The 72,089-nt window shown below is 33.9% G+C and overlaps 2 protein-coding genes across 3 annotated transcripts; both read left to right on the top strand.

The window, feature by feature from the left end:
* The first annotated feature begins 8,914 nt into the window (after nucleotides 1–8,914).
* Nucleotides 8,915–28,994, top strand: LOC145816165 (uncharacterized). 2 transcript variants are annotated; one of them, XM_082912423.1, is made up of 9 exons: nucleotides 8,915–9,531; nucleotides 11,258–11,417; nucleotides 11,537–11,598; nucleotides 12,549–12,643; nucleotides 16,857–16,970; nucleotides 18,716–18,781; nucleotides 19,165–19,262; nucleotides 23,833–24,272; nucleotides 27,749–28,994. In XM_082912423.1, the coding sequence occupies exons 1-9, from the start codon at nucleotides 9,177–9,179 to the stop codon at nucleotides 28,834–28,836; spliced, it is 2,478 nt and encodes an 825-aa protein (XP_082768549.1). In that variant the 5' UTR covers nucleotides 8,915–9,176; the 3' UTR covers nucleotides 28,837–28,994. The 2 variants fall into 2 exon arrangements, with proteins under 2 accessions (XP_082768549.1, XP_082768548.1); XM_082912422.1 differs by having other exon boundaries at nucleotides 9,037–9,531; nucleotides 11,490–11,598; nucleotides 12,560–12,643.
* A 12,512-nt stretch (nucleotides 28,995–41,506) lies between these two features.
* Nucleotides 41,507–51,303, top strand: LOC145816090 (pleiotropic drug resistance protein 2-like). Its single transcript, XM_082912333.1, has 6 exons — nucleotides 41,507–41,583; nucleotides 41,954–42,038; nucleotides 42,169–42,459; nucleotides 42,545–42,610; nucleotides 43,281–43,423; nucleotides 50,905–51,303. The coding sequence occupies exons 1-6, from the start codon at nucleotides 41,507–41,509 to the stop codon at nucleotides 50,918–50,920; spliced, it is 678 nt and encodes a 225-aa protein (XP_082768459.1). The 3' UTR covers nucleotides 50,921–51,303.
* The last annotated feature ends 20,786 nt before the right edge of the window (nucleotides 51,304–72,089 follow it).

Raw genomic sequence — 72,089 nt, 5'->3', positions numbered from 1 at the left:
GGGGCGTAGCCGAGACCTCCGAGAACTCAAAACGAACACGAACATGGATGATCATCGAGTGTTCAAATGATGACGTCCAAGTCTTGAGGACGGTCAAAAATGGGGTGTCTACAGGCACAAATCGATCGGCATCAGGCTTAGGTATTTGGTCGATCAGATTAATAAATCTGCCCTTACCCAGCCAATGTATGAACTCCCAAAGCCGAATATCATTAGTTCATGGAGTGGCTGCGGCACAAATCGATCGGCATCGGGCTTAGGTATTTGGCTAATCAGATTAATAAATCTGCCCTTGCCCAGCCAATGTATGAACTCCGAAAGTCGAATATCATTAGTTCATGGAGTGGCTGCGACACAAATCGATCGGCATCGGGCTTAGGTATTTGGCCAATCAAATTAATAAATCTACCATTGCCCTAGCTAATGTATGAACTCTGAAAGCCGAATATCATTAGTTCATGGAGTGGCTGCGGCACAAATCGATCGGCATCGGGCTTAGGTATTTGGCCGATCAAATTAATAAATCTGCCCTTGCCCAGCCAATATATGAACTCCGAAAGACGAATATCATTAGTTCATGGAGTGGCTGCGGCACAAATCGATCGACATCGGGCTTAGGTATTTGGCCGATCAGATTAATAAATCTGCCCTTGCCCTGACCAATGTATGAACTCCGAAAGCCGAATATCATTAGTTCATGGAGTGGCTGCGGCACAAATCGATCGGCATCGGGCTTAGGTATTTGACCGATCAGATTAATAAATCTGCCCTTGCCCCAGCCGATGTATGGACCCTGAAAGCCGAATATCATTAGTTCATGGAGTGGCTGCAGCATAAATCGATCGGCATCTCGCTTAGGTATTTGGCCGATCAGATTAATAAATCTGCCCTTGCCCCAGCCGATGTATGGACTCCAAAAGCCGAATATCATTAGTTCATGGAGTGGCTACAGCACAAATCGATCGGCATCAGGCTTAGGTATTTGGCTGATCATATTAATAAATCTACCATTGCCCCAACCGATGTATGAACTCCAAGAGCCGAATATCAATAGTTCATGGAGTGCGCGTATTGATAATGTCGCCTCAGGGAGTGGGGTGCACTCCTGAGTGATTAAAATGGGAGGTGAGAGATTCTAACTGAGTTTCATAAAACGACTCAACTCTGCTCGTCCTCCGTGGCCAGAAAAGTGTGAACGTCAACCAGACTTTTCTTTAATAGTAAGGGAGAGGGCAGGACTTTGGCGGAGGTGGACTCATCAATGAATCGAGGTGGCGAGCCTCCCCATATGAGAGGTAGGGCATCTGCAGAGCACGAGAGGTGCCATTCTCCGCGTCGACGAAGCAGGTCACCAAGGAAGGAGAAACGCCAGCGGGGGAGCTCCCCTCGTTCGCAAAGCAAGGCCAGCGGACCACCACGCCCATTAAGCTTTTCTGTTTTCGTTGGGAACAGACCAATGACAGAGGCAGATTCCATCATCCGTGACCCAAATGTGGCGGTCGAATTTGCACGACAGATTTTTCCACCGGAAGTACAGCAGTCGATGGTTTGTCGACCTGACTTTGAGGTGTTTCGAGAGGGCGTTCATGGGGCGGTGAAAGGGCTATACACCGCCTATGAAATCGGCATGCGCCTTCGTGCTGCGCGACGAGAAATAGAGAAGAAGGATGAACGCATTCAAAGCTTGGAAGCTCGTGCGGAAGCAGCTAAGCGCGAGCTAAGGAAGGTCAAGGCCGCTCAGACATAACCAGCTGGACAAGCTAACCCAATTGTAGAAGAAAGGGTGACCTAGCGGCTTATCAATATTGCGCTTAGCGATCGTGATACGGCGAGCATGTTTGCAATAGAGTCCGTGAAGGGGAGGGCTTATGAAAAAGGCTTCCATGAAGGCCAGAAAGTAGGGGTAGAGAAGACCAGGGAAAAGCTCGCCGAGGAAGTTTGTCGATGTGAAAATCGTGGATTTAAGCACGGTTGGATGTGGAAGCTCTCCGAGCAGTTGATTCGGCGTTGCCGCTATACCAACGTGATCACTTCCCCTTTTCCGCCTTCGAAGTCGAGAAAAGTGACGACGAGGGAGGCGCCGGACAAAAATAAACATTGTAATGCTCAAACGCAGATTGTGTGCAAGATTATGTAATAATTGGCTAATTGAATAAAATGTTTTACTTTAGATGTTTGTGTTTCATTTTGAATTTTTACATGCTTAATTAGGCATCTCATTTGAAATGTTTGCATGCTTTGAATTGTTTATGCGATTGCGCTGGCCCAAGTTATCTAAGCATTTCATTTTGAATGTTTATTTGCTTTAATGTGTAAATGATTTTTGTCGACTCAATTCGAATTCGGAGTCTTATTAGGCCCATAAGTGTCAAGCACAAAGGGCGCTCCGAATCCGGAGCCTTAATTGGCCTAAAGGCGTCATACACCGATGGGACTCCGAATCCAGAGACTGTATTTGGCCAATCCGAATTCGGAGCCTTATTCGGCCCATAAGTGTCAAGCATGAAGGGTGCTCCGAATCCGGAGCCTTAATCGGCCCAAAGGTGTCATGCACCGATAGGGCTCCGAATCTAGAGACTTTATTTGGCCAATCCGAATTCGGAGTCTTATTCGGCCCATAAGTGTCAAGGACGAAGGGCACTCCGAATCCGAAGCCTTAATCGGCCCAAAGGCATCATGCACCGATAGGGCTCCGAATCCGGAGACTTTATTTGGCCAATCCGAATTCGGAGTCTTATTCGGCCCATAAGTGTCAAGCACGAAGGGTGCTCTGAATCCAAAGCCTTAATCGGCCCAAAAGTGTCATGCACCGATGGGGCTCTGACTCCGGAGACTTTGTTTGGCCAATTGTGGTATCCACAAAGGACGCTCCGAATCTAGAGGCTTTTATCGGCCCAAAGGCGTCATGCGTCGATGGGGCTCCGAATTCGGAGACTTTATTTGGCCAATCGCGATATCCATGAAGGGCGCTCCGAATCTGGAGGCTTTTATCGGCCCAAAGGCGTCATGCGCCGATAGGGCTCCGAATCCAGAGACTTTATTTGGCCAATCGTGATATCTACGAAGGGCGCTCCGAATCCGGAGGCTTTTATCGGCCCAAAGGCGTCATGCACCGATGGGGCTCCGAATCCGGAGACTTTATTTGGCCAATCGAGAGATCCACGAAGGACGCTCCGAATCCAAAGACTTTTATCGGCCCAAAGGCATCATGCGCCGATGAGGCTCCAAATTCGGAGACTTTATTTGGCTAATCGCGATATCTACGAAGGGCGCTCCGAATTCGGAGGCTTTTATCGGCCCAAAGGCGTCATGCGTCGATGGGGCTCTGAATCCAGAGACTTTATTTGGCCGATCGTGATATCCACGATGGGCGCTCCGAATCCGGAGGCTTTTATCGGCCCAAAGGCGTCATGCGCCGATGGGGCTCTGAATCCGGAGACTTTATTTGGCCGATCATGATATCCACGAAGGGCGCTCTGAATCCAGAGGCTTTATCGAAACACTTTTGAACTGGATTTTTCAATGAATAAACAGGAATCTTTGTATTACAAAAGTGGAATGTGTACATGGTGAATCGTTCGAAATTAGTATCATTCCCCACAGGTCGGGTTCAATGATAGAATTTATACAAGTGCGTTGAATTCCAAGGCCGTGGTAGACTCCTTCCAGACATGTCTTTGAGCCGATATGCCCCTACTCCTGCGATCTAATCGACCTGATAGGGGCCGTCCCAGTTAGGACCCAATTTTCCATCAGCCGGTCTCCTGGCAGCTGGAAGTACTTTCTTCAGGACCAACTCTTCTGGTGTGTATTGGCGTAGCTGAACACATTGGTTGTACGACTTAGCAAGCTGTTGTTGGTATTGTGCCATGGACGCAAGGGCATGGTCTCTTCGTTCTTCGACCAGAATCAAATCCAAAGCTAGCATCATGTTGTTTTGGCCCATATCAAAAACTTGTGATTTCAGGGTTGGGTGGCCGATCTCTAGGGGTATGATCGCCTGGGTTCCAAAGCATAAAGCAAATAGTGTTTCCCTAGTGGATTGCCTCGGCGTAGTTCGATGAGCCCACAATACACTCGGCAATTCTTCGACCCATTTGCCTTTAGCCTTCTCCAGCCTCTTCTTGATGTCGTCCAAGATGGATTTGTTAGAGGCTTCAGCTTGACCATTGCTATGTGGATAAGCCGGCGTGGAAAAGCAAGGCCGGATACCATACTTGCTACACAACTCTCGGTAGACACCACAATCAAACTGGGTGCCGTTGTCTGAGATAAGTGCTCTTGGAACTCGATAGACGCCACAATCGCTTGAGGGGTAACTCGATCGCTTGAGCCAATTGCAAATGTCTACAAAACTATTGGATGCATGAGATGTGCGCTCAAGCGACAACTTGTTTGCTCAAGCGATGTGGTCGAATTTTTGGTTTTTTTAGAATTGATTTTGAACTTCAAAACATGTATCTTCAAATCAAAAACTTGCATGGCTTGGTCAAAACCTTGAAAACACTTAGAAACCCTTCTAAGAACATGGATACAAAACCAATTTGTAAAATCAAAGCTCAAAACTTCTTGAATTCACCATGTATGACCCAATTAACTTCAAATTCTTTTCCAAAACTCTCAAACACATGGAATTCAACATCAAAACTTTATGAATTGTGGATGCATGGATGATATAACCTTCAATTCAAGCTTAGATGACATGAATCATGCTAAAAATGATGAAGCTAACCAAAATTATGCTTGCATGTATGAATTAACACTAAATTCTTCATTCTTAGCTCATTTCTTGTATTTTAGTTCATTATCTTGTTGGTTACACATATTGATGGCTTCAATTCACAAATTAAGGTTCAAACACATACCTAGAGTCTTCAATTACACTTGTATTAGCCAATTCTTGAGTTTTTCTAGCCAATTCTTCAATCTCCAAGTCAAAACTTCAAGATCAAACCCTCTCTTCTAAATGAACTATCCCTCTCTCTCTAGAATGTATTTCTGAATTTTTGAGTGTAAAATAAGTTTAATCACCTTCTCAACATATATAAAAAGACTTAATTAACTTAGACTAATTAAGCATGCTTAGGGTTAATTAATGCCACTAAATTCTAATTAATTTAATATGATCAAATTTTAATCAATCTTCTCATTAGGCTCTAAAAATTACGCCATTCACATTAAGCTAATCAATTTCAGTTTCTGACGCCATTAAGGCCTTCAATTTCAGATAATAATAGAAATTACAATAGATATTCCTATGATTAATATATATGAATCAAAAAATCATATTAAACACATAACTAGCTTTCAAATTCACACAAAGCACATGCGCACATGCAAAATTAAAGGTTTAAAAGCATAATACGTGATGGGGTTGTCATAATATTAGATGCTAGTGGCCAACTTACCAAGCATTGTGTTCATCAGATCAGGTTAATCGGACGCACTTACCGTCAAGTAGGCCTGAACTATACTCCTGTATTTGCTGTATTGATGTTTCCACCATTTCATGAAGATGAATACGATGCTCCTCTTAATGGGCTCCTTAGAAAATTTATCTAGGTATTCTCTATCCTTTGGGCTGCTTTGCCTAATCACTTTGGGCTTGGGCCAATATTTTACCCCTCCACAGCTATAATGATATGTTTAATTAAATTGTTTGGTGAAAAGAACAAATTATTTTTTTGAATGACCTCCAATGTCAAAAAGTTTCCTAGAAATGTCATTGATAGTGGCGGCTAGCAACATTTGTGGCGGTGGTGATGATATGAAGATATAGGTGATCAAATAGGTGAGACATGAATAAAAAGTGAAATGACAAATAAATAGATAAATAACACGTGAATATATAACTAGATAGTGTACAAATATATAGGGATAAAATAAATTTTCAAATTATAAATATCAATTTAACCTCAAAAGAACTAAAAAAAATTTCGAAACGAACATCTAAGTTTCCCTAATTTTGCTCTCTTAATTTCACCACAATAATGTAGAATTAGAAGAGGCTAAAGATAAGATGAAATGAGAGGAGTGTGAAATCACTTCATATGGGTCGTAGCCACATCATTAAAGGTGAAATTGGGGATGCAAAATTAGAGGATGTAACATTATTAATATATATATATATATATATATAAGAGGTGTTTAATTGTACTATAAAATTAGAGGTGTAAATCTGGCCCAGCCCGGCCCATATCAGGCCTTGCGGGTTTCTGCCAAAATTCGAGCTGGACCAAAAAATAAAGCCCAGGGGTATTCAGGCCTTGGGCGGGCCTGACCATTTTTTCTTTTGTTTTTTTAAATTTTTTCTACTAAAATTTTATTATTTTCCATTAAAAAATACATTGGGCCTTGGCGCAGGCCGGACCCTAAGTAGGCCTTAAGCAGGCCGATGGGCCGGGCCAATCGGGCGGGGCCAAGTGGTTTGGGCTTCAAAACGATGGCCCATCGAGCTTGGGCCCAAGCGGGTCTAAACGAGTTGGGCTCGTCCCGGGCTTCGGGCCGCCCATGGGCCACGGGCATTTTTACACTCCTATATAAAATCAAAAGAGGGTTGTTATTAGCACATACCTTAATTCTTTGGACCGTCCATTTTTTTGAACTCTCACCCTAAAACCTAAATTTCAATAATATTTCTTTTAACACCCCACTTAATATCAAATTTATCCCTATTCATAATATCATCACACCCAGTGCACACCAACTTAATTTTGCACACCCTCTTCATCATGGTTCAAGACGGTCCTTCTTATTCTCTCTCCTGTTGAAGAACGACGATAACAACGATCACTCTCTTTAATTGATTCGAAATCAGTGAACAACAGGGGCCATTTTTATCAAAACCATTGCATCATTATTGTAAAACTGAGCCAAAATCACACTATCGATCGACCACCCGATCGTCCGATCGGTCGGCTGCCCAAGGGTTGGTTCAGTACTATGTTGTCGAACATAAACAATTTTGAGAGCACTGTGTTGCCGAATAGAAATTATTTGTTTAGCATTGTGTTGCTGAACATAAATAATTTTTTCAAAACTATATAACTTAACCCTCAATTCACTATTTTCCATTCCAATTCAATATAACAAACAAAATAACAGACATCCATTCCAATTTAGCCACTGATTCCTAGTTTAGGGTTTATGATTGTGATGAAAAAGAATACTTTTAGGGTTTAGGATGGTGATAGAGAGGAATACGTTGGATTTAAGATGATGATGAAAAGGAATGTCGGGTTTAATGATGATATAATGAAGAGGAACACTGATGAAGATGAATACGTTAGGTTTATGTGAGTGCGAAATATGTTTAGGTGGGGAAGGTGGGTGTACAACATTATAGAGTTGTCTTTATTTGGTAAATGGATATTCTATTAAAGATTGTCCTCTAATATAATTTACTTCAAGGTGTAATTGTAATTAAAAAAAAGGGGGGCGAATTACACTAACGATCCCTGTAGTTTGAGATTTGTATTACTTTAGTTTCTGACCTTTCAATTGTGATACATTTGATCCTGAATTTTAAATTTGGTTTCAAATAAGAACAATTGAAGACATTATTATTCTACTTCAAGGGCAAAGTCGTCAATTTAATAAAATATAAACTAGTTTGAGAAAAATAAATGTCAAAAAATTATTTTTAAATTCTTAAAAATTATTTCTACTCACCAAAGATAAAATTATATAAAAATGATAAATCTTTTACATTTTTATTTTTTTTATTTTTTTACCAAATTAATTTTTAATATGTGTTTGGATGATGGTCATGTAATGGGTGGTTGTGTTTGTTGATATTTTTAAATGATTATTATGTAATAGATAGTTGTATTTGTTGTTAACATATATTTTTAGATGGTTATCATGTAATGGATAATTATTAGACAAATATTTTTAGTTTTAGATTTTTTGATTTAATGGATTGATTTAATAATGATATGAAAGTTGTCACCATATTTGACTTTTAAAAAAATAAAAGCTAATTTAATGAAAATAAATATAAAAAAAAATTATTTCTATTCTCTCAAAAGATAAAATTATATAAAAATAATGTGTTTTAAATTTTTTTTACCAATTTAATTTTTAGTTTCTTAGAAAAAATTTCTAAAAATAAATTGTGAAAACCAAACTAAATAGAATTTTATAACTAAAAAAATTCTAATATTATTCATTAAAAAAATGTCATTATGTTTTAAATAGTATATAAGTTAATTAATAAAAAATAAATTTTATGGCAATTTTATCTTTTAAATGGAGTAATTATGTTTTTAGTTATTCTTATTTAAAATGTGATTTATGGCTGGTTTGGCATGTCTTTAAGAAGATAAAAAGTCAAAAAATTATTAAAAAAGTTAAAAAGTTATCACTATACACAAATTAAAAATATAAAAAACATGAATTTATTGATGCAAAGTAAAAGTCATAATGTATGACACAGTGATTGGTCTGCCTCGGTACAAATTACACATGGGTGCATAACAAGATTACACAGGACAGTGATGTTCGGTTCGTGGGAGCTTGTTACAGGTCCTATTTGATAATCTTAACCGTTCAATATGTAGAACTCATCGAGTACTATATGTTTGTAAAACATCTAGTTGATCGGATATCGCTAACTATATGATCAAATCAGTTTTGTATTAAAAAAAAGGGATGGTGTTATAGTTAACGGTTGAAAGAAAACTAATCCGATCAGATAGCTATCGATATCCGATCAACGTGATTTTGCATAGGCATGTAGTACTCGACGAGCTCTACATATTGAACGATTCACATTTTTTCGAAAAAAGTTAAAAAGTTAACCCAAATAATTATATTTTTTTCTTAAATTTTTTAATTTAAAAAATTCAAGAAATACACTTATTTAAAACACCCCAAACAACCTCTTAAAATTTAAAGTTAAATGTGAGGACCAAATCTAAACGGATTACTAGTGTAATTCGAGCGAAAAGAAACAGACAAAAAAAAAAAAGAAATAAGAAAAAAAAGAAAAGAAAAGGTTAGTGGCAATTGAGGGGTCAGAGTGCTAATAGCCGCCCTCAATCAAAATAGTCACTGGATTTGCAATTATTTCAGCGACGCTCATCGCTACCTCGGCGCCGCGCCATAGTTCCCTTCCAAAATCCTCGTTCCATCATCAAAACTCAGACGGACGCTTCTCTCTCTCTCTCTCTAAAATGTCAAATCGTTACGCCCAAAACAGGTATGGTGGAAAGCAGCAGCAGCAACAGCAAAAGAAATTTGTAGCAAAGAGTAGTACTAGGACTACGAATACGCCCAATTCAAATACCCCCCAAACAGAACCAACAACACTCTCCAATTCTCTCAGACAATCAGATTATGCATCGACCAGGAACTTGGTTTCCGGTGGCAATTTCGTGAATTACTTGCCCCAAGATGAGGCAGTTGCGGCCGGTCTCCCCCCTGACAAAGGCGGATTGGATCCCGTCGAGTCTCAGCGAGTTGTCGATCATCTCAACACACACTTGTCTCGCTTGCTCCGATTGTGCCCTAGAGATTTCTGGACACAAGGTAGTGTTTGTGTCAGTGTTTCTATTTACTCCTTTTCCATTTCTAATTCTCTTTTTTCTTTTTTCTTTTTTCTTTTTTCTTTTTCTGAATCATATAATTGCACACTATGGGCATGTTTGATTGAAATGATTAAAGTATGGGATTGTGATTGTTTTGACCTTTTGATTTAGGATTATTAATCCAATGCATAATTAATATAACAACATTTGTAGGATTATTACTAATGGGATAGGGGTGGATAGTGAATACCACACTAATTTGATAGGATTACTAATAGGATTATTAATACCTCAGTATTGTGAATCAAACATGGCCTATCTGTGTTATTGCACTGTTGTGTTTCGACATAATACTAGTAATCATAAATGAATTTAGTTTTGTTTAGGTAGCGTTGGATAGAGTTTTAAAATTATTATTTGATAATAAAGTTGTATTTTGAGTTTGTAAGTTTTGGAATTATGATTTAAGTATGGAAAATTTGTTTAGATATGAGTTTTAAAAAAGTTTTGAATTGAATTTAGAATTTTTGATGTGACATATGATATTTGATTAAAAAATTTACAATTCATAACTAAGCACACAATCCAAAATTCTATTCAAAATTCATAAAAAAAATTTAAAAAATTTTGAAAATATTTTTTATTTAAAATATAAAAAATAACAGATGTCAATTGTCCAAAAAAAAAAAAGATAGTACTGTTCCGGTCAACCGGCTGGACTACCGGGAGGGCGACCGGATATGCTAAATTTCAAAATTCAAAATTTCGCTTGGACCGAGTTTTCAAAAATAGGTGTGGAATTAATTTTTGAAAGTTGTATTCAAACACCACACTCAAATATGAGTGTAGAGTCATGATTAGAACTCCATCCCAAACACAGCTTTCTCATGGGGGGTTGTTCCTTCCGTCCTCCCATTACTAAATATTGTTATATCACTGACATTGGAACTACCTGCTTTCATTTGAGGCATTAAACTGGGCTTCTCCCAAGCAAATTTTGCATACAATATATGCTTGCGTGTCCATGCCCACGTGAGGTTTTGTTTGTCCATCCACTTCCATTGTGTTGAATGAAATTGTGGCACGATTGGCACATTTGTGGAGATGGTGATGGAGATGGGGATGCCACCAAGCCTACAAGCAAGAAATTGTAGATATGCTAAGAGTGCGCTTAGATTAATTACTAAATTATTTTCAAATTCTTAGTAATAATTAGGGTAAACTACCAATAGGTAGTAATTGTTTGACTTAATTCCCATCAAGTCCTATTGAAAATAAGTTCTAGTAAAATCGTTGCTAAAAATAATTTTTTGTGACAATTTTTTGCATATGTTGCTAAAAATTGACAATTTGTGACTTTTTTGGTCATGATTTTTATAAATTGTCACTAAAATTTACATTTCGTGACATTTTTCTACGACAAATTTTTCAAATTGTCTCTGAAAGTTAAAAATTAGTGACCTTTTTTACGACGATTTTTTTAAATTGTCACTAAAACTTATAATTAGTGATTTTTTTGTGACAATTTTCAAACTATCGCTAAAAATTAACAGTTAGTGACGTATTTTAATAATGTTTGATGAAAAATGCCATTATTATCATAAGACCTATTTGATAATAAGTCCACCTACTAGGAATTACACGTAAGTCCCCCTAATAATTATCTTTATTTATGCCGATGCTTTCGTTCTTGTTATACTTATCCTTGTTCTTCTGGTGCTTCTTAGTGGCAAGCGATCATTCCTTGCACAACTTTTTGGAGAGCTTCCTACAGTTTAGGAGTAGGTGGTATGATTTTCCATATCGTGGAGTAAAAGGAATAGTTGCAGGGGTCATTGTAGGGGAATTTGAGCTCAGCAGGCGTCTTTTCATGGTCTTATACCGCATGTAAGTTTCACCAGTAACTTTTAGTTTCTCAGTGTATCAATGTTTTGCAATTTTTTTTTTTTTTCCCTGCAGTTGTGCCACTCCTTCAGTTGTTCATGATTTGGAATCTCCTGTTGCAGATCTTCCAATCGAGATCCTGGTGCTAGGGCTGCTGATAGTCTCAGTCCAAACGACCACACAGGTGTGTTGTCTTCTTTCACTATGCCTTCTGCATAATTAAGGAACTTCTAAGTGACACTCTTAGGAATTTAACTTCGGAAGTTTAAACCTGGTTGGAAGACTGAGGTGTACTGGATGTTGGTCATAACTGTATTAGTGCAACCTAGGGTTTTAAATATTGGTTTTATTTATTTTAATGTATCGTGTTAGCCAATATGTAACGGGCTTTTGGACTTACGATACTGTTATTCACTGATATATCAGCTCATATGTCCAATGTCAACCAATATATGACCGCATCATAGATATTGATACGTATTCTGATACTATTATTTAGAACCATGGTGCAACCTAATGCAAATAGCTTGAATATGGTTTATTTATACTTCTTTATGACAAATCTGTGTCTTTCTTTTTAGTGACTGCATATTTTCAAATTTAGATTCAAGAGTTGAATGCAGACGATTAATACTGTCTACGAACATTTCTTATCATATTTTTATGTTCCCATGTTATTCATGTGCATTGGCTTTTGAGAATATGATGTCGTCTTCATAAATGTGCACGATTTTATGTCCCCATCTTATTCATATGTATCAGATTTTGAGAATATGATGTTGTCTTCATAAATATGCCAAATTTTACGGTAATGTCTAGGGTGGAGCATTTATTGTTTCCAATTTGTGTTCAATATCAACATTAGTCATCAGATTAGATGCGAAAATCAAATATTATTTGATCATTCCATAAAAACTCTCAAGTTTGTTGTTTGTTCTTTCATTTTTCATTTTGGCACATTTTGTTATCCTACTCATTTATTATTTACTTTAAATTTTAAATTTTAGCCAGTAATTATCATCTTACATTGCCTAGGAAAATTATGATCATTGAAACTATGAAAACATGAAATTTTGTTCTTGTTATGATATTCATCTTTATTATCAAGACACTATTAACAAATTCCACATGTAGCCCTCTTGCAGGAAAAGAAGTTACTTGACATGCCTAAGTTGTTGGATATATGTGCTATATATGGTCATGAAAATGAAGATTTGACCAGATCATTGGTAAACATGCACATTTCTACCTTATTTGTAATTGTAAATGATTAGGTATTTTAAGCAATGCTCTTTTTGAGTTGAGATTGTTAAATCTATCATCTTTTTTTTTGTTATCTAAATCCTATTTTGCCCCTATTGAGCAGAAAGTTGGAAGCTTCGTAAATTGTAACAATGCTTGACCTTAAGTTAAATATATATTCTTGGAGTTTGTTTATTTATTTCTTGGCAACCAATGAGATTATCTATTAGAAAAGAGAAGTTGGCAGAGGGATAATAAATCCTTAGAAGATTTTTAAAAGGTTACAGAAGAAAACTTTGCTAGACAATTATGACATTAAGTTTCAAGCTTTTGCCCACCTTGGGAGGTGTTTACTTTGTCATCATGCCTCTCTTCATGGGAATGAATTGGCCTCACAATTAGTTAATTGGTGAACCCTATGTCAAGTCCACCACGGTAGATGTCACAGGACTAATATATAAAAATTTTCCTGCAATGGCACTAAGTCCCAACACTTGGTCTCAGACAATGTATGCAACTCACACACAGATTAAATTTCATCAAGCATACAAGATAAGCAACACAGACAATGTATGCAACTCACACACACAAATTAAATTTCGTCAAACATACAAGATAAGCAAGACAAAAATTACGAGAAAACCCACCTTGATTATTGCACCAACAATTACAAAGGAAAGCCAAATGCCAAACTCTCAAACGCTTGATGAATTCGAGTTTGCATGGCCATGCCTATATATATAGGCTACAATCAGAACATTTGAAATTCAAACAAGCTACAAAACATAAGGGACACATGCCACCTGCCATGGCAGTTGATACCCCCAACTGCCAATGGGTTAACACAGATTTGAAACAAACAGAAATAACTGTCACCAACTGCTCCCTTATTTCTCAAGTCACTAGCCAAATAGAGCCCGGAGTGCCATTTGTTGGTCTTGGTCAAGCCTAACTGCCTTGCTAATTAACCAAATTGTGCACCACGCCTTGCTATCATGCCATCTGATTGTGTCAAACCCCCATGTATGCTGCAGCATAGCATTAAGGTCATATTTTTGCCATGCACGTGCCATGTTGCCCATACTTTGGCCAAGGGTTGGGTGCCACCACAGCCCACCTTGTTGTATTGGCATGCCTCCCTCATGGCGCGGTCCAAGCCTAACATAGGCGCATGGTGCCACCAAGTGTTAAGCCGTCAGCTCCCAAATATCAAGGTGCTAACAGTAGATGACAAGCCAAATATATGTCATCCACAAGATGATGATTCAACTTTATTGATATTGTTTGGCGGTGAAAATAGGACATCTCTTGCATCCCTTAGAGTTGATAATAGAGCTAATAGATGCTTTATTAGCATTCTCTATCTTGTTTGAAAACCGTGGTTGTTTTTGAAAACAAAAATATTGAGAAGGTCATACTTCATATGCCCAGTGTTGCGCTCCGCTTTGTTGGATTTTCTTTTATATAAGAAGTTAAAAAATGACCTTGTTTCATATTTTTTTTTTATTTTCGTTTAAAAGTAGTTTTTGATAATTTAGAAAACAATGTAAGGTTGTTTCCCTTAAAAATGGGGTGTTCTGAAAAAACAAAGAGGGTAAAATCAGTTTTACCCCTCATGTGGTATAGGCTTGGAGAACTTTACCCTCTGGGTTTTAAAAATAACCACATACCTCTCATGTGGTTTTGGATTGCATTGCAACACTAACTTGATTAGCATTTGCTTGCCATTCTTTTCTCTCGTCTCTAGGCTTATCCCTCTGCCCCATCTTACTAATAATAATGAAGGGCTTGCCTTGGCCATATTCTAGCTCACTAAGTGTAGTAGATGATTATACCCTTTGTTCTCTTTGTCTACATCTCATTATTTTTGTAAAATAAAAAAATTAAAAAGAAAATTTCTAAATCAAATAGCAATTAAGAAATTTGATTTTCTTAATTTTTAACCTAATTACTAAATTTTAACGTAATTACTAATTTAATAACAATTAAACGATAAATTTTTTCATATATATATATATATATATGAACTTGGTAGCAAGTTCATATGCATGCACATTTATATATACTACATAAATATATATATATATATATATATGTATATATTAAGATTGCAAATTGTTAGGATTTGAATCCTAACCTTCAGGACATTACAAGAGACTAATGAGATAGATTGAAGGACACAAATTATACCCAGAACAACAAATTAACGTGTAAGGAAAGGCTAAAGCTGCTCTACCATGTTTGTGTGCCTGTTCCGAAGCGTTGGATTGAGTTGTTGTAATCGCAAGGAGGGAGGCATTGGCGAGGGAGTATAGGGAGGGATGGGGAGGTGGGAAAGGCAAGGAGCAGTGGCATGTGGTGGTAGAGAGCTAGTGGTGGAAGAGGTTGGAGTGGGTGGTGGTGGGAGGGTAGGGTTAGGGTTTTTGTTAAGTTTTGAAGGACGAATATGAAATGAAGGATAATTTGGTCTTTTACATATTCAAATTTGATTTTGATAGAATTTTTTATCCTACTCTGAACTTTTGTGTGTTGCCCAATTTCTACCTATTTGGACGGAAAATGTAACAAGCAATTTAGTCCAAAATTATGAAGCACGGACACCTCTCCGGAGGTCGCGTATAGGTGTCGGACACGCTCCGGACACGTGTTAGACATGCTGGAAAGAGTTGGACACGTTGGAACACTTTAGGCACGCTGCGGACAAGTTGGGACATGCTGAGGATACTATTTTTTTCAAAAAAAATTATAATTTTTAATTTTTTTTACTAAAATAGCATACCTAAAGTTGATAAATTTGGTAAAATTAAATATTTGATATAGAATACAAATTAAATATTTAAAAATATACATATAATAAAAATACATGTTTTGAACGTGTCCCTAATGTGTCGTATGCTACATTTTTTGAAAATTTACGTGTCCACGTATCCGTGTCGTGTCACGTGTCCGTGTCCGTGCTTCTTAGGTCCAAAACCATATGGGAGGTATGTGGCTATTTTTAAAACATAGGGGGTAAAGTGCTATCGGACCATACCAGAAGGTGCTAAAGTGGATAGTTCATAAAACAAAAAACAAGTTTTTGATTTGATTTTTTAAAACAATAACAGAAAACTGTTTTCAAAAATGAAACAAATGCCTCCTACAGTTACTTGATCAATGGTTCTTTAAAATCACAATGCCATCGCTAACATAAATTAACAAAATCTTGGCTCTTCAAAATCACATCCTTATGATGCCTTCGCTAACAGAGTTTAATCGAGTTTCATCCCAACTATTTTGGATCACCTGCATAAACTTATTCTAAAATCTGGCTTTATTAAAGCTATATTTGTTTCAAAGCAAGGATGACATTTGGTTTGATGGTATGCCATATGTTCTGTTTTGTCCTTGCTCTTTCCATATCCTTAGTACAATAACTAACTACCGAAGAAGTATGGATACGAACATGAACACGACACAAACATAGACACATCGACATCCTTCTTGAATTCATTTACTTCAATTTTTCCATCCTTTTGGGCAATTGGCCTTTTCTCAACAATGCATGCATTCCTTGTCATTTCTGATCCTCCTTCCCTTATCCTTAGTACGATAACTACCTACCTAAAAAGTACGGATATGAACATGATGCGGCACAAACATAGAGACATCCTTCTTGAATTCATTTACTTCAACCGTTCCATCCCTATGGCCAATTGGCATTTTCTGAACAATGCATGCATTCCTTATCATTTCTTATTCTTATGGAGACTCTAGATACCCCTTTGAATTCCTGACGACGAGTTATTGCATGTTTTATGCCACATCATGGTGCTAGGATGGTGCTAACACCATACTACCTTGATATGGAGCATTTTATGTTGTGTTTAGATCTTGGACTTGTGGAAGGAAAAAAGAAAAAGAAATTAACTTATATTTATTTTTCCCCCCTCCACAAATCCAAGTTCCAAACAAAACCTTAAATTTTGTTGTTGGTTTGTTTGAAGGCTCTCACTTCTTGATCGATCAGGCTTGTTGGGAGGAAACACAACATTTTGTCAACTGATGTAGTGCCAATTTCCGCTGTTGCTCCTGCTCTGTGTAGCAGCTACTTTGGAGTTTGGATTGTTTTAAACTTTGAATCCAATTGTGGGTGCAAAGATCCCCCCCCCCCCCCTCTCTCTCTCTCTCTCTCTCTCTCACATGTTGTATGTTTTGCAGGTTGTGAATGCTTTGAAGGCCCAGCCTAGTATCCATGATAGTTTTATTGCTGCATTGTCGCATTTCCTGAAAATTGTCCATACAATGCATCAACGTTGCAGTGCGTCTCTAGAGGTATACTTTCGCAATGAACTTTTTGTCTTACTGATCATGGAATGAATCTTTTTTTTTTTTTTTTTTTTTTTTTTTTTTTTTTTTTGGTATAGCTGGTGTTTTAGATTTATATCAGTATTATGTCTCTGAAATCTGAATGTTGAGTTTAGATTTTTGTCTGACTCACCCACGGTTTTGTTTAGTGTATGCTATTGACTTGACATTTCTAGTTAAAAATCATTAGTTGATTTGGTTTTCATCTGAATTCATAGTATGTATGGCCAAAATGTTTTTGGATGAAGATTTTGAATACCTAAAATATGAATATTTTGGCATTTTAAATTCTCATCAAGTATGTGATATGCTTGTCAAATTCTAAGTTGGTATTTTTTCGAGCGGCTTTAGTGATTTTATTGGGGAGATCCAGAGATGGTATATTTGTCTAGAACGTCAGAGTTGGATTTTGGTTTGAAACTCTTTAAAAAATAAAAATAAAAAAATTTGGAGGCCACTTTTATCCCCCTTGCAAGTTCAAGGTGGAATTTGGTATTCTATTACCTTTTTTCTCACTGGATTGGGGTCTATTTTCTGCATATTACTTCTACCTATATCTTTATCTCATTGAATGATGCCCTATCATTTTATTCTTTTTTTTTTTTTTTATCCATGTGATTTATGTCTTTGATGAACTTCTGTATCGAGATCTTAAGTAGCTCAATTACTAATTTTTGAGCGGTCGTTAACTACATTTTTCATCAAAACCTATCTTCTTGTGGATTTGATGATGAAATCATCCTAGGTATCTCAGGTGCTGAAAGGCTATGAAAATATATGACAAAGTGTCAACTGTGTTAAGTGAAAAAAAACATGTCTTGTGATGGTGAATTTTATGTAAATAGGGATTCGGATGTGTAAAATTTGGTTTAATGAGGAGGTCAAAAGTTGTTTGGGATGAATTTGATTACTAGTGGGATTTCTGAAGGAGAGTACAGTTTATGCACTTACTGAATAGAAAATAGCACCTACATTACCTTCGTACTCTTTTTTTTGATGACCTTTAAGGCTATTGAATTTATTTTTGTGTTCTTTTGCCTATCCATAGTCAGATCTTTTAGGAAGTTTAACTCCTTTCTGGACCATGTTACATGGATTCTTCAATGTGTTTGAAGTACCTGTGCTGGACACATTGATGGCTAGGTATTAATATGTCTACCATGTTTGATTTTGGCATATACCCAAAAGCATGTCAATTAATTGAAGTTTCTGGTATTGTACATGTACTACCCTAACAATGTTGTCTATTGCATGGTTGCTTCAATATGAGTAAAGTAGCATTGTTAAACGCTCTTATGTTACATAAAGGTACTATTCAATGTTAGAAAATAAATTAAGTTTTTATTGAACACAATATGAATGTTTAGTTGTGTACTCATGTCCTTAAATTGAAGGATTAGATAAATGTGATGCTTTGAGACATACCTAGACCTGACACACACACTCGAGTCCATGTAACATAATGTTGAGATCATTGTGTCCCTGTGTAAGCTGAAGTTTGCAAACAGCGAATAATAGAATATAAGTGGGAATTTGAGAGTAGTATTATTGTATTTACCCTACATATATGTTTCAGAATTTATTAGCTTATTTTGATGTTCTATCTTTGCTTAAGTTTCTTCTTTGGCCTTCTCCAAAGAGCTGCATTACAACTAAAGAGTTCATACATCTGTAAATCATTCTAGAAATTTCTTCCCTGGATTTTTATACAGGTTCTATTTTCTTCTCATGGCCATGAAGATCATGGATCCAGTCAGCTTTGTGCAGACTATTTGGAGGTTATAGCTCATGCATAAATAATTTTTTTGGTCCCTGTTTGTTTGTTGCGGTGGAGATTATTTCCTTGGAGAAACTACATAACATGATTGTTCTATGGTCTAAACCCTTTTTTTTTGTCCTAGAGACTAGTTTCAAATGATTACACTAAAATATTGGAGGAAAAAGTTTCTCTAAATTAGTATTAAACATAAATTTCTTATACAGGCACCATGCAGGCAAAAATTATTTTTCTTTAATTATGCAAGCCACTGAAAGAAGAATTTTGTTTGGAAATAATCTCCAGAGCAAACAAAGTGTCTCTTCACCTCTTTCTCTTACTTTTTAGTACAGATGCATGACCTTATATTTCAGTGATTATGAACTTTTCTGGTTTTCTCCCCAGGTAATGGACTTCATAAATGATGCTATTGTATCCATGGATGCTTTTGTAAGTGCATACAAGCCTGCAGCCGTCTTTTTCTCATGCCCTGTTGAAATGAGGTATCGAACTTATGATGGAAATTTGACATTTATCTCTTAAGAATGGAGCTGGTTTTTAAATAACGGGGTATGTATTGTATTGGTGATATGGTCATATATCGGTCGATAACTGAGTGAATAATAGTATCATAAAGCTAAAGTCCCACTACTTAACGACAGATATTTAAAACTTGTTTTTACCATATGAATTGATATGCAATCATCCACGGTTTTGGGTTTAGTTTTTGTAACATATTTATTGGATTCATTGAGTCGATGATTAATCTAATGAATGAAAGGTAAGCCATTTGGTTTTCATGAATGGGTTGTTTACTAGATCTGTTGGTTACTATTTGAGATCATGTAGCCATACCCTCAGAAACATGTTAATTTATGAACTGAGAAATCTTGAAGCGGAACCTTCTACTTGTTGCATGGTTTATAAATTTTGGCCATGGTATTGGCAGGCTCCTATGAAATTGGTTATTCTTGCCTTGCTTGATATTGAACAATTGGCTGGTATATGAAAATTCCAAAAATTTCAAACATCAGAAACAACCACAAATGCACATCTGAGGAGCATTATGGGTACCTATTATAAAATACAACTCAACGATCATTCTAATGAATGAATATAAAATAATGGCTTTAGTTTTTGTAATGTAACCGGTTCAATGAGTCAATGATCAATTTGAGGATGAACACAGTAACCTATTAGGTCTTTTTGGATGGTTCTTTTTCTAGATAGGCTGTGTCTATTTAAGATAATGTAGCTATGCCGATACTGTCAGAACACAGTAACATATTACCTTGTTAATTGGTGTTGCTTATGCAAGGAAGGTGGGGAATATGTGTCCCATTTTCTGATTCACTGAGGTCATGAGGGAGTTGTGGGAATTGATTTTGGTGATTTTTGGGATGCCTAGGAAATTCAGAGTATTGGTAGATGCTTTGCATTGTTGGAGAGGGGGATCAATGGAAAATGTCAGAGGAAAGCTTAATTGTTGGTTCCCCCATGCATAATGTGGATTTTTTTGGGGTGAGAATGTCATATGAGGACACGTAAGGGTGTAAAACAACCTTTGCATAGGTTGAAGAGTTCGTTTTTGGTCATTTTGTATATTGGTCTATGTTACATGGACTTAGGTATGGGTGTTAATGTGTTTAAGCATCAAATTCAAATTCATGTTATTCTCATGTCTAGGAATGGCAACGGGGCGGGGCCGGGGATTACCCTCCCTGTCCCCAATCCCCGAAAGTATGGAACCCCCCATCCCTGCCCCCGATCCCCGACGGGGAACCCCTCACTCCCCCCACCCCTGTCCCCTAACGGGGATCGGGTTTCCCCGACCCCGAAACATTCCCGACAGTGACTGAGTTACAAAGCTGAGTTACAGAACCCCTCATCATCATCATCTCACACACACACACACACACACACACACACACACACACACACACACACCTTCATGACAGAACCCCTCATCATCCTCATAACCAATCTTCGGCCAGCTGAGGTACAGAACCCCTCATCATCATCATCACACACACACACACACACACACACACACACACACATCTGCAGATCTGAGACTGTGATCTGAGTCGCCATCATCATCACACACACACATAGACACAGGGAGAGAAGAGAGGTCTCAATCGGTTGAGAGAGGAGAGAAGATGGAGACTGGTTGCGCTGCTGGTATCAAGCGGCGGAGTGCGGCCACGGCGGCGTAGAGACGAGAGACAGAGAGCGGCGGAGGAAGAGGGGATCTGAGATGAGAGAGAGAGATTTGAAATGAGAGATGAGAGGAGTTTTGTTAGATTAGATCTGTGATAAGAGAGAGAGAGAAGAGTATATATTATATATAGTGGGTTGGTGAGTGAGAGAGGAGAGGGAGGCGGGGCAGAATCGGGACGGGGAACAGGGCTGGGGCCGGGGTGGAACAACTTATCACCGTCTCCGGCCCGTTGGGGGTATTTTTTGAGAAATCCCCGTGTTAATCGGGGTCGGGGGGTCGGACTGGGTTTAAATTGCCATCTCTACTCATGTCAAAGGACTAAGAAGCATGGACACAACAAGGACCCACAACATGACACATGAAGCATGCATACAAAATATGTAGTTTTATATGTTTATTATATGTCATATCTATGAATATTCAAAATGCAACAAACACTAATCCTGAAGTTTAAAGGAGAGAGATCAATAGATATATATTTATCTTAATTTTCTTTCATCATTGTATCCTCTAAATTATAGTTGTCAAATCGGGATTCGAATTATGAATCGAAATGGCATCGTACCGAATCGTGAATCGAATCGAATCAAATCGTGAATCGTAAAGATTCAGTCATTTTTTCTAAATTATTTAGAAAAATATATCTACACACTTGGATGTTAAATATATCTTATGAATATGAAATATTTAGACTTAAATCAATGAAAATGTTGTTTTGAATGATGATCACATAGTTTAATAGGTAAGAAATTAACAACGGTTCCTATGTAAGATCATCATTTTACTTTTTTGTCTTTTTTAAATATTTCTTATCAACCATTCTTAATAAAGAAAGTAAACAAAGATAAACTTTCAATTTTTAAAGTAACAATAATTTAACAATGATATTGATATGTGGACAATAAGCATACATACTTTTCTAAGTAACAATGACCAAATAATAAGAAAAAATATTTAGGATCTTTTATTTTAAAGTCTAAAATATTTTAAAAGGTATAACTGACATCACCCATGTAATATTTAACTATATTTAATTTAATAAAAAAACAATAGATAATTCATTGTGTAAGTTTCTTTAATCTTAAACATCTTTAGAAGAAGATATATTATGATTTTGTTTTTTAAAGGAAAAAAATGAGAAGAAAAACATGTTGGGCTTGTTTAGTTTGTATCTCAAGATATAATTTTTGAAAAAAAATTTCAAAATTTTGTTTGGTTCAAATTATTTGAATTTTTTTTTCAAAATCACTTTTTTTTCTCCTACACATCAATCAATCACTTTTTCTCTCTTCCTCTCATTCTCAATCACTTTTTCTCTTACTTACATCTACTGAAGTACAACAAAACATCAAATCATCTCAAACTCCAAAACTATTTTTAAAATATACAACCAAACAAACCAAAAAAATTTCTAAACTCTTTTCCCAAAATATTTTTTAAAAATTTATCTCGAAACATAAACCAAACACACCCGTTGTGTTTGATTGAATCTGATTGGATCTTATTAAAAACTCAATGATCATAATTACTAAAATAACAAAAAATCGTATATATTGGTTATTCTGGCAATAAACGCTATTAGAAGTTACATTATCTCATTTTTACTAAAAAAATGGAGAAAAAAGGAGTTGAAAATATGTTGGACACGATAGTTTTAAGAATTGCGTGAATCGTAAAAAGTGTATCGAATCGTGAATCGATTGTGAATCGTGCGATTCATTAGAGATTCACTTCCAAAATAGATTCATCCATAGATTCGTATCGATTTTGCAAAAAATGCAAATCGAATCATGAATTGAATTGTGAATTGAAAGATTTCGATAGCAGACCTCTAAATTATTTTGTTTATAATTTATTTCATGCATGTCCCTAAATGTTTGAAGCATGTTTGAGTCTAAAATTTTTAAAAATAATATGACACGTTTGGATATGTGTTTGATACATGTTGGGAACTATCCAATGAGTGTTGGTGTTGGATATGGACATGCATCTTCTTAGAAGTGTTTGTGTTTTTTAGTCTATTGACATAGGTACATAGCAAAATAATTATATTTCTTAATATTCTTTTATTTTTTGGAATTAAATGGTGTTTACAAGGTGACATAGAGCCTTTTTTTGGGGGATATTCTAAACATTTGGGTAAATGTCCAACTACACATGCTGGACACATCTCATACCTTTACCTGTGTAAAGTGTCCAGCATGAGTACTTCACTTATTTAGGAGAGTCTATGTAACGAAGTAGTTGAACCTTGGGGAGGGAGAATCCTAACATGGAACAATTTTTGGACTTCATTGAACCATTTGAGTTGTAAGGAGTGCACAGGGTCTTTTAATAGGAGTTTGGTGTTTTCCTTTGTTTTGTAGCTATGTAAATGGGTGGCATCACTAATTCTTGGTATGCTCAAGGTTGGATAATTTTCTGTATTCTGAAACAAGAAAGAGGTGGGGGTGGGGAATAGATTTATAATGTAATGTGAAATAGCATAAGCAACAAGTGCACATGAGCACATCTTAGCGACATTATGGTACTAGGTAAAATGGAAAGTTCTCCACATCTTTATATGCAAGGACACAGAAAATGCATAAGATGGGATGTGAAGATTAGTTATCCGGGTTGTCTCAGTCAATAATGTGAAAAAGTGGGAAACGAGGGTTCTGAAGCTATTTATGTTTACATTTTCCAGTTGTTATGGTTGTGTTTTATTCTGAATGTAGACAACTATACATATTAGACAATACCAAGCTAACTTGTCAATATCTTTAATTATAAGTCCAATTCCTTTCCATTTTATCAGCACTTTGAATTGCTTGTGAAGCACTATCCAACTAAATCTTTTGTAAATGCAGTTTTGGAAATGAGGAATTGCTCAGTACCCTAGCAAGATTACATGATTCATTGCTCCCATCTTTACAGAGGGGATTTCGAATTATCTTTACTACAGGAGAAGATGGACTTCAGGGAACAAATGGTGATATGCTTTCTAATATCACTCTGAGTTTGAAGATGTTATCAATGAGGATAGTGAAATTTGGTTGGAATTTACTAGATGTTTGCTATCTTAGTGATGAAGTGTTTGAAGGCAGCTTCCCCCTTCCAGTTGTCACGAAGATGTTCCCAGCAAAAGTGGAGGATCCTGTCATAAGGGCAGACATTTTGGTTCAGACTTTTAGGGAAATCAGTGGAGGATATTCATATGCTCAAGAGGGCTGGAGCTGGGCAACATTTTTCCAAAATGTTGAAAAAAAGCACAAGATAATGGAGAGAGTTGAGTTTTTGCAGAGTACAGGTATGTATTCTTATTAAAAAAAGCTGGTTTTGAAGAGATTTTGCTCAACTCTAGTTACTCTACCAACACAGTAATACTTTTTTCTTCTTATTGGTGTGTTAAGTGCTGAGACAGTGAGTGTGAAGAGTACTTAAAATTTAAAAAGACAAAAGGTTTAGGCAATGTATTCCACTTCTTGCTTCAAAAGGCCTAAGCCTTTGGATTCTTTATTTTTCTATATTTTGTAAAATATTTAAAATTAAAGTTGAAGAAGTGGAAGCATGGTAACAAATGACATAGGCAGGTAATACCATTTTTTTCTTCATTCTGTAAGCATAATTGAACTAGGTTTTTGAACAATGTCAAGAACAGTTATTCTATTGAATTATTTGTATTGAAGTTTTATTTGTGTTTTGTTTTCATGGATAGATCCAATATTCATATATTTTGAATTTTTTGGGCTGCTGTTCACTTGGCCTTTCTCAAAAGTTTGTTAATGATGACTATTTGGAATGATTGGCAAGCATGTAAAGGGGATAAGAGGATAATCTAAAATTTCACACGGAGCGTGCTCTAGATATTTTATTAACTTATTTTGGTTGAATTGAAGTTTTTTTCCCTGTATTTTATGTGTTAGATTGTTGATGGTTATATTTATAATCATGGTTCAGGTGTCTGGGGTCTTTTGGTAATTTTACAATTTATTGGACATGGCTTTTAGTGTTTATTCATACGCCATCTTATGGACTCAAGTTACGTTTTGGGGTATATGTAATTTTTATTTGATCTAGAATAATCAAAATCAAAGTTTTATTATCCCCAAGTTATAATTTTTTCAGCAACAAAGAGGATTTATTAATAATTAATGTGTAAATTACATTAATCCTCCTTGAGGATGGGAGAAAATACAATTACCTTCGTCATTTTGGCATAATTACACCAATCTTTCTTTTAGTAAGGTTAAAGGAACCATGTTACATGGACTCCTCAATTTTGACGAAGTACTCATGCCGACACGACACAACACGACACGACACGACCCGTCACAACATGGGTACGGGTATGGAATCCGGCCGGGATACGACATGGAGAAAGTGGATACGGCATATGAAGAAGAAAAATGGCATACCTGCAATTAGGACTATGAAAATGGAGATTAGGGCTTCGATCTTCATCTTAGGTGCGATTTTCATCTTCTTCGATCTCCCTCTCTTTCTCTCACTCGACTTTGTTCTCTATCTCTTGATCTGTCATCTCTCTCTTCGTCTCTCTCGATCATTCTCTTCGTCTCTCTTTTCTTTCACTCTTGATTGTTCTCTTCTTCTCTATCCTCCCTTACTTTCGATGTCTTCGTCTCTCCGCTCTGTTTTCTTCTCTCTCTCTCTCTCTCCTTTTTAATATAATTTATTTTATATAATATACCATATTAAATTATATATGTAATACAATTTATTTTATGCCTAATATAATTTTTATTTGTTATTTATTTTTTTAATAGAATCTATTATTTCTTAGCTTTTTTTTTAACTCATCTTCATATCCACATATCGTCAATTTTTAGTTTTGAAGTGTCCGATCCCTAGATACGCACCCACATCTGATATCCGCACCCGAGTCCGTGTAACGTAGACCAAAACTAATGCAAATAGTGTGAAAACAGAAGGATAAATAAAGAAAAATATATATTTCAGTGTGAAAGAGATGATAACATCATTTTTTCATTTGAATAACCAATGAGTTATTAATGAAATAGGGGCCAAGTGTTATGTGAATTAAAATCATAAGAGAGCCCAATGTAGTTATGCCAAAACTATGAGATATGTCATATTTTCTCAAAACCTCAGTGGAGGTTAGTGTAATTTGTCTTTTATTAATTATAAAGAAAAGCGAGAATGTACAAAGAGAAGAAGAGATCTTCCGCGCGCGCGCGCACACACACACACAAAAAAAAAAAAAAAAACAGAATAATTAGCGGAACTAGCAGAAATATTTAGGCCTTGTTTGGCTTGTGTTTCTCAAAAAATTTTGAGAAAAATTCTCTGCAAATAAGTTTTCAAAAGTAATCAAACCAAACAAATTTTTTCAATTTTTTTTTCCAAAACTTGTTTGGTTTACAAATTTTCCAAACAAATCTTTCTCTTATACACATCAAATCAATCACTTTTTCCAAAACTCTCTCTTAAAATAATTTTTCAAAACATCTTTTGAAAAAAAATCAAACCAAACAAATTTTCGTACTTTTTATCTCAAAACATGTTTCTCAAATACAAACCAAACAAGGCCTTAATTCTTCTATTACGTAGAGTTGAGTTCGGAGGCTTTAATTGATGCTTTATGCAACCTCACCTTAGAGTTGAGTTTTAGAGGCTTTCTGTGATATTTTTTGCAACTTTATATTGTAGAGTTACTTCTAAGGAGCTCTAAGTAGGAAACTAAGATTCTTCTTCCACGAATCTTGGGTTACTATTTCATTAGAGTTGAGTTTTAAAGGCTTTGTGTTATGCTCTGAGCAACTTTATCTTATGGAGTTATTTCTAAGGAGCTCTATGTAGGAAACCAACTAAGTTATTATTCTTGGGTTACTATTGCATTAAAAAAGTTTATTCGTCACTCCCAAAACTCTAACCTTTGAATTAACACCTGAAAACTCCTAAACGATGACTGTCCAGTGAATTGCTACGACTAATTCCAGAATCTTGCAATCCGGCTTATAAAAACAAGCTAAATGTCAAGCTTTTTTCAATGCTTTCCATATCCGAAACCCACCATAATTCATATTGTAGGCAGCCTTCAGCTTTAGTTTCCTAATATGTCCTCCGTCAGGGAAGCAACTGATTCAGGATATAAATGCATCAACTTGAGGTAAAAAATTATACAGACGAGGAGAGGAGGTACACAAATATCTTATGCTGCAAAACACTACATAAACAAATTCCCTCCTCTAAAGTTGATGGTGTTTTTGTCAATGGCTTGAGAAAGTGGTATGTAGTTATGTGAATATATTTACTGTATCATGGAAAAAAGTGGCCAATCATCATATTTTTTTGTTTGTTTATCTGGGCAGCATGGAAAACTATATGCTTATACCTGCTATTCTTGCTAAGACTGGTATGATTATCTCATAAAACATTTGCTAATTTGATATGAAAGCTTCGGGGCTTTCTGTACGGACATAACGTTTACCAAGTTGTCAGAACTTTTTTAGTATTTATTAAAGCATTCCGCATCATGCATATAAAAAAATGAGTATTTTTATGTAACATGCGCTAAGCATGTACAATTTGCTACAAAACTGATTGTGATTATTCAATATGCTTGGGGATTGTTTGACCTTTTAGAGAACAACTACTGTATAATAGAGTATGTCTTGGAGAGAACCATCACACAGATTATTGAATGTTCATTCTTGTACGCTATATGCTCGTTATTATTTTGCAAACTTATCTTTTGAATCAATCCTTGCTTGTGAAATCATTACTTCCAATGTTATCATGCAGGATGGGTTTTAATGGATGATGAACAATTCCAATATCTTTCTGGAATCACGAAGCATCCTTTGGAAGCCAATACTAAGGAGATACCTCATGTACCAACCTCTCTGACAAACAAGAAGTTGCAGGTGGATGAAGACACTGCAATTGTCGAGTCCAAAATTAGTCAAATAAGAGACCTTTTCCCCGACTATGGCAGGGGCTTCTTATCTGCTTGTCTTGAAGTCTATAACCAGAATCCAGAAGAGGTGATCCAGAGGATTTTGGAAGGAACCCTCCATGAAGATTTACAGTCACTGGACCCGTCACTAGAAACTATTCCACCTCCCAAGTCCACTTCTGTGAGCAGCAACGATAAAGGGAAAGGGAAACTATTCGAACCTATGCCCCCCCCACCCTCTACCAATGTGGCACCTACAATCACGGATCGACGAACTGTGGGCCCATCATTGTCATCATCGTCGTCTTCAGTTGGGAGATTTGTCAGGAAGTCTAAAGTCACCTCATCTGATTCTGCAGCCCTAGATTCCAGAGATGAAAAGGTTTTGGCAAAGACTGCTGGCCTAATATCGCAACTCCAACTCGAGTATGAAGATGAGTATGATGACTCTTTTGATGATTTAGGTCTCAGTGTTGCTGATTCAGGGGTGGAGGAAACTGAGATACTGGGAGAGAAAATAAATTCAAATCGGGGAAAATCATGGGAGACAGATGCTGGAAGTTCTGCTCCAAGTGCTGCTAATTCTAAATGGAACTCACGAAAGAAGCCTCAGTTCTTTGTCAAGGATGGTAAGAACTACAGCTACAAAGTGGCAGATTCAGTTGCAGTTTCGAATTACGATGAAGCGACACTAGTTAATCAAGCCCAGAGAGAATTAATCCATGGTCTTGGACGTGGTGGTAACCTTCCTTTGGGTGCGGTTAAGAGGCTGACAGAATCAAATGAGGAGCAGGAAGGTGAGACTGATGTCACCGAGGTTGGGGGACGTGGGAATTCTAGGGGTAGAGGGAGGAGGGGAGGAGGAGGGGGAAGAAATCATTACAGGAAAGACCGGGCCTTGAAGAAGCACTTTACCGGATTGACTGGTAATTAGGCATACAGAGGAGAGAGTGAGAACTTATTTTTTTTCTTTTTCTTTTTTGCCCATAAAATTTTATCAAAAGATGAATATATTGAAATCAAATTACCGTTTATTTGTATAGAGCTATGAACAACTGTAAAGCCAGTTTTTTGTTGCTGGCAATTTCGTCATCTGCAATCGGTCTTGGCCACTTAGATGAATGTCCATGTGGGTGTGTTTATTTCTTCTGAGAAGCACTAATGCTGTGTTTGGTTGGAGTTTTTGAGGTGGGATTTAGAAAAGGAATGAGAAATGTAATCATATTTATGTTTGGTTATAATAAAAAATATATGGGTAAAGAAAGGGGGTGAGAAATAAATAAAGAAATAGGATACCTTTTAGGACATCAATTCTATTTTATAACCAACACAACCAAACATAGTTGGGATTTGGAATTCTATTAATTCTTTCTCCTTTTCCTTTCATTTCCATTTTCCTTTCCATTTCCTTTCTCAAATTCCCCAACCAAACACAGCGTAAGAAGAAGCACTAAGAATATTTGTGTGGTTACACTTCATCGAGAGTTTTGGGGTAAAAGCTGAAGAAATCAGTATAATGTTTTGGTGAACGCAAAGATTTTGTTCTTGTTCTGTGTTATATATCAGTGATCCCATTTCTTTTGCCTTGTATGGGTTAGGAACAATACGCAGAAGCAGCACCTTTTTCACCTTTTGTTGTTTTACAAATATGAAGAGGCTCCTATCTAAAAAAAAATAATAATAATTTGAAAAGGCTGTGTGACCGACCACACGTTTCACCCCCGCTTTTCTTTTCCTTTGCAAATTTCTATTTAAATTCATAATCTAAATACATTATCTACATTCTCATTGTGACATTTGGTAACACACACTAACAATGGCAATTTCTCTTAATCTTGTATATAATTAACCTTGTTCTAGTTTGCCCTTGTGTTTTCTTATTTGCAAAATAATTCTCTCACGACTTCTCTCTAACAACACTTTAGTCTTTACATTAAAATGTTCTCTTCACCAACTCAGAGCTTTTGATTAGTAAAAGGAGGGTACCAAGGATGGGACCTAGACACGAGGCAAGAGAGGGTGATCTCCCTTACAATTTAAAAAAACTCTTTTATATAATATGTTGGCCTAAGTTTGAGCCAGCATCCTACCAAATATTCACCAAAAAAGAGCATCCCCTACCGTGGTAAAGACTCGAGTTTAGGCCGAGTCATGATCAACTGTGGCCTTGTGTTGTACTTTTAAAAAAATAAAATTGTACACTTATTACTGGCTAGTAGCTATATCTTTTGATACAGTGGAAGAGAGTGCTTGATTATTAACTATTAATTATTTTCAAATTATATAGATTCTCTCCCTCTAATTAAAAAAAGAAAAATTAAGTGATTGCATGATGTCGCGCTCCCAAAATATTACAGATAAACCAATTCATAAGAGAAGTGAACATAATAGAATCAATATCCTTTCAATCATCAGAGTTTATATTACAAAAGATATTACATGCATTATACATTCATAAATGTTCATCCTGAATCTATAGCATGTAACATTAGTTAATAATTAACAAAATAAATACCATACAAGTTTACATCTTTACAAGATATCACTTGTTTACGACAAAAGAGAGTCCTAAGCTCTATACATGTTAAGCCATCGGCTTGAATAAACGTTTAAACACAAAACAACAAAATAGAGCATCAAGCTTCTAGGTCCTCTCAAGCTATGTCCTTGGAGGAAGTATGTCACCGGTACCTGAAAATGGTTTCCCAAGTAGGGTGAGTCATAGCCCAGTAAAAACAATCTAATACAATGTATGAAGTTTAACTAAGATATAAGTATCAGATAAATGTTCAATATTCATAATCAACTTACATTCTTTCCATAACCATACAATGTATGGTAAATATACAAATTTTTTCAAATGATCCAACTGAAACTACAACTCAGTGGTTCCCTATCCATATAACCATCATACAAACACTTCAACCTTGTCATTTTACGAGAATTTCGTCCGTGGGGTCGGCACCCATGCATACAAAAGATTTCGAGACTTTTACCCTGGACACTCCGGCCAACTTAATTCTCAATGGAGTCTATCCCCTATCTTCTCCCAAACAATGGAGTACATTCCATTTCTTCTCCCAAAACATTATACATATACAATGTATTTAAATTCATCGTCATATACAATGACTATCCATAACACATATTCAATGCCTTAGTCATACCGTCATATTCAATGACAAACTTAAATGATTAGTTTCAATTCATCTAATCATCATGCAATTTCTACAACAATCATAGTTATCCTCCACCAATAGCCCAATACAGATATTTCTAAACAGATATACAACATTTATAATAGATAATTTATCAAATTTCCATGAATGGGTGATTAAACAAATACAACTACACCATTCATTTACACTTTCTCCCAATTTCACATTTCTCACATCAATTTCATTATTTATACAAAATAATATTCAAAACACATTTAGGGTAAATCTCTCCCTTATTCAAATATTTACCCAAAGGCTAAAATTCATCATTTTAACACAAGATATTCTCATATTCAAAATCCTATAATCATCTATGGATCATAATATAGAAACCCCTATTTCAATTTGAGAACAAGCCCTAAGTTTACCCAACAACTCCCAAGATTTCCATCATTTATACATAACCACAAATAACCAGGTTAAGACTCATATTAAAGTATAGAATATCTCTACCTCAAAGAGAGAAGACGAGCCAAGCATGAGAGAAATGCCAAAAAAACTGAAATCCAACTCTAATCGGTTCAAAGAGATCTTGAGAAGCTCCACTTTTTTATCAAAGGGAGTAGGGTGGAGAGATCAAAGGATCTAGGCCAAAATGTAGAGAGAGAGAGAGAGAGAGAGAGAGTATTTTAGAGAGAGAGGCTCTCAACTTTAGGGTTTTGGTTGAAAAGATATGAAAAAATGATATAAAAAGTGCTTTTCGCGATCTGATATACGCGCAGTCCGCTCGCGCGGAGGGTTTCACGCTCGAGTGTCAGACACAAAGATTTGTTTTGCTCGAGCACAAGAAGAGGCCCGCTCGAGCGCAGAATACACACCTCCAGAACTCTTGCAAACGACAGACCAACCACTCGAGCTCAAGAAGAGACGGTCGAGCGCCCACCCACTTGAGCGTAAGAAACGCCGCTCGAGCGTGAAAAACATTCATCCAACACTTTTGCAGAAGTGCAAAGTACTGAGAGTTTGCAACTCCCGCTCGAGCGACCGAGGACCAAAATGTACATAGCCCACTCGAGCGCAAGAATGGACGCTCGAGCGTAAGACCAAAAATCTGAGCAACACAAAGTTTGAAAACTAAGTAATCAACTTGTTCCAAACACAACCATAACAACCTAAAGACAAATTTCAAAGGTATATAAGGGAAGAAAGAGATAGACAACAATATGAAAGCATTAAACCCGAGCCCGGAACATCACAAGAGTCGGGTAAAAACTGAGATCGCTATACATGACCTATACCTTTTGATCTATGAAACATAGAGTTTAAAGTATAAAATTTAACAATTTCAACAAAATATTAAAAAAATAAAAATGATTTCTCATAACTAATGTCAATAGATTTTCTTACAAAATAAAATTCAAAATTCTTTTCAAAATTCAAAATTCAAAAACATTTTTTAAAATTCTTTTCAAAACTTATAACCAAACAAATTTTTTTTTTTTTTTTCCTCCAAAACTCAATTTATAATTTCATACTTAAATCACAACTCTACACTCAAATTATAATTCTAAAATTAAACCAAACGGAGAATAAATAATTCTTCCAATAATGAGCTTTTTTTTAAGGCAAAGTCAATGGTAAGTTTTTTTTTTTTACGTAAAACTCTAACCAATTTAGGCCTCGTTTGGAAAAAGACTATTGCAGTAACTTTTTAATTTTTTGGCTAAAATATGAGGTAAAAAAAACTAGAATGTTTGGAATGACTTTTTGATTGTTTACGAAAAGATGTGCAAAAAGTAGAGAGAAAAGGAAATCTTTGACTTTTTTTGTATAAGATTATAGAATTTTTAATTTTTTTAATAATTTTTTTATTTTTAGGCTAAAACTCTCGCATGCCAAACGAGGCCTTAGACAAGGGTAGTAATGTTCAAGCACGGGGTGCTCGTGCCTGCTACGGGTGCAGTCTCCATCATTGGGGAAAGGGGATACTGTAGTACCTAAGACACAATAGTTATTGTTGTACTTTTTGTGAAAAGTTGTTCTAAATATTTTTTGATAATCTGAACTACTCAATTGTAGGGTTCATCGAGTAAATCATTTATACAAAAAAATTAAGTTTATTGGATATCTGTAGCCCTATAACCAAAGCACATTTATTTTTATAAAAATTAACGATTAACATAACTTTCATAAATTTTTAAAAATAATTAGGACTTAATCATGGGATTATAAATATCTGATTAACTTGATTTTTTACATGAATAATATTCTTGATGAACTCTATAATATGAATGGTTCATATCATCGAAAAACACTCAGGATGACCTCCCACAAAGAGCACAACAATAACTATTGTGCGTTAGTCACAACAGTATCCCCGTTTCCCTTCATTAGGCCTACTCCGATCTCCCGAGTTTATTTTATTTTATTATCAAAGATAGGAGGTTACTATATGTTAGTAAAATTAAGTTACAACTTAAAGAGATTGTCGCTAATCCATAAGCTCAAACTACAAATATTTCACTCACTACACTTTAAGGCGCGAATACAGGTCACTCGGTCTCCCAAGTTGATTTAATTAATTTATTTTTTAAATTTTGTTAAATAGATTATTTATGAAAAGAATTAATCATTATATTTGTCTTTAAAAAATAAAATTTTATATTTAAATAGAATTAGAAGTAAAAAAAAGAAAGAAAGAAAGATGTGGGAGAATCCTAAGAAAAAAAAGTAAGAATAAATAATACCATTTAAAAAACTATATTATGATCATGTAACTTTAGATATGTGATTACAGATATTTAATCAATTTAATTTTTTATATGGCTTGAGTTTGTCTCTAGTCTTAATCGAATTAGATTGTGTTGTTAGGTTTATGTGGGCTCACAATGAAGTCCAAATTGATAATCCAAACTGTTAAATGTGTAGAACTCGTCAAGTATTTCATTCCTGCACAAAAAAAAAAAAATAACATTGATCAAATATCAACATCCACTTGATCAGTTCACATTTCTGTCAACGGTAAATATAATTTTTAAAATATTTGTTGACAAAAATGTAAATTGATTAAGTGATTATTGATATCTGATTAATATGTTTTTTTACAAGAATGAAATATTTGACGAATTCTACATATTAAACTGTTCGGACCATCGAAACATGCCCAAAATAGACCCTTAATGAATTAGACTGGACGATCCAATTAAACTGTCCAACTCGAGACAATCCAATCCCTCGTTTGGCAACTTTCAATTTTAATCAAAAAAATCAAAATATTACTATAAATTATTACATCATTCCTTTTATTCTTTTATATATTTTTTTATAATAGTTAAACAATTATTAAAATAACATCAACAAGGCGCCCGCACATGAATGATTCAAATTATTATGAGGGAGTTGGGATAGGCCCATTGATTTGATGGACAACAAAACCTGCATCTATTTAGGCTCCCTAGGCCCATTTATTTGAAAGTCAATTTTTAATTTTTTTATCTATTTCGAGCCTCCGTTTGGGTAATGGGTTGGTTTTTTGATTTTTTGACTTTTTTGGCTATTTTAACCTGGGGCTAAAAAGCCTTGTTTGGAAAGGGTTTTTTGATTTTTTTTGGCTTTTTGACTTTTTGGTGAGGTGTCTTCATGGTGAATGACCAAACTGCCCTTGAAGTGATTTTTTATATTTTTACGCCTTGCCATACATCCTCCACGTCAGCGTCATTGGTGCGAATTTTTTTTTTGGAGGAGAGGGATTAGGCGTATTTTTATGATTTTTTTTTAATTTATGTTTTTGTCATTTTTCTTTTTTGTATACATTAATTTGTTCGTTTTCTTTAATTTACGTCTTTGTCTTATTCATTTTTATTGGTATACAATAATTTGTTTTTATTTTTCAAAAATGGGTTTTCATGTGTTTCATTTATTTGTAAATTACGTGGCAAATGGTAATTTCTGTTTTTAACGTTTTGTTTTTGGATGAGGCGTATTTTTCTGGGTCATTTTTTTTTAATTTACGTTTTTGTCATTTTTATTTGTATACATTAATTTGTTTTTATTTTTCAAGAATGGTTTTTCATGTGCTTTATTTATTTTTAAATTACGTGGCAAATGCTAATTTTTGTTTTTAATTTTTTTTTTGGATGTGGCATATTTTTTATGTTCTTTTTTTTTTTAATTTACGTTTTTCTCATTTTTATTTTTATTTGTATACATTAATTTGTTTTTATTTTTCAAAAATGGTTTTTCATGTGTTTTATTTATTTTAAAATTACATGGCAACTACTAATTTCTGTTTTTAAATTTATTTATTTATTTATTTTGGTTGGATGAGGCGTATTTTTGATGTTCTTTTTTTTTTGTTAATTTACATTTTTCTCATTTTTATTTTTATTTGTATACATTAATTTGTTTTTATTTTTCAAAAAAGGTTTTTCATGTGTTTTATTTATTTTAAAATTACGTGGCAACTGCTAATTTCTATTTTTAAATTTATTTTTTATTTTTTGGTTGGATGAGGCGTATTTTTTATGTTCTTTTTTTTGTTAATTTACATTTTTCTCATTTTTATTTTTATTTGTATACATTAATTTGTTTTTATTTTTCAAAAATGATTTTTCATGTGTTTTATTTATTTTAAAATTACGTGGCAACTGCTAATTTCTATTTTTAAATTTATTTATTTATATTTTTTGGTTGGATGAGGCGTATTTTTGTGGTTCTTTTGTTTTTCATTTACGTTTTTGTCATTTTTTTTATTGTTTTCAATTTTTTTTTTTTTTGGGTTTGCAAAAAGCTTTTTTATGTTTTTTTTTTTAACATGAGATTGAAAATGTAAATTTGGGTGTTATGTTGTTGTCTTCTTATATATATATATATATATATATTAATTTGTTTTTTTTTTATTTTGAAAAAGGCTTTTTCATTTTTTTTTTGAAATGACTCGGAAACTGCTAATTTCGGTTTCATTTTATTGACTTTTTATTTTTATTTTTTATTTTTTTGAAAAGGTTTTTTTCTTGTTTTTTAATTTTAAATGACGTTGACAATGCTTATTTCAGTTTCATTTTAATGTGTTTTTTGTTGTTGTTGTTTTTTTATTTGTTTTTTTTGTTGGAAAAGGCTTTATTATGTTGTTTTTTTTTTTTTTTTTTTCAAATGACCTGAAAAATGATAATTTCGGTTTTTTTGGTTTTTTTGTTTTAATTTGTTTTTTGTTTTTGGAAAAGGATTTTTTATGTTTTTTTTAAATGACGTGGAATATGCTAACTTTTGGATGAGGCGTATTTTTGTGGTTCTTTTTTTTCCATTTACGTATTTGTCATTTTTTTTATTTGTATACATTAAATTTTTTTTTATTTTTCAAAAATGGGTTTTCATGTGTTTTACTTTTTTTAAAATTTCATGGCAAATGCTAATTTCTGTTTTTAATTAATTAATTTATTTATTTTTTGTGTGGATGAGGCGTATTTTTGTGGTTCTTTTTTTTTTTTAATTTACGTTTTTGTCATTTTTATTTTTATTTGTATACATTAATTTGTTTTTATTTATGGTTTTTCATGTGGGGGTAGTTTGGTAAATTTACCTTGAAGTGGGTTGTTGCCAATCAATTGCGGTGGCTTTTGTCTCCATTTGACTACTTTAGCCTCTTTTGTCCCGTAGTGGCTAAAATAGCCCCAATTTGCATTGCCAAACAGTGCCTGAGTCACATCATTTCTTATATTTTTTATTCATAAAAAGATAAAATAGACTAAAAAATTAAAAAGTCAATTTTTTTACTAATTTCTCAAAACACCACTATATAAGAACGTTGTCAATGGCTCCCTGGTGCCAGTGGTGTGCACTATATGAGAATGTTGTCAGTGGTGTGCACCGTGGCTTGTTTTGAAAAGGGTTAAATAAATTTATTTTTTTATTTATTATGAGAAGATGGATAAAAAATAAAAAAGTAATATAATTTAAATAAATTAAAATTTTAATAAATTAACTTATAAATCACTTCTCAAATGAGATCTAAATGAGAATGTATACACTATAAGAAATACGGGTTTTGTTTTTTTGACAACACTTTTTAAAACGTTATTTTTCTTAATATTTAGCAGCGTTTTAAAAGCATCGCATATTTCTTTAATTAAAACGGCGCCGTTTTGTAATAGAAGGCGTTGAGAAATGCCTCCAAATGCATTAGACCTCACGTGCCTCTTTTGAATCTGTGAATAATTGTTAAAGCCTATGTAAACCCTTATTTTGAATCCTCACGGCTTCAAATCTTGCCTGCCTCACAACTCTCTCTAACCCCTTATCATTCTCACGATGTTGCTCTAGAGCGGTGTCTCTCTCTCTCCCTAGATCTCTCTCTCTCTTTGTCAACCCTCTCAGAGATTCATCTTTGAGATTCAGAGATTCAGATTGGTCTCAGTGATTTCATCTCAGAGTGATTTCAATTTCGAAGCTCCAGAGCGGTGTCTCTCTCTCTCCCTAGATCTCTCTCTCTGTCAACCCTCTCAGAGATTCATCTTTGAGATTCAGAGATTCAGATCGGTCTCAGTGATTTCATCTTAGAGCGATTTCGATTTCGAAGCTCCAGAGCGGTGTCTCTCTCTCTCTCTAGATCTCTCTCTCTCTCTCTATCAACCCTCTCAGAGATTCATCTTTGAGATTCAGAGATTCAGATCAGTCTCAGTGATTTCATTTCAGAGCGATTTCGATTTTGAAGTTCTCTCTCTTGATTTCGAAGCTTCAGCGAGGTATCGATTTCTCTCTCTCGATTTCGAAGCTCCAGCAAGGTATCGATTTTTCTCTCTCTCTCTCTCTCAAGCTCTTCATTCCCGTCTCTCTCGATTTAGTATTTATTTTCTTAGAAAACCTATTCAATTTCTTCCTTTGTTTGCTTTGTCATTCTTCCTTAATATGTTGTGTTTTTTGTTTTGAGAAAATGCCAAATGTGCTTGTGATTATGACATTTGTTGTATTTGAGATCATTTACACTCGTGTATGGTTAAAATCTAGCCAGTAGCTTAGCCAAACTGTGGGAATTTGTTGCGGGAAGATTAGATTTCTGATAACTAGTTGAATTTCAGTTGTGCAGTTAGCATTATTAAATTGAATTTATCTTCTTACTGAGTCAATGGCCTGTTCTGAATAATCTTTTTTGACTCATTCTGTAGTTTGTTATCATTTTCATTTTTCATTTTGCATTAATTTGCCTATTTTGCATTAAATGCATAAAATCATCTACCACTCTTTCCAATACTGTTAGGTATTTGACATCTCAACTCTACAAATAGAAATAGAACAAACGCAGGTGTTGCATACTGCATACTCATCAAGTGTGCAACTCATCACATTGCCTAGTTTAATTGAAGCACTTAAGGAATTGGATTTAAACAATGCAACTGGAGGCCTTTAAACAATGAATGTTTTATATTAGAATAACTCATAAAATAATCATTATTCAGAACGGAGGGAGGAATGAGCTAGGGTTGAAATGTCCTCATATTAGAATGACTGATGGGAATTTATTTTGGTTTCGTAGCGTTTTTCCCCCTATTTAAGCCAAAAAGAAAGTTTGTTTTTCACGAATTACTCTACTTCTATTTTTTCTTTTTTATTTATTTTATTGAAGTTAAATTGAGTGTTCGGTTTGGATGACAACAAAGTGGGAATAGAAATTCCAAAGATTGATGTGAGGTTCCAGAATTTATCAGTGGCAGGAGATGTCTATGTTGGGTCTAGAGCTCTTCCAACTCTCCTTAATTCCACCATGAATGCTATTGAGGTACTACTACTTTCCTCTTCTATTTCTCACACTCATTTTTCTTTGTTTGTTTGTTTGTTTGTTTTTTTTTTTCCCCATATGAATTCAGTCAGATTCACACTTTGTTCAACTTCAAGATGCAATTCAAATTACGCTTTGATGTCTTGTGAATTTTGAAATAGCTGTCTGGGTAAAAAAAAAAAGCAGAGAGTTTTGTTTTTAGTTTACAATTTACAGAAATTATCACTAAAGCACATGTAAAATTCAAATATCTGCTGTGTGGATTGAAAACTATGCAGAAAATTTGCTTATTTTCTCTTAAAAAACTTTTTGTGAGTGTAGTGCATCATCTTAAATTTAATAACATGATATCTAAAGATTGCTCTGTAACGCCCTCAAAATAATACATAAAATTTCATCTCTTTAGACATGCATTGATACAAAGAAACCAACCATCTTTCCATTAATCAGAGTAGTTCTTACAAAAGTATTACATGTTAACAACAAAAGCAAATGCCCTACAGGCTTACAGTTTTCCAAGTTAACACTTGGTTACAAAAAAAGAAGAGTGCTAACTCGATACATATTAAGCCCTTGGCTTGAATTTACATGTAATACATCAAAAGAAAGCAAACAACAAAAAAAGCAGTTTGATTGCCTCGAGCCTCCCAAGCTATGTCCTTAGAGGTGGCATGCTACCTGTACTTGAAAATGATGTCCCATAAAGGGTGAGCCACAGCCCAGTAGAAATACACTAAACTAGCTATGAACAATGACTAAAAGATTAGCAGTTGATAGATGGCCAACACAGATACATCCACATATATCACATTTCGGTTTCATGACATTAAGTCCATGTTACATTTCATTTCCCATGTCTTTTCCAACTTTGCGTTTGAAAACAAGGCTCAACACCTAGCCAAATAACTTAATGAGATTTAGACTCATCTTTAAAACACTTTCGAAATTCATGAGGGATACACATTTTAATGCTGTATCAATAACACATAAACCATTCCCGCACTTTGCGAAAGATACACATTTCGGTGCTGTATCAACATAACATAGAATCACTTCTATACTTCACAATTGATAACGATATACATTTTAGTGCTATATCAAATCAATTCAAACACTTCCATAATCAACACTTGATATACATTGTAGCGCTGTATCAATGTCACACAAAATCCGGTTTAGAGGTCCATCCCCTATCTTCTCCTAAACTGTGGAGTACATCCTCTATCTCCTCCCACACAAAACATGTATATAAACATAAATCATATACAATCAATCAATACATAGAATTAATGTATTATTCCAGTCGCTATATTCAATAGCATACTCAATCGATTAGTTTTAGTTTGCCTAATCATCATGCAGTGTCTACAACAATCAAGACTATCCTCCACCGATAGCCCAAAGCAGTTATTTCTATACTGAAAATAAATGCACCAAACGGGTGAGCGATGAACGAATCTAACTACACCCTTTAATCCCATACACATCCAATTCCAACATTCTCAATTTAATTCCTCTTTTCTTCAAATTAATTATACCAATTAATTTATCAATGTAATTAGAGCATTTCCCATAATTAACATCACAACCCTAAGGTTCCATTTTCACCAATAATCCAATATTGATCTCATTTCTCTATGCCAAACATGCATATAAGTTTATATAAACAAAACCCCAACTTTTGTAAAATTACACAAAGGCCCAAACTTTCTCAAAATTACCCAACAAACCCCAACTCATCAAAATGCTAAAATTCAAAGACAAAACTCATGAGAAGGAGTAGGATATCCCTACCTCGAAGTTAGAGCTCAAATGGAGAAGAGACCAAAACCAAAGTGCTCCAAACTCCAAACTTTTCAGATCAAAACGACGCCCTTGACGATCAACACAACTTTTACAAAGGCCGAAGGGAAAGAAAGCACTCTATCTAGATCAAACCCTAGAGAGAAGGGAGTTTCTAGAGAGAGGAGCTCTCAAAATCGATTTTGGGAAAGTTAGAGAGAGAAAAGTGAAAAGTGATTCAAAAATGCCCAACTGCTATCTGATATACAACAGGTCCGCTCGAGCGGAAAACACAACGCTCGAGCATCAAGAACAAAAAGCATGGTCCGCTCGAGCGTAAGAAGGCCCGCTCGAGCGCCAAGACACAGAGATAAAGCACATCCGCTCAAGCGCGAAAACCAGTCCGCTCGAGCGTAGATTTCTCTCTCCCAGAACTTTCACAGACAAAACACTACCCGCTTGAGCGCCAATAGGTCCGCTCGAGCACAACCCGCTCGAACGTAAGAAAACTCGCTCGAGCGTGAAAAACACACCTGCAGAAGTTTGGCAGAGGCACGAAATACTGGGAGTGTGTAAACTCCGCTCGAGCGCAGAATGTCCCGCTCGAGCGGTCAACCAAAAGCAAACTCTACTTGAGCGCAGAATGGCCCGCTCGAGCGTAACACCAAAACTCTAGGCAACAACACTTGATATCAAGACTCAACCTACCTGCTCAAAACATGCCCAACACATCCTAAAATTCAAACAAAGGGAATTAAAGGACAACAACAAGATACACAACTACCAACTCCAAGGAACCAAAGTTCTGGAGTACAACAAATACAAAAAGGAAAACCGGGATCGCTATATGCTCTCTTTATGTTGAATTGTAATGTGAGTAGGGAATCATTAGAATGGTTGGGCTTTCTCGATCTAAGAAAAGGGTTATCAAGATACTTCACGATATCAATGGAATCATAAAACCATCCAGGTTGGTTCATGAATTCCTCAATTTTAGATGAATGCTACTTGATTGATTGATCTGCTGGAAAATAGAAAGTTTTGGTCTCCAAAAATATAATCCGAATGCCTTCATTTTATTTTTTTTCTTTGTGATTTTAGAAATGAATACAATATAAAGTTCAAAACACCTATAGTTTTCATTTTGTGCTAAAACAGTTTTTGAAATTTTTCTAGAAAGGGGGTTGTTTCTAAAAAAAATTTATGAAAAGATTTTTCGCCAAACAAGTTTCTATACTTTCAAGAAAATGAAAATAGAAAACAAAAAACTAAAACACAACCAACTAGACATTTTCTCAAATATCCTTCAGTCATTAAACGATTATTTTTTTGTTTGTTAGGATGACACCGTTTCTTGGGCCACCTGGCTCTGGAAAGACGACACTACTAAAGGCACTCGCAGGGAAATCTGATGACAATCTAAAGGTTTGTCATGCTCTCTAAATTCTCCCATTCGTTTCTCTCCCCAATTTTCTATTTCGTTCCATGTATTTCTTTTCCTACACGGTATTTTTTCAACATATTGATAATTTGATTATATTGGAATTGTGGACAGATATCTGGAAAAGTCACCGACTGTGGTAGAGAGTTTAAGGAATTTGTTCCTCAGAGAACGAGTGTTTATATCGTCCAGCACGATCTTCACTATGGTGAAATGACTGTTCGCGAGACATTAGATTTCTCAGGACGTTGCTTGGGAGTTGGAACGAGGTATGAAATGATAGTAGAGCTTTCAAGACGAGAGAAAGAATCGGGTATTAAGCCCGACCCTGAGATCGATGCGTTCATGAAAGCCACAACTGTGTCTGGCCAAGAAACTAGTTTGATTACAGATTTTGTTCTCAAGGTCTGTTGCTTCCATAATTACATTGTCTTTTTTTTTGCTACATCGGAAAGTATCCATAATTATTTACAATAGATTCTTATTTCAGGGAATTGACATTAAAGAAATGCTTGCTGGTGCATCATTGATGGATGAGGCAAATAGGACCACCGTGGTAAAGATTTATTATTCATTTTCTTATTATTATTACTGTTATTTTTAAGTCATTGTTGTCTTTTGATAGTAGTTTTGTTACTTGAGTAGCCAAACTATTCTCATCTTCTCAAGCAACTGAATAATGGACTTTCTACAATTATGGGAAATGTATTTTCATCTTCTTCACTTTCTTCATCTTCTCATTCTTCTCCTCCATATTTCTTTTTTTCTGGCCTTGCGAAGGATGGTCCATCTCTTTCTCGCTACACAAAGGTATTGTTATATGTTGAGGTGTGTGTCTCCCACAATAGTTGTGTACCTCTTGTGTGGTCTATTGAACTTAAATATTATATACCAAAAAAAAAAAAAAAGAATAGGCAAAGATTTGGTGCATTTGGCGTAGAAATAATAACATGGAGATGGAGTCATGGAGAAAATGACTCGTATATACAACACTAGTAAATAGGGAACAGGATCCAACATTTGATGCATTCCAATATATTTATTGAATTCAACTCAAAAAAATCCAAATAGATAGCATACCCTGTATGAAGGAAATATGTCGCCACCAAAGTTGAAATATAATCAGTTTACAACATGCTTGTCTATGGTTGATTACATATATATAATCAGTTGAAAATTTCCAGTCTCAAATTCTCTTGATCCTTGTTTGTTTTCATTTTCCCCAGGGAATGGCCAGAAATTTGGGATTTCTGGTTCTAATACTATCTGTAATATTTGTATACGAACCTATGATATTTCATCCCATCTCGGAATCTCACCGATTTGCTGCATTAGAGCTCTTCACGCCACCTCATGGATCTTTTGGAAGGTCAAACTAAACCCTAATTAAACCCAACTTTCTTTTTCCCCCTTTATATTTTCGTTTGATTTACTTGTAATGATCATATAAAGGCTTGATCTACTGCTCCTTCATTATTTTATTTATTTTTGTAATTGAAAATTTCGATAATCTCCGTTTGTTTCTTGAGAAAACACACCATTAGAAAATAAATCAATAATTATTGTTGATCTGCCAAAAAGAAATAGTTAGTAGATTCTTTGGATGTTTGTTAGAAAAACCCAGTTCAACTCAGCCAAACTTAATTTGATGTCTAGTTCAATTTGTTTAATTTGATGCTAGGTTAATTGAAAAAGTTTAATTTGATGTCTAGTTTTGTTTTGTTTGGGTTTGGGTCTCAATCTAAATGGATTTTTATTAATTTCACTGATTACAAACAATGTGATCATATGGCTCACTTTCCTTTAACTGTATTACCATTTATGCGGTAATAAGAGTACAGTTTAATGAATGATTATTTCATGCCATTCTTCTTTAGAGTTGAAGTGGAAGTTCTTGTGAAGAAATTTTGTTTGATTCTTTTCTTAATTGATTTTCATTTGGTGTCAAAGATTTCTTTTTTTCCCACAATTTTTTTTTTCTTTAGCCATGTAAACTGGATTCATTCCGGTATGTGCCCATACTTCTCGTGTCGAAGCATAGTTCAGTGGACCGTTCTATGTTAGACGTGGCTTGTATGCGTACATGCTTTGCCTAGGCAAGATTTGGTTTGGCCCGCGTGCCATATCCATTGCCATTTCCCTAGCATTTTCATTATATATTACATTGTAGTGTAATTGTTGCATCCAGCATTAGGATCGTAGTCCTTTCCCCAGCGGGTCGTTTCCTCACCTTTGTCATCCCCCCCAATACTTGTTCTTGTGTCCGTCTACATTACTCATAGTTCTGTTGACCGTTCTATGGTAGACGGACTTGTTACCTCCATCAATCTATTTGACATTTGTGTAGTTTTGAACCGCTCATGATTGGATCATGATTCAATTGCTTTGCATATAGTTTGCATTGTTTCAATTGCATTGCATTTTCATTTGCATTGTTTATACATAGTTTTGTATATATTGCATATCATTTTGCATTCATTTTGCATGTTATGCATGTTATGCATGTTGCTAACGATATTGTACCGGTTAAGTTTGCTTTCTTTTCAGGCATGATATTGTATGTACGGTTCATTTGAGGCTGGTGCAACCAGACGAACCGCACAGGTATTGTATCCTCCGAGTGAGACGTATCGAGAATTGCATAATTCTCTTACATCCTTTCTGCATTTGTAATGTAGTTGCATTGGTGTATGCTAGCTTAAAACTGTCGCATGTGTGCTTGATTACAGCTTTCTTTGCATGATCATAAGTTATGTTCGGCTTTGTGCATTGTCTTGCATTTTGCCCCTGCCTTCGGGAGCATATCTTGCTTGTCTTGCATGTTTGTCTAAGTCTTCGACCTTGTCAAAAATGGGTCGTCTCCGGGCTTTGACATTCACTCCCGTCATTGTTATGACTTTCAAGTTCTGTCAAAGAGGGGCAACTGTAGACACCCCATTTTTGACCGTCCTCAAGACTTGGACGTCACCATTGGAACACTTGGTGATTACCCTTGTTTGTGTTCGTCTTGAGTTCCCGGAGGTCTCGGTTGCGCGCCTTGCCTCAGGATCTCTCGACTCGACCGTGTTGTGTCTGGTTTTGCACCAAACACTTGTGTTTTGCCTTGGAGGGGCAGAGAATGCCTTGTGAGGCATCCCCACACATCACCGGCCATGGCTTGAGGCCACCGGCCAGTGATTTTATGCCATCGGTAATATATATTGCCGGTCGGCACTCTTTGTTGTCGGTCGGCCATTTATTTTGCCAAAATGGCAATTTTGAATGACCGATCACTGTTCATCTACTTTTAGTAGATATTTTGTGCCAGCTGTGATAGCTGGCACCCACTCTGTTCCCCTCTATACACGTGTATGGAGGGATTTCCCTCTTGGATGGCTTGTTTTGGAAGCCTTACAAGAGGGAGTTGCCTATAAGAAGAGGGCTCCTCTTTTGGCATTAGGGTTACAAAAAATTTCAGAGGGAGCTCTGGATTAGGGTTAGGGTTGATACATATTTCCTATCTCTATATCTCTCTCTTGTGTGTGTCTAGTGTGTGTTTGTCCATACTATTGTACACAAACACATAGTGTTACACCTTCTCTTGGTTGTTGAGGGACCAGAGGGTTGTTCTTGGTGTTCTTGACTGGATTTGAGCTCAAGGAGGCAACAAGATCATCATTTGTGAAGGAGGACTTCGAGGGTAAGAAACTAGTCTTTTTTACCCCATTTTTGCACACTACTTTTACCTATCTTGCAACTGTTTTTTGGCTTTGCATAGAATACATAAAAGTTCTGTTTTTAAGGCCTCTAAATAGTTTGTTAAGAGTGTTTTAAGCTTTGGGGTTGTTTGACCCCTCTTAAGCCTTGTTTGGCCCTTGTTTTGTGCTATTTTGTGTGAGCTCCGGGACTTTGGTGTTTGGGCCTCCTCACCACTGAAATCTTGAGGGATTTCAGTGGTAAGGATGGTGCCTTGAGGTCCCAAGAAGGAGAGGGCCACCCCCTCTCCTTGTTGTCCTTGAAAATGACCATTTTTGCCTCTTGAGGGAGCACCTAGCTTAGGCTCTTGTTGACCATGCCTTAATTGTTATTTATGCTTATTTTACCATGAAATAGCATTGTTTTAAGTTGGTTTTGGTACACCATGCTTGCTTAGCATACATGCCTTGTAATGCCATTTTGTTGCCTTAACATGCATCTAGGTTTTAACCCTTGTTCAAGCATGCTTTAGGCCTAGCTTTGTGAAGCTTTCATGTTTATTTTGCCATGATTAAGGTCTGTCCTTAGTTATTTGGGTCGACTTTGGCATGCATTGTATAGCCCCTTTGCATTTTGGCTTGTTGGCCTTAAGGGTGTGAGTGTATAACATGCATTACTTGCTTTGATTTAGCGGGTTGGGACCATTTTCCATGTCATTTCAGTCCACTTGGTATGCTTGTATGCTTGTATTTCATGGTCCCTTTGATGTGTCAAAGGCTTGTGTTGCATGCTCCATGTTTTGGTCATTGTGCATGCTTTTGAATTCAAGTCATTTAGATGCCATCTAAGTAATCTTTTGGGCTTTGTTTTATGTGCTAAAACTCTGTTTTGGGTCATTAAATTCATTCCATGTTTGGTCTTGTTAAGTGTGATTCAATACCCCTTTAGCTTGCTTTGAATCTTGGACTTTGCTTGCATACCTTGATTGCATTGTTTAGGTTGGTTTGGCACCATGTTCTTGCATGATTTTCAAAGCTTAATTTACATGCTAATTGTCCATGTTTGCATCCTCTTGAGTGTGCTTGAGAGTTGCCCTTTTGTGCTTAAGTATTGGCCCTTTAACATGTGCATGTGTGTGCGTGTGTTGACCTCCATGTTTGAGCACTTTGGCCACTGATTTTGGCTTGTTTGAGAATTGCCTAATCATGTTTAAGTCCATCTCTTTGCTTGTTTGCATGCTCACCTCGCATGGTTGCTTGCATACTTGCATGTGCACGTTGCATTGCCATGTTGCATCCTTAGCTCGCATGCCTAGGTTGCATTGCATTGTGCATGCATTGCCTCATCTCTTGAAGTGAGTCATGATAGAGGTAGAAGCCCCTTGGTTTGACTATGTGCATTGCATTACATTTGAAATGAAAAATGCACAACTTGGTCTCTTGGGCTATCACGCATTGAAATGCGCGCTTGATGGTCCGAGAACCAAGGACCATGTCCCTTTGAGTCATAAACATGATAAGGGATATGGTTGGTGCATACATTGCTTGAAATGCATTGCCATGCTGTGCCTTGCCCTCTGCTGCTGTCAATTGCAGGTTCTGCAGACATTATTGGCCGACCGGCAGTGTTCAGTGCCGACCGACCATAAATCCGTGGCCGATAGCTTCATCAACAGCCGATGATCACATCTTACTGCCGGTGGCCATTCTCCTTAGCCGGTGGTGTCTCCCAATGTCCAGGGAAGCAATTCTGAGACTTTGGCAGTTTTCAGAGGGGCAGAGCAGGGAAAGCAGAGGCAGCCTACGCATGGCAGTGGACTTCCGAGCAAGACCCGAGCACGAGTGCATTTAGCCCTCTTCCCGAGGCCCTTTTTCTTGCTTTCTTAAGTTAATTTAATTTGATTAATTAATTTAGTTGGTCTGTAATAATTAATTAGTTAGGATAGTTAATTCATTATTCGAATTGTATTATTCTTTTGGTCCCTCCGAGCGAGGGCGAATTTGTAATAAGTGTGGGTGAGTGTGTGCATGTCTTCCAACCCCCACTTCTTTCTCCCTTTTACTTTCCTGCTTTGATGGTTAGTAATAGGTCATGTTTAATTTAGCATACCTTATGCTATGCATGCGTGCATCATTCATCAGTATTGCATGCACCGGGCTCGGCGCATCATGCTAACTGCATTAGTATTTCAAATCTAACTTGAATACATGCTACTTGTACATTTTCACATGTCATTCATAGGATAGCCGAGCCTACTCTAGTGACATTCCGTATGCGTTGCATTAGACATTTAAACATGGACTTGGATCATGCATTGATTGCTAACGAGTTCTTTGTTTTGGCACGGAGTACGATGTAAGTATTTATGCTTTAGCATCCTTGCATGCGTGTGAGTGTTGCCATGATAGCATGATTACCATGAGGCTAGCTGCTTATGTGATATAACTGCTTGAATGCCTGTGGGTGAAGGTTGGATTGTCTGAGTTGGAATAGCTCATCGAAATCCGTGTTTTAGCCTACTTGCGAGTAGCAAATTCCAAAACATTTTTCCAAAACAAACGGATATGCAATGCTTATTCCCAAATTAGGCAATCTAGTCTATACTTTTGTGCTGTGCGCATAACATAGTAATTCTAGGCTAATAATTGGGATAAGAACACATAACGTTTTCAAAAACGGAGATCACGGTTAGTAGAGGCCGATCTTCGGATCGGGCGAGAGGGGGTGCTCATAGCTGACATTCCCCAATCGTACCCAAGTTCCCGAGCCGAGACAACTTTGGTGATGACGGACACGTGGCCTTTGGCACCGAGTCAGGGTTTCCTAAATTCCCCCTTAAAAAATATTTAGGTGGCGACTCTGTATCTGGCAAAGCAGTCCATGTTTGGCACTTCTTTTCAAAAATCTGTTTCTCAAAACGATTTGCCGGATTTGGACTCTTTGGTTCAGATTAAGAACCGTGACAATTTGAGAGTCCTGAACTGCAGCGAGCCCAATAACGAACAGAACGGGACCTCGTCCTCTCGGGGCGTTCGGGGACGTCTATAGTGGGTTGACTTTTTGACTTTTTTGACTATTTTAGCCTGAGGCTAAAAAGCCTAATTTAGGAAGATTTTTTTGACTTTTTTGACTTTTAGCTTTTTGGTGAAGTGTCTTCATGGTGAATGACCAAACTGCCCTTGAAGTGATTTTTTATATTTTTACTACTTGCCATACATCCTCCACGTCAGCGTCATTGGTGCGGATTTTTTTTTTTTTTTTGGAAGGGGGATTAGGCGTGTTTTTATGATTTTTTTTTTAATTTATGTTTTTGTCATTTTTCTTTTTGTATACATTAATTTGTTCTTTTTCTTTAATTTACGTTTTTGTCTTATTTATTTTTATTGGTACACAATAATTTGTTTTTATTTTTCAAAAATGGATTTTCATGTGTTTTATTTATTTGTAAATTACGTGGCAAATGGTAATTTCTATTTTTAATTTTTTTTTGAATGAGGCGTATTTCTGATGTTTTTTTTTTAATTTACGTTTTTCTCATTTTTATTTTTATTTGTATACATTAATTTTTTTTTATTTTTCAAAAATAGTTTTTCATGTGTCTTATTGATTTTAAAATTACGCGGCAACTGCTAATTTCTGTTTTTAAATTTATTTATTTATTTGTTTTGGCTGGATATGGCATATTTTTGATGTTCTTTTTTTTTTGTTAATTTACGTTTTTCTCATTTTTATTTTTATTTGTATACATTAATTTGTTTTTATTTTTCAAAAATGGTTTTTTATTTGTTTTATTTATTTTAAAATTACGTGGCAACTGCTAATTTCTGTTTTTAAATTTATTTATTTATTTATTTGGTTGGATGAGGCGTATTTTTTGGTTCTTTTTTTTTTCATTTACGTTTTTGTCATTTTTTTTTTTATTGTTTTCAATTTGCTTTTTTTTTTTTTTTTTTGGGTTTGGAAAAAGCTTTTTTATGTTTTGTTTTTTTTTTTAACATGACGTTGAAAATGTAAATGTGGGTGTTATGTCGTTGTCTTTATATATATATATATATATATATATATTAATTTGTTTTTTTTATTTTGGAAAAGGCTTTTTCATTTGTTTTTTGAAATGACGTGGAAACTGCTAATTTCGGTTTCATTTTATTGATTTTTTATTTTGTTTAATTTTTTTTTGAAAAGGTTTTTCCTGTTTTTTTAATTTTAAATGACGTTGACAATGCTTATTTCAGTTTCATTTTAATGTGTTTTTTTATTGTTGTTGTTGTTGTTTTTTATTTTATTTTTTTGTTGGAAATGGCTTTATGATGTTTTTTTTTTTTAAATGACCTGAAAAATGATAATTTCGGTTTTTTTTTTGTTTTTTGTTTTTGGAAAATGATTTTTTATGTTTTTTTTTAAATGACATGGAAAATGCTAATTTTTGGACGAGGCGTATTTTTGTGGTTCTTTTTTTTTCATTTACGTTTTTGTCATTTTTTTTTATTTGTATACATTAATTTGTTTTTATTTTTCAAAAAAGGGTTTTCATGTGTTTTATTTTTTTTTTAAATTACATGGCAAATGCTAATTTCTGGTTTTAATTTTAATTTTTTTTTGTGTGGATGAGGCGTATTTTTGTGGTTCTTTTTTTTTTAATTTATGTTTTTGTCATTTTTATTTTTATTTGCATACATTAATTTGTTTTTATTTGTGGTTTTTCATGTGGGGGTAGTTTGGTAAATTTACCTCGAAGTGGGTTGTTGCCAATCAATTGCAGTGGCTTTTGTCTCCATTTGGCTACTTTAGCCTCTTTTGTCCTGTAGTGGCTAAAATAGCCCCAATTTGCATTGCCAAACGGACCCTTATTATATCAAAATAATGTTATCATGTCACATGTTCCTTATGGAATCAATATGTTAAATATATAAATGAAGTTTGAGCTGGTAAGATTGCAGATTGCACCTCTGTGATAGACATTTGTAATAAAAAGCTGATAGGTGGAGAAAAAGCTTGATATGCATATTGCATAAAAAATCTCCCAAAGAAGATAACACTTGGATTACAAGTTTGCAGCCTTTTTTTATTTTTCCATTTTCCTTTTCTTTCTCTTGTTTCTGTAGTTGTTCAGGTACCTTACAGGGATTCCTGTTCGCATTTGACTTATTATCTTTTATTCTTCCTGCTTATTAGTTATTCACTTGCCTAGAAGGAGTCTGCTTTTATCAAAGAAAGATACTAAAACCTATCTTTATCAATCAATCTTGCTCATCTCAAAGATGCGGTATCACATCCAATTTGGGCTTTTATACGTGCTGCCTTCAGCAAGAATTCTATGTAAGTTTGTTTCCAGCATTATGTTAAGAGTTCCATCCTTGCTTTAGTTTTATTTCTTATCAATTATTTTCATGCATTTTTTGTCTTTATTTTTTCGGCAGTCCATTTTTCTGGTACTCTATTAGTTCTATCCTGACTACTTTAGTTTTATTTCTAGTCAATCATTTCTATGCATTGTAAACTTTTGGACATAACTGTGCAACCTCCTAACTGCTCTGAGTAGAATTGATATTGTATACTTTTGGACATCCCTAAAATCACAAAAAAATTGTAACTCCATTATAATTACTAAAAATGTAGTTGCTAAATATACCTTAAAAACAACAGCTAGAGAAGAGAGAACAGTAGAATAATTACTATCATTTGGTAGTTAAAAGGGTTTTGGGAAATGGATTGACCTTTATTTTCTCTCTATCAATTCTGACTTTTACAGAATTGATATGATGTTCTAATTCTCTCCTAGTGACTAAATAACACTAAATTGAAGTATGATAGTAATTATTCTATTGTTCTCTCTTCTCTAGCTGTTGTTTTTAAGGTATATTTAGCAACTACATTTTTAGTAATTATAATGGAGTTACAAATTTTTTGTGATTTTAGGGATGTCCAAAAGTATACAATATCAATTCTACTCAGAGCAGTTAGGAGGTTGCACAGTTATGTCCAAAAGTTTACAATGCATAGAAATGATTGACTAGAAATAAAACTAAAGTAGTCAGGATAGAACTTATAGAGTACCAGAAAAATGGACTGCCGAAAAAATAAAGACAAAAAATGCATGAAAATAATTGATAAGAAATAAAACTAAAGCAAGGATGGAACTCTTAACATAATGCTGGAAACAAACTTACATAGAATTCTTGCTGAAGGCAGCATGTATAAAAGCCCAAATTGGATGTGATACCGCATCTTTGAGATGAGCAAGATTGATTGATAAAGATAGGTTTTAGTATCTTTCTTTGATAAAAGCAGACTCCTTCTAGGCAAGTGAATAACTAATAAGCAGGAAGAATAAAAGATAATAAGTCAAATGCGAACAGGAATCCCTGTAAGATACCTGAACAACTACAGAAACAAGAGAAAGAAAAGGAAAATGGAAAAATAAAAAAGGGCTGCAAACTTCTAATCCAAGTGTTATCTTCTTTGGGAGATTTTTGATGCAATATGCATATCAAGCATTTTCTCCACCTATCAGCTTTTTATTACAAATGTCTATCATAGAGGTGCAATCTGCAATCTTACCAGCTCAAACTTCATTTATATATTTAACATATTGATTCCATAAGGAACATGTGACATGATAACATTATTTTGATATAATAAGGGTCCGTTTGGCAATGCAAATTGGGGCTATTTTAGCCACTACAGGACAAAAGAGGCTAAAGTAGCCAAATGGAGACAAAAGCCACTGCAATTGATTGGCAACAACCCACTTCGAGGTAAATTTACCAAACTACCCCCACATGAAAAACCACAAATAAAAACAAATTAATGTATGCAAATAAAAATAAAAATGACAAAAACGTAAATTAAAAAAAAAAAGAACCACAAAAATACGCCTCATCCACACAAAAAAATTAAAATTAAAACCAGAAATTAGCATTTGCCATGTAATTTAAAAAAAAATAAAACACATGAGAACCCATTTTTGAAAAATAAAAACAAATTAATGTATACAAATAAAAAAAATGACAAAAACGTAAATGAAAAAAAAAAGAACCACAAAAATACGCCTCGTCCAAAAATTAGCATTTTCCACGTCATTTAAAAAAAACATAAAAAATCATTTTCCAAAAACAAAAAACAAAAAAAAAACCGAAATTATCATTTTTCAGGTCATTTGAAAAAAAAAAAAACAACATAATAAAGCCTTTTCCAACAAAAAAATAAAATAAAAAACAACAACAACAACAACAACAATAAAAAAACACATTAAAATGAAACTGAAATAAGCATTGTCAACGTTATTTAAAATTAAAAAACAAGAAAAACCTTTTCAAAAAAAAATTAAACAAAATAAAAAATCAATAAAATGAAACCGAAATTAGCAGTTTCCATGTCATTTCAAAAAACAAATGAAAAAGCCTTTTCCAAAATAAAAAAAACAAATTAATATATATATATATATATATATATAAAGACAACAACATAACACCCACATTTACATTTTCAACGTCATGTTAAAAAAAAAACAAAACATAAAAAAGCTTTTTCCAAACCAAAAAAAAAAAAAAGCAAATTGAAAACAATAAAAAAAAATGACAAAAACGTAAATGAAAAAAAAAGAACCAAAAAATACGCCTCATCCAACCAAATAAATAAATAAATAAATTTAAAAATAGAAATTAGCAGTTGCCACGTAATTTTAAAATAAATAAAACACATAAAAAACCATTTTTGAAAAATAAAAACAAATTAATGTATACAAATAAAAATAAAAATGAGAAAAACGTAAATTAACCAAAAAAAAAAGAACATAAAAAATATGCCATATCCAGCCAAAACAAATAAATAAATAAATTTAAAAACAGAAATTAGCAGTTGCCGTGTAATTTTAAAATCAATAAGACACATGAAAAACTATTTTTGAAAAATAAAAACAAATTAATGTATACAAATAAAAATAAAAATGAGAAAAACATAAATTAAAAAAAACATCAAAAATACGCCTCATCCAAAAAAAAATTAAAAATAGAAATTACTATTTGCCACGTAATTTACAAATAAATAAAACACATGAAAATCTATTTTTGAAAAATAAAAACAAATTATTGTGTACCAATAAAAATAAATAAGACAAAAACGTAAATTAAAGAAAAAGAACAAATTAATGTATACAAAAAGAAAAATGACCAAAACATAAATTAAAAAAAAATCATAAAAATACGCCTAATCCCTCCTCCAAAAAAAAAAAAAAATCCGCACCAATGACGCTGACGTGGAGGATGTATGGCAAGGAGTAAAAATATAAAAAATCACTTCAAGGGCAGTTTGGTCATTCACCATGAAGACACCTCACCATAAAGTTAAAAAGTCAAAAAAGTCAAAAAAATCCTTCATAAATCAGGCTTTTTAGCCCCAGGCTAAAATAGTCAAAAAAGTCAAAAAGTCAACCCACTGTAGACGTCCACGAACGCCCCGGGAGGACGAGGTCCCGTTCTGCTCGTTATTGGGCTCGTTACAGTTTAGGACTCTCAAATTGTCACGGTTCTTAATCTGAACCAAAGAGTCCAAATCCGACAAATCGTTTTGAGAAACAGATTTTTGAAAAGAAGTGCCAAACATGGACTGCTTTGCTAGATACAGAGTCGCCACCTAAATATTTTTTAAGGGGGAATTTAGGAAACCCTGACTCGGTGCCAAAGGCCACGTGTCCGTCATCACCAAAGTTGCCTCAGCTCGGGAGCTTGGGTACGATTGGGGAAGGTCAGCTATGAGCACCTCCTCTCGCCCGATCCGAAGATCGGCCTCTACTAACCGTGATATCCGTTTTTGAAAACGTTATGTGTTCTTATCCCGATTATTAGCCTAGAATTACTATGTTATGCGCACAGCACAAAAGTATAGACTAGATTGCCTAATTTGGGAATAAGCATTGCATATCCGTTTGTTTTGGAAAAATGTTTTCGAATTTGCTACTCGCAAGTAGGCTAAAACACGGATTTCGATGAGCTATTCCAACTCAGACAATCCAACCTTCACCCACAGGCATTCAAGTAGTTATATCACATAAGCAGCTAGCCTCATGGTAATCATGCTATCATGGCAACACTCACACGCATGCAAGGATGCTAAAGCATAAATACTTACATCGTACTCCGTGCCAAAACAAAGAACTCGTTAGCAATCAATACATGATCCAAGTCCATGTTTAAATGTCTAATGCAACGCATACGGAATGTCACTAGAGTAGGCTCGGCTATCCTATGAATGACATGTGAAAATGCACAAGTAGCATGTATTCAAGTTAGATTTGAAATACTAATGCAGTTAGCATGATGCGCCGAGCCCGGTGCATGCAATACTGATGAATGATGCACGCATGTATAGCATAAGGTATGCTAAATTAAACATGACCTATTACTAACCATCAAAGCAGGTAAGTAAAAGGGAGAAAGAAGTGGGGGTTGGAAGACATGCACACACTCACCCACACTTATTACAAATTCGCCCTCGCTCGGAGGGACCAAAAGAATAATACAATTCGAATAATGAATTAACTATCCTAGCTAATTAATTATTACAGACCAATTAAATTAATTAAACAAATTAAATTAACTTAAGAAAGCAAGAAAAAGGGCCTCGGAAAGAGGGCTCAATGCACGCGTGCTCGGATCTTGCTCGGAAGTCCACTGCCATGCGTAGGCTGCCTCTGCCCTGCTCTGCCCCTCTGAAAACTGCCAAAGTCTCAGAATTGCTTCCCTGGACATTGGGAGACACCACCGGCTGAGGAGAATGGCCGCCGGCAGTAAGATGTGATCATCGGCTGTTGATGAAGCTATCGGCCACGGATTTATGGTCGGTCGGCACTGAACACTGCCGGTCGGCCAATAATGTCTGCAGAACCTGCAATTGACAGCAGCAGAGGGCAAGGCACATCATGGCAATGCATTTCAAGCAATGTATGCACCAACCATATCCCTTATCATGTTTATGACTCAAAGGGACATGGTCTTTGGTTCTGGGACCATCAAGCGCGCATTTCAATGCGTGATAGCCCAAGAGACCAAGTTGTGCATTTTTCATTTCAAATGTATTGCAATGCACATAGTCAAACCAAGGGGCTTCTACCTCTATCATGACTCACTTCAAGAGATGAGGCAATGCATGCACAATGCAATGCAACATAGGCATGCGAGCTAAGGATGCAACATGGCAATGCAACGTGCACATGCAAGTATGCAAGCAACCATGCGAGGTGAGCATGCAAACAAGCAAAGAGATGGACTTAAACATGATTAGGCAATTCTCAAACAAGCCAAAATCAGTGGCCAAAGTGCTCAATCATAGAGGTCAACACACGCACACACATGCACATGTTAAAGGGCCAATACTTAAGCACAAAAGGGCAACTCTCAAGCATACTCAAGAGGATGCAAACATGGACAATTAGCATGTAAATTAAGCTTTGAAAATCATGCAAGAACATGGTGCCAAACCAACCTAAACAACGCAATCAAGGTATGCAAGCAAAGTCCAAGATTCAAAGCAAGCTAAAGGGGTATTGAATCACACTTAACAAGACCAAACATGGCATGAATTTAATGACCCAAAACAGAGTTTTAGCACATAAAACAAAGCCCAAAAGATTACTTAGATGGCATCTAAATGACTTGAATTCAAAAGCATGCGCAATGACCAAAACATGGAGTATGCAACACAAGCCTTTGACACATCAAAGGGACCATGAAATGCAAGCATACAAGCATACCAAGTGGACTGAAATGACATGGAAAATGGTCCCAACCCACTAAATCAAAGCAAGTAATGCATGCTATACACTCATACCCTTAAGGCCAACAAGCCAAAATACAAAGGGGCTATACAATGCATGCCAAAGTCGACCCAAACAACTAAGGACAGACCTTAATCATGGCAAAATAAACATGAAAGCTTCACAAAGCTAGGCCTAAAGCATGCTTGAACAGGGGTTAAAACCTAGATGCATGTTAAGGTAACAAAATGGCATTACAAGGCATGTATGCTAATCAAGCATGGTGTACCAAAACCAACTTAAAAACAATGCTATTTCATGGTAAAATAAGCATAAATAACAGCTAAGGCATGGTCAACAAGAGCCTAAGCTAGGTGCTCCCTTAAGAGGCAAAAATGGTCATTTTCAAGGACAACAAGGAGAGGGGGTGGCCCTCTCCTTCTTGGGACCTCAAGGCACCATCCTTACCACTGAAATCCCTCAAGATTTCAGTGGTGAGGAGGCCCAAACACCAAAGTCCCGGAGCTCACACAAAATAGCACAAAACAAGGGCCAAACAAGGCTTAAGAGGGGTCAAACAACCCCAAAGCTTAAAACACTCTTAACAAACTATTTAGAGGCCTTAAAAACAGAACTTTTATGTATTATATGCAAAGCCAAAAAATAGTTGCAAGATAGGTAAAAGTAGTGTGCAAAAATGGGGTAAAAAGGACTAGTTTCTTACCCTCGAAGTCCTCCTTCACAAATGATGATCTTGTTGCCTCCTTGAGCTCAAATCCAGTCAAGAACACCAAGAACAACCCTCTGGTCCCTCAACAACCAAGAGAAGGTGTAACACTATGTGTTTGTGTGCAATAGTATGGACAAACACACACTAGATACACACAAGAGAGAGATATAGAGATAGGAAATATGTATCAACCCTAACTCTAATCCAGAGCTCCTTTTGAAATTTTTTGTAACCCTAATGCCAAGAGAGGAGCCCTCTTCTTATAGGCAACTCCCTCTTGTAAGGCTTCCAAAACAAGCCATCCAAGAGGGAAATCCCTCCATACACGTGTATGGAGGGGAACAGAGTGGGTGCCAGCTATCACAGCTGGCACAAAATATCTACTAAAAGTAGATGAACAGTGATCGGTCATTCAAAATTGCCATTTTGGCAAAATAAATGGCCGACCAGCAACAAAGAGTGTCGACCGGCAATATATATTGCCGATGGCATAAAATCACTGGCCGGTGGCCTCAAGCCATGGCCGGTGATGTGTGGGGATGCCTCACAAGGCATTCCCTGCCCCTCCAAGGCAAAACACAAGTGTTTGGTGCAAAACCAGACACAACACGATCTAGTCGAGAGATCCAGAGGCAAGGCGCGCAACCGAGACCTCCGGGAACTCAAGACGAACACAAACAAGGGTAATCACCAAGGTTACGTTTGGTAGAGTTTTATAAATATAATTTGAGAGTATGAGTTGTATTTTAAGTTTGTGAGTTGTAGAATTGTGATTTGAGTGTAGAAAACTTGTTTGGTTATGATTTTTTAATAGAGTGTTGAATTGAGTTTTGAATTAAGTTTTGAAAGTTTGATTTGACATGTGAAGTAAAAAAATTTGTTTGGTTATGAGTTTTAGAAAGAGTTTTCAAAACTTAATTCAAATTGTTATAACTCATAACAAAACACATTACTTTCACACTATTGAAAATTCTGAGTAACACTCATAACCAAACTCTTTTAAAATTCAATTAAAAAAATTTATTATTAACAGAAAATAACATTAATCAATTTTTTAATTAAAAATACTACAAAGGAAATAATTTTTTTTGAAAATAAATATTCAAAAAATTTAAATCATAAATATTTAAATAATTTAAATAATCTAAAAAATTTAATAAGTAAAAAATTAAAATAAATATTCAAAAAACTTAAATCGTAAAAATTTAAATAATTTAAATATTTAAAAAATTTAAATAATTTAAAATGTTAATATTTTAATTTTAAAAACAACTCTACACTCAAATCGTAACCAAACACATAAAACAAAACTCAATTAAGAAACTACTTTTAAAACTCATAACCAAACACATAACTTGAAACTCCATACTATTTTCACAACTCTACACTCAAATCGTAACCAAATAGATAACAACAAAATTAAAATATTTAAAAATATTTTTATAAAATAGAGTTTGAATTTATTTTTATAAAATATTTTAAATTTTAAAAAATTAAAATCGTAATATTTTGAAATTAAAATATTTTAAAATATTCAAAAAATTAAAAAATTAAAAAATCGTAACATATTTAAATATTAAAATATTTAAAATCTTAACAAAATTAAAATATTTTTAAACTATTTAAATATTCAAAATATTTAAAAAATTAAAATATTAATTTAAATTGAGTTTTGAATTATGTGTTTGGTTATGAATTTTGAAAAGTAATGATTATGTTTTGAATTGAGTTTTGAGAAATGAGTGTATAATTATGATTTGAAAACTCAAAACAAACAGTACACTCAAATCAATGGGTGAAACTATGATTCGAAACTCTTACCAAACATAGCCCAAGTGTTCCAATGGTGACGTCCAAGTCTTGAGGACGGTCAAAAATGGGGTGTCTACAGTTGCCCCTCTTTGACAGAACTCGAAAGTCATAACAATGACGGGAGTGAATGTCAAAGCCCAGAGACGACCCATTTTTGACAAGGCCGAAGACTTAGACAAACATGCAAGACAAGCAAGATATGCTCCCGAAGGCAGGGGCAAAATGCAAGACAATGCACAAAGCCGAACATATCTTATGATCATGCAAAGAAAGCTGTAATCAAGCACACATGCGACAGTTTTAAGCTAGCATACACCAATGCAACTACATTACAAATGCAGAAAGGATGTAAGAGAATTATGCAATTCTCGATACGTCTCACTCGGAGGATACAATACCTGTGCGGTTCGTCTGGTTGCACCAGCCTCAAATGAACCGTACATACAATATCATGCCTGAAAAGAAAGCAAACTTAACAGGTACAATATCGTTAGCAACATGCATAACATGCAAAATGAATGCAAAATGATATGCAATATATACAAAACTATGTATAAACAATGCAAATGAAAATGCAATGCAATTGAAACAATGCAAACTATATGCAAAGCAATTGAATCATGATCTAATCATGAGCGGTTCAAAACTACACAAATGTCAAATAGATTGATGGAGGTAACAAGTCCGTCTACCATAGAACGGTCAACAGAACTATGAGTAATGTAGACGGACACAAGAACAAGTATTGGGGGGGATGACAAAGGTGAGGAAACGACCCGCTGGGGAAAGGACTACGATCCTAATGCTGGATGCAACAATTACATTATAATGCAATATATAATGAAAATGCTGGGGAAATGGCAATGGATATGGCACGCGGGCCAAACCAAATCTTGCCTAGGCAAAGCATGTACGCATACAAGCCACGTCTAACATAGAACGGTCCACTGAACTATGCTTCGACACGAGAAGTATGGGCACATACCGGAATGAATCCAGTTTACATGGCTAAAGAAAAAAAAAATTGTGGGAAAAAAAGAAATCTTTGACACCAAATGAAAATCAATTAAGAAAAGAATCAAACAAAATTTCTTCACAAGAACTTCCACTTCAACTCTAAAGAAAAATGGCATGAAATAATCATTCATTAAACTGTACTCTTATTACCGCATAAATGGTAATACAGTTAAAGGAAAGTGAGCCATATGATCACATTGTTTGTAATCAGTGAAATTAATAAAAATCCATTTAGACTGAGACCCAAACCCAAACAAAACAAAACTAGACATCAAATTAAACTTTTTCAATTAACCTAGCATCAAATTAAACAAATTGAACTAGACATCAAATTAAGTTTGGCTGAGTTGAACTGGGTTTTTCTAACAAACATCCAAAGAATCTACTAACTATTTCTTTTTGGCAGATCAACAATAATTATTGATTTATTTTCTAATGGTGTGTTTTCTCAAGAAACAAACGGAGATTATCGAAATTTTCAATTACAGAAATAAATAAAATAATGAAGGAGCAGAAAGTTGGGTTCAAAAATGGATTTTCATGTGTTTTATTTATTTGTAAATTACGTGGCAAATGGTAATTTCTATTTTTAATTTTTTTTTGGATGAGGAGTATTTTTGATGTTTTTTTTTAATTTACGTTTTTCTCATTTTTATTTTTATTTGTATACATTAATTTTTTTTTATTTTTCAAAAATAGTTTTTCATGTGTCTTATTGATTTTAAAATTACGCGGCAACTGCTAATTTCTGTTTTTAAATTTATTTATTTATTTGTTTTGGCTGGATATGGCATATTTTTGATGTTCTTTTTTTTTTGTTAATTTACGTTTTTCTCATTTTTATTTTTATTTGTATACATTAATTTTTTTTTATTTTTCAAAAATTGTTTTTTATGTGTTTTATTTATTTTAAAATTACGTGGCAACTGCTAATTTCTGTTTTTAAATTTATTTATTTATTTATTTGGTTGGATGAGGCGTATTTTTTGGTTCTTTTTTTTTTTCATTTACGTTTTTGTCATTTTTTTTTATTGTTTTCAATTTGCTTTTTTTTTTTTTTTGGGTTTGGAAAAAGCTTTTTTATGTTTTGTTTTTTTTTAACATGACGTTGAAAATGTAAATGTGGGTGTTATGTTGTTGTCTTTATATATATATATATATATATATATATATTAATTTGTTTTTTTTTATTTTGGAAAAGGCTTTTTCATTTGTTTTTTGAAATGACGTGGAAACTGCTAATTTCGGTTTCATTTTATTGATTTTTTATTTTGTTTAATTTTTTTTTGAAAAGGTTTTTCTTGTTTTTTAATTTTAAATGACGTTGACAATGCTTATTTCAGTTTCATTTTAATATGTTTTTTTATTGTTGTTGTTGTTGTTGTTTTTTATTTTATTTTTTTGTTGGAAAAGGCTTTATTATGTTTTTTTTTTCAAATGACCTGAAAAATGATAATTTCGGTTTTTTTTTTTGTTTTTTGTTTTTGGAAAATGATTTTTTATGTTTTTTTTAAATGACGTGGAAAATGCTAATTTTTGGACGAGGAGTATTTTTGTGGTTTTTTTTTTTCATTTACGTTTTTGTCATTTTTTTTTATTTGTATACATTAATTTGTTTTTATTTTTCAAAAATGGGTTTTCATGTGTTTTATTTTTTTTCAAATTACATGGCAAATGCTAATTTATGGTTTTAATTTTAATTTTTTTTGTGTGGATGAGGCGTATTTTTGTGGTTCTTTTTTTTTTTAATTTATGTTTTTGTCATTTTTATTTTTATTTGCATACATTAATTTGTTTTTATTTGTGGTTTTTCATGTGGGGGTAGTTTGGTAAATTTACCTCGAAGTGGGTTGTTGCCAATCAATTACAGTGGCTTTTGTCTCCATTTGGCTACTTTAGCCTCTTTTGTCCTGTAGTGGCTAAAATAGCCCCAATTTGCATTGCCAAACGTACCCTTATTATATCAAAATAATGTTATCATGTCACATGTTCCTTATGGAATCAATATGTTAAATATATAAATGAAGTTTGAGCTGGTAAGATTGCAGATTGCACCTCTATGATAGACATTTGTAATAAAAAGCTGATAGGTGGAGAAAATGCTTGATATGCATATTGCATCAAAAATCTCCCAAAGAAGATAGCACTTGGATTACAAGTTTGCAGCCCTTTTTTATTTTTCCATTTTCCTTTTCTTTCTCTTGTTTCTGTAGTTGTTCAGGTACCTTACAGGGATTCCTGTTCGCATTTGACTTATTATCTTTTATTCTTCCTGCTTATTAGTTATTCACTTGCCTAGAAGGAGTCTACTTTTATCAAAGAAAGATACTAAAACCTATCTTTATCAATCAATCTTGCTCATCTCAAAGATGCGGTATCACATCCAATTTGGGCTTTTATACATGCTGCCTTTAGCAAGAATTCTATGTAAGTTTGTTTCCAGCATTATGTTAAGAGTTCCATCCTTGCTTTAGTTTTATTTCTTATCAATTATTTTCATGCATTTTTTGTCTTTATTTTTTCGGCAGTCCATTTTTCTGGTACTCTATTAGTTCTATCCTGACTACTTTAGTTTTATTTCTAGTCAATCATTTCTATGCATTGTAAACTTTTGGACACAACTGTGCAACCTCCTAACTGCTCTGAGTAGAATTGATATTGTATACTTTTGGACATCCCTAAAATCACAAAAAATTTGTGACTCCATTATGATTACTAAAAATGTAGTTGCTAAATATACCTTAAAAACAACAGCTAGAGAAGAGAGAACAGTAGAATAATTACTATCATACTTCAATTTAGTGTTATTTAGTCACTAGGAGAGAATTAGAACATCATATCAATTCTGTAAAAGTCAGAATTGATAGAGAGAAAATAAAGGTCAATCCATTTCCCAAAACCCTTTTAACTATTACTATCATTTGCTTTTGTAAAAGTCAATAGGGGCCTTGAACTTTGCCCAGTTCCAGCGCGATGCTTGTGCAAATTGTTGACAAAAATGAAGCCAAAATCATTTTTACTGCTATTCAATTTCATTACAGATATTATTTTAATTCATTCACATAAAATTAGCACAATTTCAAAAAAAAAAAAAAGAAAAGATATCACGGCATTTTTTTAAAACGCCACCTAAACCATTCAGATTTAAAAAAAAAAAATATGACGGCGTTTCAAAAACATCACTAAATATAATAGTGACGTCATAGTATTGAAGGGTAGGGCATTTGGCGGCGTTTTTAAAAACGCCGCCTATACTAATATAGCGACGTTTTTCAAACGCCATAAAGGTATAGCGACGGCCGCGTTGTCGACGCTTGGTACTAAACGCCACGAAAAAGAATTATCAACGTTTTTAATACCTATAGCGGCATTTTTTAAACGCCATTAAAAGTGAATTTTCCAGCAATGTGGTAATTTTTTATGGTTATGTTATCAATATTGTAATTTTTGTTATATTTTTTTTATACAAAAAAAAAATTATAATTGTTATTTCAAGTAGGCAACCAAAGAGTGAGTGAATTGAATAATTAAAAATAATTTCACAATATTAAAAAATTAATCCGAATAATAAATAAATAAATATGTTCAACAATATAAAATAGAGTAATGAAATAGAATGAGTAAAGGAAAGATAAATTAAACACAACAATTTATAATGGTTCAAAACGCCGGGCTTACGTCCACTCTTCAAGTATCCTCCTCAAAATTCCTCCATTATTCTTCAAATAGTATTACACCACTAGTTTCACGGGTGTTAGTAAACCTTTACAATAAGTGACCAATCCCGATCACTCCAACTAGTTTAGAATCGGTGCCTAGTCACACCTAATCCAAGAGATTTTATTCCAAGAAATCACTCACAAAAACTCTCTTTTTACAAGTATAAAATGAATAAGGGATAAAAAAAAAACCCTTATGCAATTTTGCTCAAACTCTCAACAAATTTTCTCACAGAAAATGCAACTCAATGAAGTACAATACAATATTTGAGAGTAGTTTAATATCATAGATTTTTCTTTTATTTTTACTTCCTCACTTCTTGTGTTTCTCCAACTAAAATACTTCTTATATATCATAAAATTATATCTGTTGGCTCATATCTATTAGAGGAGACACATGTGGAGCATGGGCAACAATCATTTTCAAATATGGTAAGCGGGGATTGAAAATATAGACAACAGTCGCTTTCAATAAATAGTAATTCAATTTTTTCAACCATTTCTCATGAAAAAATGAGTGCATTGCATAGTAATTTTTCTAGTAAAATATTTGAATGCACAGTGACTTTTGTATTAAAATACTTGTATGCATAGTAAAATCTCTTTAAATAACATTTATATATACCCTTTTTAAAATCTTTGTAATTATTGTAAAGATTTTAGATACACTCTAATAAAAATAACCAACCATCCCGTGTGAGTATATCAAATTTTGTCAAAAGAAAACAACTCACCAATATTACATTTGTTCAAAAAATACAACTAATCAATATCAAATTTGTCAAAAGATGAATAGTGACCAATCGTATTTTCTAAAACATAAATAGTAAATTTTATAATTTTTTTTTTTGTAAAATCATATCTTACACAGTAATTTTGATTTAAATAATATTTATAACAAATACATCAAATAACATATATTTTAAACAAATAACATTTTGTGTCAAAGAATATAAAATATGTATATTAAAAAATCACAATTTATACAATAATATTTTAGACATCATCAAAATGAAATCACATGATTAACAATAATATACATCTTTAAAAGAGGTATACCACATGCATTCCTAGTTATATCATTTTTTTCTTTGGTTAAGACTAGTTTTCTTATTTAGTTATGATATTATTTTAGTTATGGAAAAATTACTCATAAATCCCATATTGAAAAATGTTACTCCATCTAGTCCTAAATGTTTTCTTATAAACCATTTAGTCCTTTTTTTACATCACAGCATCATCATCAAAATAAACATCAAACATCATCATCAAAACAACATCAAACATCACAACATCTCAATCAATGGGTTTTCATCTCTTCGCTTTCTGAGTTCTAGGGTTTTGTGACATCCCTTAGAAATTTCTTGATCCAATGGAGGAAGACAACAGTGCGAGGATGAAGGGGGTACTGAAGTGGTTCAGTGACCAAAAGGGTTTCGGTTTCATCACCCCCGACGACGGCGGCGAAGATCTCTTTGTCCACCAGTCCTCCATCAAATCCGACGGCTTTCGTATCCTCGGCGACGGCGCGGCCGTCGAGTTCGTCATCGATTCAGGCGACGATAGCCGCACCAAAGCCGTCGACGTCACCGGCCCCAACCGCGCTCCCGTTCAGGGCACTACCCGCGGAGGAGGCGGAGGAATCTAACTCTCTCATAAAAACCTTACCCTACAATGTCAGCATCTTCTCAATCAATTCCCTCTTAATCCCGTACGGGTTTGATCTGATGGCCTCTGAGACTCATCCCCCGTTAGGTCTTAACATCACCAAAGCCCTAATCTGATGATGATGTTTGATCAAAAAAAAATGTTTAATCGTTATTTTGATGTTGTTTTGATGATGATGTTGTGATGTTTGATATTGTTTTGATGATGATGTTTGATGTTGTTTGATGATTGTGATGTTTGATGTTTGTTTTGATGATGATGATGATGTTGTTTTGATGATGGTGATGTTTGATGTTCACAATACCACTAAGGGAAAACAAACATCTACAGAGTAAAGGTTTTGGGCATTTCAGTCAATACCACGTTGGGATTTTCCTCATTTACCCTTACTAAAAAGCACAAAACATAGTGTAACACTGGTTATTTTGTCATTAACATTAGCTTGGGACTAATTGGATCACAAGATAAAATGTAGGACCAAATGGGTCATAAGATAAAGATTTGGGATTTATTGGTGCATGGCCCTTTAGTTATCACACATGAAATAGTTATACTTCATATTGTGTTTGATTATGATATATATTTTTTAAAGTTATGACTCAAAAAGTATAAAATTATATCATTTTATTCTTTAATTATAAGGTGCATATGGTATTTTCTAAAAAAAAATTGTCATTTTGTGATTTGTCTTAATGATTTTTTCTGATGTAATTATAAAATGTAATTATAAAATGACACTCTTTTGAATTTTAAATTGTATTTTGAAATTTTTTGAATTTAGTTTTTTATTAGAAATTTAAAAATGTTTAAGAAAATTTTATTTTTTTATTTTAAATATATAATTTTTATTTTCAATACTTTTTATTTTTTTAATTTTAAATATTTTATTTTATTTCTTAAATATTTTTTAAAATATTTTAAACTCAAAATATAACTCCACACTCAAATCATAACTAAACACATAATATAAAATTTAATTCAAAACTCTTTTCAAAACTTATAACCAAACACATAATTCAAAACTTAATTCAAAAACTCTTTTTAAAATTCTATTAACAAAATTGTTTAAAATTATTTTTATTTAATATTTTTTTGAAAAAAAAAATTCAAAATATTTTTTGATTTTAAAAAAAATATTTTTTGTTATTTTTTTAAGTATTGGCCAAATAATTTTGTTATGATTTAGATATATATGGTGATCCAAAAAATTTTGAAATTTTTTTAAAAATAAATATTTACAAAAAAGTAAATATAGTTAAAAATATGTTTATAAAATAAAATATTTAAAATAAAAAATAAAAACTATATATTTAAAATAAAAAATTAAAAATATTTAAAAAAATACAACTCAAATATTTAAAAAAATACAGCGCGCAATTTTATGAAATACAGTGCAAATTAAAAAAATACAACTCAAAACTAAATAAATTTTCTCTTTTTAAAACTCAACTCATAACTCATAACTCAAAACACAACTCTACACTCAAATTATAATTCTAAAAATAATTTAAGAAACAAAATAAAAAAAATATTATTTTGAATTTTTTTTTTTTAAAAAGAGTTTTGAAAAAAGTTTAATTATGGGTTTTGAAAATATTTTTTGGTTTGAGTTTTGAATTGTGTATTTGGTTATGAGTTTTGAAATTTTTTTATTAGAACTACATGTACAATTGTACAATTTCAAAACTCAACCATACAGGACCTTACATTTTGCTAAAAAGCAAGTACACGAATGCAAATGCACATACAAAAAGAAAAAAAATGTTCTATTTCATTATCAATAATGATGAGAAAATCACATCGATATATCTATATTTCAAATTTAAATATAGCGGGTTGATTTTGAATTTGAATGATCTGGTACACCTCTTTCATTCTAATTTCTATCCATATAATGAAGAGGATTTAAATCTTAAAATGAACTACAATAGAAAAAAATGTCCAAATTTTAAATAAATGATATAGATCTAATTTAGTATCATGTGAGAAATATCTAAAAACCAATTGATTTACAAATTAAAATTTTTAAGGCCCTTCTATATGTATATATATATACTAGTAGAAAATGCCCGTGCAAGACACGAGCTATTATTGTGTTGATTGAGTAAAAAATTGATTAAAAAATACATTATAAATAAAATTAATATTCATCATTAAAAAAATAATTATTCCATAGAAAGACTAAGGAATAACCATTCTATTTGATGTCATTCCAGTAAATCAAACATAATTTTGAATTGTGTCATAGGGCAAGAATTTATATGGATGAGATAAAGAATTAGATGAAATAAATAAGTGGATATATACTATTGTATTATATTTAGTTAGGATGGGATAATTAGATAAAATGACTAGACATTATTATATTATGTTTGGTTGGAATGATTTAAAATATCTAATTATTTTTTATTATTAAATGATGATATCAAGTGTTAATAATAATATGATATTACCATTACCCAATTTTTTTTTTACTTAATGTAACTTCTACATAATATTTATTAAATTTTTTTTTTGAACCTTTCATCCTCCATATGTCAAATTTAATATGGGTAGGACAATACTACCAAGAAAAATTATGTAGTGTTCTTGGGACAATTTCACATGTTGCTTCAATGTGAAATTTATTTATTAAAATTGTGAGATCCAATACTTTTTATTAGAATTTTGAAGGACGAGTTGACAAGTGTCATGTAATAAGTGATGTAAAGTTGTGAGATTCAATACTTTCTATTAGAATTTTGAAAATAAGTTGACAAGTGATAAATGATGTGAAACAATATTCCAACACTACCAAATAATCATTCACTCCACTACTAAATGTTACTTTGGCAAATGAAAACTTGATTAAAGTGTTTACAGATATAATATATTGTTAAATGACATTTTGCTTGAATATGCTCTTAGGCCTCTTCAAATTACTTTTTTCCTAAACAAAACCACAGTGTAACAGTAATATTAAGTTATTGACACGTGTCAGCATGCAATAATAGAACATTACATGATGGTGGCTATGTAAATCTAATTATATTATTTAATTCAATCCACTAACACATTTGCATAATGAGGTGAGCTATATCCATGTAGTAGCCTAAATTCCATTAGAGGACATGGAAAAACAAAGGAAGCCCTGAAAACAGAGGGTAATTCTTACAGAAATAGGACAAAAAACAAGCCACCCATGCATGAACAATAAACTCAAAGCAACTCTTATAGTAATATAGATATATTGATACATTGCATTGTTGGTACCATACCAGCCAAAGCACAAATGGTAATTTGATTGAACAAAATACCAGTTAGTACTACCAAAAAAGCAATTACCAAAATACTGAATTTTAATATTTACACTACTGACCCGGGCATTAGAGCATTATTTATAGTATTAACTCACAAAACATGTTAATCTAAAAAAAACTCAGTTCAACTCAGCCAAACTTAATTTGATGTCTAGTTCAATTTGTTTAATTTGATGCTAGGTTAATTGAAAAAGTTTAATTTGATGTCTAGTTTTGTTTTGTTTGGGTTTGGGTCTCAGTCAAAATGGATTTTTATTAATTTCACTAATTACAAACAATGTGATCATATGGCTCACTTTCCTTTAGCTGTATTACCATTTATGCGGTAATAAGAGTACAATTTAATGAATGATTATTTCATGCCATGCTTCTTTAGAGTTGAAGTGGAAGTTCTTGTGAAGAAATTTTGTTTGATTCTTTTCTTAATTGATTTTCATTTGGTGTCAAAGATTTCTTTTTTTCCCACAATTTTTTTTTTTTCTTTTGCCATGTAAACTAGATTCATTTTGGTCTATGTTGCTCTTCTTAGCCTCCGTTTGAGAAGTGAGTTGGCTTTTTGGCTTTTTTGACTATTTTAGCCTGGAGCTAAAAAGCCTGATTTAGGAAGGACTTTTTGACTTTTTTGACTTTTTAGTTTTTTGGTGAGGTGTCTTCATGGCGAATGACCAAATTGCCCTTGAAGTGATTTTTTATATTTTTACTCCTTGCCATACATCCTCCACGTCAGCGTCATTGGTGCGGATTTTTTTTTAATTTTTATGGGATTAGGCGTATTTTTATGGTTTTTTTTTTTAATTTATGTTTTTGTCATTTTTCTTTTTGTATACATTAATTTGTTCTTTTTCTTTAATTTACGTTTTTGTCTTATTTATTTTTATTGGTATACAATAATTTGTTTTTATTTTTCAAAAATAGATTTTCATGTGTTTTATTTATTTGTAAATTACGTGGCAAATGGTAATTTCTATTTTTAATTTTTTTTTGGATGAGGCATATTTTTGATTTTTTTTAATTTACGTTTTTCTCATTTTTATTTTTATTTGTATACATTATTATTTTTTTTTTTTTCAAAAATAGTTTTTCATGTGCCTTATTTATTTTAAAATTACGCGGCAACTGCTAATTTCTGCTTTTAAATTTATTTATTTATTTATTTTGGTTGGATAAGGCGTATTTTTGATGTTCTTTTTTTTTTGTTAATTTACGTTTTTCTCATTTTTATTTTTATTTGTATACATTAATTTGTTTTTATTTTTCAAAATTTTTTTTATGTGTTTTATTTATTTCAGAATTACGTGGCAACTGCTAATTTCTGTTTTTAAATTTATTTATTTATTTATTTTGGTTGGATGAGGCGTATTTTTGTGGTTCTTTTTTTTTCATTTACGTTTTTGTCATTTTTTTTATTGTTTTCAATTTGCTTTTTTTTTTGGGTTTGGAAAAAGCTTTTTTATGTTTTGTTTTTTTTTAACATGACGTTGAAAATGTAAATTTGGGTGTTATGTTGTTGTCTTTATATATATATATATATATATATTAATTTTTTTTATTTTGGAAAAGGCTTTTTCATTTTTTTTTTGAAATGACGTGGAAACTGCTAATTTCGGATTCATTTTATTGATTTTTTATTTTGTTTTTTTTTTTGAAAAGGTTTTTCTTGTTTTTTAATTTTAAATGACGTTGACAATGGTTATTTCAGTTTCATTTTGATGTGGTTTTTTGTTGTTGTTGTTGTTTTTTATTTTATTTTTTTGTTGGAAAAGGCTTTATTATGTTGTTTTTTTTTTTTCCAAATGACCTGAAAAATGATAATTTCGGTTTTTTTTTTGTTTTAATTTGTTTTTTGTTTTTGGAAAATGATTTTTTATGTTTTTTTTAAATGACGTGGAAAATGCTAATTTTTGGATGAAGCGTATTTTTGTGGTTCTTTTTTTTTTTCATTTACGTTTTTGTCATTTTTTTTATTTGTATATATTAATTTGTTTTTATTTTTCAAAAATGGGTTTTCATGTGTTTTATTTTTTTTTAAAATTACATGGCAAATGCTAATTTCTGGTTTTAATTTTTTTTTTTTGTGGATGAGGCGTATTTTTGTGGTTCTTTTTTTTTTTTAATTTATGCTTTTGTCAGTTTTATTTTTATTTGCATACATAAATTTGTTTTTATTTGTGGTTTTTCATGTGGGGGTAGTTTGGTAAATTTACCTCGAAGTGGGTTGTTGCCAATCAATTGCAGTGACTTTTGTCTCCATTTGGCTACTTTAGCCTCTTTTGTCCCGTAGTGGCTAAAATAGCCCCTATTTGCATTGCCAAACGGACCCTTATTATATCAAAATAATGTTATCATGTCACACGTTCCTTATGGAATCAATATGTTAAATATATAAATGAAGTTTGAGCTGGTAAGATTGCAGATTGCACCTTTGTGACAGACATTTGTAATAGAAAGCTGATAGGTGGAGAAAATGCTTGATATGCATATTGCATCAAAAATCTCCCAAAGAAGATAACACTTGGATTAGAAGTTTGCAGCCCTTTTTTATTTTTCCATTTTCCTTTTCTTTCTCTTGTTTTTGTAGTTGTTCAGGTACCTTCCAGGGATTCCTGTTCGCATTTGACTTATTATCTTTTATTCTTCATACTTATTAGTTATTCACTAGCCTAGAAGGAGTCGGCTTTTATCAAAGAAAGATACCAAAACCTATCTTTATCAATCAATCTCGCTCATCTCAAAGATGCGGTATCACATCCAATTTGGGCTTTTATACATGTTGCCTTCAGCAAGAATTCTATGTAAGTTTGTTTCCAGCATTATGTTAAGAGTTCCATCCTTTCTTTAGTTTTATTTCTTATCAATTATTTTCATGCATTTTTTGTCTTTATTTTTTCGACAGTCCATTTTTCTGGTACTCTATTAGTTCTATCCTGACTACTTTAGTTTTATTTCTAGTCAATCATTTCTATGCATTGTAAACTTTTGGACATAACTGTGCAACCTCCTAACTGCTTTGAGTAGAATTGATATTGTATGCTTTTGGACATCCCTAAAATCACAAAACATTTGTAACTCCATTATAATTACTAAAAATGTAGTTGCTAAATATACCTTAAAAACAACAGCTAGAGAAGAGAGAACAGTAGAATAATTACTATCATACTTCAATTTAGTGTTATTTAGTCACTAGGAGAGAATTAGAACATCATATCAACTATTTGTCAATTGGAGATGCCAAATTCTGGAAAATCAGCACAAAACAACGGTTCATTGGATTCTTGGTCATCCTTTGATAAACATTAATAATGAGCCCACATGAAAATTTGCACAATAGTTAAAAGGGTTTTGGGAAATGGGTTGACCTTTAT

Source organism: Camellia sinensis, unplaced genomic scaffold (assembly GCF_055761805.1).
Source record: "Camellia sinensis isolate YWXY unplaced genomic scaffold, ASM5576180v1 Unanchor3, whole genome shotgun sequence".
NCBI lineage: Eukaryota > Viridiplantae > Streptophyta > Magnoliopsida > Ericales > Theaceae > Camellia > Camellia sinensis.
Note: the sequence above shows the minus strand (reverse complement) of the source record. Positions and strands in the feature narration are given on the sequence as shown.

Bases quoted from the DNA above. Each gene is read 5' to 3' on its own strand.
- LOC145816090 (XM_082912333.1), top strand. From the start codon at position 41,507: ATGGTTGGGCTTTCTCGATCTAAGAAAAGGGTTATCAAGATACTTCAC. The intron at 41,584-41,953 runs GTTGGTTCATGA...TTTGTTTGTTAG, and splicing joins GGAATCATAAAACCATCCAG to GATGACACCGTTTCTTGGGC. The intron at 42,611-43,280 runs GTAAAGATTTAT...CATTTTCCCCAG, and splicing joins AGGCAAATAGGACCACCGTG to GGAATGGCCAGAAATTTGGG.
- LOC145816165 (XM_082912422.1), top strand. From the start codon at position 9,177: ATGTCAAATCGTTACGCCCAAAACAGGTATGGTGGAAAGCAGCAGCAG. The intron at 11,599-12,559 runs GTGTGTTGTCTT...GCCCTCTTGCAG, and splicing joins CAGTCCAAACGACCACACAG to GAAAAGAAGTTACTTGACAT. The intron at 24,273-27,748 runs GTATGTATTCTT...GTTATCATGCAG, and splicing joins TGAGTTTTTGCAGAGTACAG to GATGGGTTTTAATGGATGAT.